We start from the raw sequence: 72,089 nt of genomic DNA on the forward strand, positions 1-72,089 counted from the left end.
AACAACTTTTGAACACAAATCGCTTATTGTTATGTGCCAAGAACTCTGCTAGGTGCTCAACATACAAAATTGTGTGAAACACTGTCTAATCTTTTGGCTGAGGGAGACATATTCATTATATTGGGCAGGCTATGCTAAGCTCAGGTAACAATGTTAGTAGATTCATGCAACAAATTTTACTTCTAGGATGCAGAGAGTGTATTTCAGGTTGGAGTTTGGTGTTTTTGTTTGTTTGTTTGTTTTGTTTTGTTTTTGTTTTTGTTTTTTGTGACTGGCCTCTAAGCAGTAGTCAAGTGAACCAGGTTACCAGCAAGCATCTTATAACACCATCTCTTAAGTGGCCTTCCTGGTTGTCACAATAGCAGAAGACAATGTGAAAGTTTGTGCAAGGAGTTTCGTATCCAGGCTTGGGATTGACACACATCACTGTCCCCACACTGACAAAACCAGTCACATGGCCATTATCTAATCATAAAATGTCAAACTAATTACAGCAGTCTCAAATCATGGTATCCAGAAAAGATTTATTGGATATGTGTGCAATGAATGACATCATTCTCCTTCCTATTCACCAAATATAGGTCACTTTTCTTTATACACTTAGAACACAATTTTCCTCCCTAAAAAGGGACAATCCAGAGTCCCATCCAATTATTGAATGAATCCAGGTCAAAGTCCATGATCGTTAGCCATGAATACCTCTATCCCTCGGGTCCCAGTGACCTGTTTGATCTAGAAGTCTCAGTGGTCCTGCCTCTTGACCACAAAGATATTTGATTGTAGACACATACACCCACACACAATGTGTGGAGTTGTGACTGGATAACCAGAATAAATACTTCCATTTGAGAAGAGACTTTCCAGTCATTGCTCTCTAGCAATTTGGAAACCCCACATAACTAGCATTGTACAATCCTTCTATTTTAGAAATGCCAGGATTGGGGCACCTGGGTGGCTCAGTGGGTTAAGCCTCTGCCTTCGGCTCCAGTCATGATCTCAGAGTCCTGGGATCGAGTCCCACATCGGGTTCTCTGCTCGGAAGGGAGCCTGCTTCCTCCTGCCTCTCTGCCTGCCTCGTTGCCTACTTGTGATCTCTCTCTGCCAAATAAATAAATAAAACCTTTGAGGGGAAAAAAAAGTGCCAGGATTACTTTGAGTTTTGATAATCTCTGTATCTGCTCTATGGGAGGAACTGTCTTGTCCATGTTTTTGTTTTTGTTGTTTTTTGTTTTGTTTTTCAGATTTTATTTATTTATTTAAACTAGATAAAACCTCCCACCCCCCCACCCCTTCAAAACCCTCAGATTGTTTTTCAGAGTCCATAGTCTCTCATGGTTCACCTCCCCTTCCAATTTCCCTCAACTCCCTTCTCCTTTCTAACTCCCCTTGTTCTCCATGCTATTAGTTATGCTCCACAAATAAATGAAACCATATGATATGACTCTGCTTGACTTATTTCACTCAGCATAATCTCTTCCAGTCCCGTCCACGTTGCTACAAAAGTTGGGTATTCATCCTTTCTGATGGAGGCATAATACTATGTAGTGTATATGGACCACATCTTCCTTATCCATTCGTCCATTGAAGGGCATTTTGGTTCTTTCCAGTTTGGCGACCATGGTCATTGCTGCTATAAACATTGGGGTACAGATGGTCCTTCTTTTCACTACATCTGTATCTTTGGGGTAAATACCTGGTAGTGCAATTGCAGGGTCTTAGGGAAGCTCTGTTTTTAATTTCTTGAGGAATCTCCACACTGTTTTCCAAAGTGGCTGCACCATCTTGCATTCCCATCAGCAGTACAAAAGGGTTCCCCTTTCTCCACATCCCCTCCAACACATGTTGTTTCCTGTCTTGCTAATTTGGGCCATTCTAACTGGTGTAAGGTGGTATCTCAATGTGGTTTTCATTTGAATCTCCCTGATGGTTAGTGATGGTGAACATTTTTTCATGTGTCTGATAGCCATTTGTATGTCTTCATTGGAGAAGTGTCATATCTTCTGGCCACTTTTTGATGTGATTATCTATTTTGTGTGTGTTGAATTTGAGCAGTTCTTTATAGATCTTGGATATCAACCTTTTGTCTGTACTGTCATTTGCAAATATCTTCTCCCATTCTGTGGGTTGGCTCGTTGTTTTCTTGACTGTTTCCTTTGCTGTGCAGAAGCTTTTGATCTTGATGAAGTCCCAAAAGTTCATCTTTGCTTTTGTTTCCTTTGCCTTTGGAGACATATCTTGAAAGAACTTGCTGTGGCTGATATCGAAGAGGTTACTGCCTATATGCTTCTCTAGGATTCTGATGGATTTCTGTCTCATGTTGAGGTCTTTTACCCATTTTGAGTTTGTCTTTGTGTATGGTGTAAGAGAACGGTCGAGTTTCATTCTTCTACATATAGCTGTCCAGTTTTCCCAGCACCACTTACTGAAGAGACTGTCTTTTTTCCACTGTATATTTTTTCCTGTTTTGTCAAAGATTATTTGACCATAGAGTTGAGGGTCCATATCTGGGCTCTCTACTCTGTTCCACTGGTCTATGTGTCTGTTTTTATGCCAGTACCATGCTGTCTTGGTGATCACAGCTTTGTAGTAAAGCTTGAAATCAGGTAACATGATGCCCCCAGTTTTATTTTTGTTTTTCAACATTTCCTTAGTGAATCAGGGTCTCTTCTGATTCCATACAAATTTTAGAATTATTTGCTCCAGCTCTTTGAAAAATACTGGTGGAATTTTTATCCGAATGGCATTAAAAGTATAGATTGCTCTAGGCAGTATAGACATCTTAACAATGTTTATTCTTCCGATCCAAGAGCATGGAATGGTCTTCCATCTTTTTGTGTCTTCTTCAATTTCTTTCATGAGTGTTCTGTAGTTCCTTGAGTACAGATCCTTTACCTCTTTGGTTAGGTTTATTCCCAGGTATCTTGTGGTTCTTTTTCTTATCCATTTAAATCCAATGTGTGTCAGAGATTGTCTGACGATAGAAGCATGTAGGTTTCCTTCTAAAAATAACTTAAAAACTAAGCTGTTTCTCAGACTCTTAGCTATAGAGAACAAACTGATGGTTACCAGAGGGGAAATGATGCGGATTAAAGAGTGCACTTACCATTATAGAGTAATCTATAGAATTGTTGAATCACTATACCATACACCTGAAACTAGTACAATGCTCTATGTTAACTATATTGGAATTAAAATTTAGGGACTTAATTACAAACTAAGCTGTTGCATTATTAAATGTCACTATCTTCAATATAAGCGCTGTGATCATGATTAAAGTAGAAAAGATAGGAATTGGAAAGTTTTAGAACAACCCTTATACAAAGACAAAGACACCATTCTACCCACATTTCCATAGAGCCACTTATATGGCCTTACTTAACAAAATCACTGCATGTACAGATGGGAATTATTATCTTTCTATAGATGCAGAAATATGAAATGAGTTTGTTGAGCATCTTGCCAATTTTACCCCCCCACACACACACCCCTACAAAACTCTAATATCAAATTTTTAGAGGTTGGTGTGAGGATAAAAAAAATGATCAATATGTGCTGCAAAATACTGCACACATTTTACCAATTTTATTAAGCTGTGCATGGTTTTTGATAATTGATTATGCATATTCATTTCAGAAATATTGGCACATACCAGACTAATCCAGTTTTTATACAAAATTAGATAAACCACTTATATAGCCCATATAATCCTATGTCATTTGATTTTAAAGTATCCTACTTGGTAGAAATAGTCATATTTAGTATAAAGTGTATGACTCATGGATCAGTCTGATGGGCATTACTAGTCTCCAGATCAGAATTATAAGAACAATGGCTCAAATCCTCTTTTCAACTAAATCAAAATAAATATAATCTCTAATGGCTATTGTTTCTAAGAGAGTAGAAGGAATTAAAATCAAGAAGAAAAATAAAATGTCCTAGCTATCAATATGATAAAGCCATATTATTTTCATTGAATATTCATTATGCACTATTTAGTATAAAATGTACTGTGCAAGGTCAAATTATGATATAACCAATCACTGTGTAATATCTTACATGTAAACAAAACGCTATAATTATCGTGACAGGGCAAGCAAAAATAAACTAGTTTCAAGTGTTCATGTGAATAACCTGGAATCAGAAATTCTTTAGGCACAAAATTCAAGAGTGTGTATTCATTTATTCCTTATTTTTCTATTTATTCAAGAACACTGAATGAGTTCTCATGAATACTAAGCATTCTTTCAGACACAAATTTATATTGGGACATTTTCTTACAGAATACCAGAGAAAAAAGAAAGAGAATCGAGGTGTAGGGTACATTTCTTGGATCATGGATTTTTTTTTTTTAACTTTTATATTTACCATGAACAGAAGATATCCTCAGTGGAATATAAGGTAAAATCACTGAGTCAGGAGTCAGAACTCTCTTTCACACCTTGACTCCATCATTTACTAGGCCTACTACCCAGGATAAGTCACATAATCTCTCATAATTACTGGTCGGTGACTGGGTTTGAGGAGGAGGAAATAAGAACTCCTCTTTTGATTAGCAATAATCACGCCTCGGATAAACCTCATTGGCTACGATACTGCCACTGCGCAAAGCTTTTGATATCACATGGTGGTTCTAAGGACCAAATGAGACAATGTATGTAAAAGTAGTTTGAAACTAAGCTGCTATACAGTTTTAAGGTGTTATTATTGTTTCTGAAATCACTTTAATGGGTTCTATTTCAGGTATGGCTTTTTTCTCTTCTTATTATTATCATTTTGTTTTAATACTTGCACTTTAGGCCACAAGATAGCTATATTCCTTACCTTTTCTCTTTTCATTCTTTCTTTATCTCCTGGTGCATTACTCCAATAAAGATATCTTTTTCCAAAATGTAAAATTCATTTGAAATCCTGATTGAGGGAAGACAGGCAATATAATAAAAATGTATAAAAAATGTATATCTAAAGATCTGGATGAAAGATATGTGATTTGTACTACATCTTGTCATCAAAAGTACTGAACACTGGGGAATGTATAAGACATGTGCAAGAATCAATATTAAAACCATACTTACTACAGTTTAAGAGGGCAATAGTGATATTCAGCATTGCATTTTACATTTTGCTAATGGATTAGAAAGGCAACTGTCATTTTGATCTCCTTAGCAACAAAATCCACTTTATTCTGCAAAGCTGTAAATAAAAGAATGTCATAGTATTCACATACTTCTTGGGGTAGATTGAAAAGCATGCAATATGACTGAAAAAGTCATTTTTCCCTATGTTTCCTATATTCTTGCTATCATTATTTTTTTGGTAGGAAATTATAAGTTCAACTTAACTTTGTCTATAAAATTAATAATGATGATAATCATGGACTTTTCTGAGTTTTTCTATAATTGACTAGTAGATAATTACTGAATCATAATAAGAGATAACTTAAGTTGGTGTGATTGATTTCAAAATTATTCAGTAGCTGAACTTTATCATGTTAACATAAATACAACATGAATGTATATGGAAGAAATAAAAATAGAGCACCTGATAAAAATAAATATCTCCTTATGGACCCTAAGTTAAAATGTCTTTTTAAAGTTTTTAAATTATTTTTATTTATGTGGGTTTAGTGGAAACTAAGTCCTAAAGAATATATCTGAAAATCACTACCCTACGTTATATCTAATAGAAGTGTTATAGCTGATTATTTTTATTTTTGCTCATCTTTTAAAATATCTTCCTGTTATAAAAGTGCAGCAAAAGGGTGTGGCATACGTAGATACCATTATAATTTATTCTACATCTATTGATTTTTATCTATATGGCAAAGAAATTCAACTAGCAATATTTTATTGATAAAATGAAAATTATCACTCTTAATAAATATTTCTAATTTACATTGTATCTCTCAAAGCTATGATGCTGTTTCCTGATTACCTTTAATGACTCTGATACCTGTGAAAGGTTATGAAAATTGGTATGGCTCAATATAACCACCATGAGTAGGAAGTTGACATTCAAAGTTATTTTCTAGTTCATACTGGCCACCATTGTCATACTTGAAAGACAGTTCTTATATGAAGAGAGGTGAAAGGCCCAGCAGAAATGTTGTATGACTGCACTTTTGTTAACAGTTAAATGACAGGTATAGCAGTAGCAGCCACATTTAAATCAATCATACTAAATCTAACACACATTCTTCTGCGTGTGAGAGGAAAAAGTACTAAAAACCTGAGATAAAATGAAGTAAAAATATCAGATGCTTTGACTATAACACACACACACATACACACACAAGAGATAGAATGAATTATCTACAAAGGGATGATGATTTTCCTTTCTTGAATTATTCTGCCTTATTCTTTTTAGATCCCACTGATTTCAAGTCTAACAGCATCCCTCTCCTTTTCTTGGTCTGCATAGAGAAATATAACTAGTTATTACGGACCAAGCTCTGGTTCTTCTAAGTAAAGTCTTTTGTATGAACCCAAAAACTGCTGCTTCTATCTCCCTCACTTACTTTTCACTGTTCTTGTGTAAACCTCAAAGCAGTACAGTGAATTAACAACCAAAATCTGGAGACATCACCCCCATTTATCCTGCACCTTGATTGACAGGATAATTTTCAGGAAGGACTTTGCTAGTCAGCTGCAAAGGCTTAGAACCCCAGGTGGAAGCCTACTCTGCAGGCTGAGATCTACATTGACTTCAAGCCAATTACTCAACATCCCAAAGCCTGAAGTGGAAATCAAAGACATGAATAAAAATCCTTTAGGATAACTAATAAGATTAGAGACAATGTTTATAAAGTCTTTCACCTAAAAAATATAATAATCTTCCACTTAATGCCTAGCACACATGGGGCATTCAGTGAAAAATGGCTACTATTCCTTAAAACACCATACATGTACTTGAAGACCCAAGTTTTGATGAATGATACTTAAAAACTTTAAATATTTTTAGGCTTAGGAAAAGTAAAAACATCATTTTATGTTTAAGTGCCTCTAGAGCACTAGACACTTTGCAGAGCCGAATTAGAGGCTGTCCTTGACTTTCTGCTTACTGAAGTACTTGCTTTTTGCTATTGATTTCACAAGTATGGCACAAGCCCCTGGAAAGAAGAGTGTAGGTAACAATGGTTTAAAAATAAAATATAAGGTAAAATTGCTTTTGAAATTTTTGTTTATTTGGGTGTTAGCTCACAAAATAGGTCAAAGATTTATTTGTAAGACATTTTCAAACTTCTCTAAGAGAGATGGGACAATTAGAAGAGGGTAGCGTGCCTGTCCATCCATAAATTGTAGGGTGAAGACCCACCTAGTTATCAAACTACTAAATGTAGTACCAGGCATTGTTCTAAAGCTTTCATATAAAATTATTTTATTTCATTTTTATGATTCCCTGGATTTTGTTTTCCTGCATTTTTAGCATTGGGTCCTGAAGATGGTAGAAAATAATTATGTAAGGATATAATCCTAATCCTCTACTTCTTCCTTGTCAAGTATCACAAGCTGGAATTTCTAAAATTATTTTGACATTAATCCTTTTAGCACTTTCACCTAATAAGTCATCAAATCCTGTAGAAATCTTCTAGAAATCATTCTTACTATAATTGCCATTCTTCTAGTTATTTTTTTTTCTTTTCTTTCAGTGTGGCCTACCTTAAAAGCTGTCAGTCTGACTCTCCATCACAAAATCTCTCTGCCTTCAATTCTTTCCACACAGTTATTACAATTATCTCCTTAGAGAGATATGCATATGTCACTCCTCTGCTTTGAAGCCTCTACTAACTCCTTAGCTAGCTTCTGCGACTCTTCACAGTAAGAGTCTTCCTGCACCTTGAACCTCAATGCTAGCCACCCCTCACATTACCTCACTCCCCCATGCCTTAATCCAACCATATAAATAGACTCTATATGTTTTCTCCTACTATAGCGAACCTTTAACTACCCGTTATACGCAACGTCGTGTCATGTCATTACTGTTTGTTTGGACTGTTCTCAAAGTGACTTACAGACTTTCCCTGATCTAATCCTATTGTAGGTTTGATTCTTTGTCACTCCATGACTGAGATTTCTTTGTAGGAGACTTACTGGGGATGCCTTCAGCAACAATCCATGTAAGAAATAAAGAAGCATTGGTCAGAAAGGTTGAACAGTGATACAGTTGCAACAGAATCCTCCACCTATCCAGCTGGGTGATCTACAGCCAGGAAAAACATTCAAAGATGTCTTTACAGGAGGAAAGGAAAAGAGATATGATCTCTTTTCCTTTCCTCCTGTAAAGACATCTTTGAGTGGGATAATTCACTCTTACTGTGAATATTGACAATATTCAATATTATTGAATAAGGGAAAGAAGCATAACCTTGGACAAAGTGGATTTCTTTAGTTGAGATCAATTCCTGAAGAAGGATTTCATAGAGATCTATTAGCAGCCTGATAGCAAGGGAAATGAAGGCTTCAGATATAAAAGTTTTGGGTGGTATATCCCAGCACCCACTGTAGCCCCATAAAAGGATTAGTCATTCCACTGCCTGTCCCAAAATATTTGTTAGAAGCCCCTCTCCTAGCACAAGCCACTGTGCTCCAGTCTTATTTGACTCCCTTATCAGGCTTTGAGCTCTCCTGTGACTGTCTTTGTATCTTCAGGAGCCATCCAGTTTGCAGTACAGTAAATGAATACATAGAACAAAACTTGGATTCACAACAGAATTAAATAAAATCCTACACCTGGAATAACAATACCTGATTCTCTATGCTGCCTTGTAAAATGTGTATAACTTGTGCTATTGCAAAACAGGAGTTTTAATTAGCATTGCTGTTTGGTTAAATTGGCTTTCAAGGAGGTAAAGAGAGCATGCTGAGAAGAGGTGTAGTTTGTAAAGAAATCTCTGCAACGGAAAAAGCCTTTTCAGAGGCACAATGAATTACCATCAATTAGAAGTCAAAAAGAGGAAGACCTGAAAAAAACAAAAAATAAAACAAAACAAAACCAAAAGCAACAAAAAACACATATTTAAGGGAAACGGAGACCAGGGATTCTTAATTTGAAGACTGTATGGGGAAAACTGGAATAAGCTATGGACCAGAGGTTAAATAATTGAAAAAAATATTTGGAATCTACAGAGCTCATGGTTACAAATCAAACACTGTTGCAAAACCACTGCTGTGAAGGAAATAAATAGCTACTTGAGTGATTATTTTGGTAAAATGTAGTGATGTTTCAGGTAAAATATATTGATGTTTCAGTTGGTATACAGACTGTCATGCCTCCCTGCGAGGGGGAGGGATGTTAGTGGCACACCCTTCACACACTTGACAGATCGTAGGCTAACAATAAATGTTTGTTTGCCATCTCCTTCCTGTAAAGTAAAGGTTTCAGGTCAGGCTTACCATTCATTTCAAACACTTTCCAAAACCCACAAACTTATGACATTCAGGGAATCCTCTATTGGCCAAATGGTGTCTCTCTCAAGAGGCCAATGTCACATACGTGACTTAGCCTGAGACTTGAGGAAATGAAAAAAACTATCTCTTGTCTTTTCCTATCTGGGTAGATGTCTTGTTCCTTTCTTTTTGCTTCTTTCTGTCTGCACAGAGAGTATAGAGCTAATGTGGTCATTTTATAGGAACTTAATATATGAAGCTTTGCTTACTATACGTGTTACCATTCAATTCCTCAAACAGTATTCAGTATCTACATCTTGTAAAGTGGTGCCCTAAAAATAGGCTAGAAAAAGATAAATAAAACATAGGAATGTTGAAAAAGAAGATGAACCACTAGCAGTAACCGGTGGAAGTATGAAGTATATGTATGGTGGAAGTGCAATTAATGTGTCCTGAGAACAAGTAGGTGGGAGTGATTACTTTTGACCTAAGGGAGATCAGAAGGTATGGCACTTTTCAGACCTTTTAGCGTCCTAATCATTAGTTAATTGGCTCCTGCATTTAAATTTGTGTTGTTGGCTCTGGATGTGTTTCCTGGTAATTAATAAGCACTTTCCCAGTTAATTTTATATATCTTCCATCTGTGCCTCTTGGATGGAGGAAAGTTATTTTAGTATGTATATACACGAGTCTCAGGAATGCCAGTTTTGTAATGAGCAAAAGTTGATTGAAAGGAGATGGAAAAGTGTGGTGTATCTCAGTATCAAGTGTGGTTTGGAGTCAAGCAATGAGAAATATGGTGGGAAATAATGGGGAAAAGCAAGAAAAGTTGCAAGAATGATTTTGAGGAAGTTGTTGGAAAGAAAATTTATGAAAATAAGATTTAACTCAATCATGATAGAACCAGTATGTTATAGCAACTAGAACGACAGGTTCTAGGACAATGACTATCCGAGACTGTTTCAAGATGTCTGTAGCATAGCAACAGGAAAAAATGGTTAGATTTGGTGCCAAAATTCAATCTGAATTTGGTGATTGCCCCTAGAAACTGACTGCAAACTGAAGGTTAAGAGAAGCTTAGCTGACCTGAAGATAAAGTAGTTTGAAATTGAGAAGTCAAAAAACAGGTGTTTCTCAATGTTGCCGAATGACTCAGGTTACATTCAGATGTGCAAAGAAACGTAGATTCCGTACTTTTTCTATAACTACCCCACATATCTCACCGCATCCAATGGCTAGATATCAGGAAAGGAAAATGAAGCTTACTTTTATTTGCTAGTCTACAATTTTGCATCAGAAAATATCTTTCTAGGTGACTCAAGTGCATCAATCTTCTCGTATTCTCTAAGATATCATCTGGGGACATAAGAGTATAGTCATGCTTATGACATGATTTTGTGACACTGGGGAAAGTGTCAAATGTATCTTTAATATGTTGAAGTGTAGTTTACCTAAGCTTCTGTTTTGCTCAATTCTGTTGACAATAGCTGCTGATTTCTGCAACAAATGATTTTTTTTTTTCTTAGTTTCTAGGGATCCTCCAGGTTGAATTGACCTTTCTAATTTTTATTGCTTTTCCCATCTGGGCCATGGTCTAATGGTAGCATCTACTATGAAATTACCTTGCCCTTAATGATATTGCCGTCTGATCCTCTGAGTGTCAGTGACACACAGAAACAGGGAAGTGTTTGGGAATATAATAAAGGCCTTCTTTTTGCCTGACACCACTGTTCCACCTCCCATTTAAGTGAAGGTCTCCAATATTAGCTCAGGGGCACTCTGGACAAGAGTCTTTTCCCTGCATCCCAAATCATTGGCTGGGAAAATTTCACACAGAACTGGCCTCAAACTCAGCCCAAACCTTTACTCTCCAACCTCTATATATGTTGCAATTCCAGGGCTGAAAAATAAGGGCATATAGATGTTCTGATCTATACCTCTTCAGTCTCCTTGTATCTCTACTTTTTTCTTCTAAAATCTCATGAAAATAGAAGTGATGAGACAAGATGGGATTGGGAGGGAGACAAACCATAAATGACTCTTAATCTCACAAAACAAACTGAGGGTTGCTGGGGGCAGGGGGGTTGGGAGAAGGGGGTGGGGTTATGGACATTGGGGAGGGTATGTGCTTTGGTGAGTGCTGTGAAGTGTGTAAACCTGGCGATTCACAGACCTGTATCCCAGGGGATAAAAATATATATTTATAAAAAATAAAAAAAAAATTATAAATAAATAAATAAATAAATAGAAGTGATGAGATTTTCATTTCTTTCTTTTATTTTTTCCCAATTTATTTATTTTCAGAAAAACAGTATTCATTATTTTTTCACCACACCCAGTGCTCCATGCAAGCTGTGCCCTCTATAATACCCACCACCTGGTACCCCAACCTCCCACCCCCCCGCCACTTCAAACCCCTCAGACTGTTTTTCAGAGTCCATAGTCTCTCATGGTTCACCTCCCCTTCCAATTTACCCAAATTCCCTACTACTCTCTAACGCCCCTTGTCCTCCATGCTATTGGTTATGCTCCACAAATGAGTGAAACCATATGATAATTGACTCTCTCTGCTTGACTGATTTCACTCAGCATAATCTCTTCCAGTCCCGTCCATGTTGCTACAAAAGTTGGATATTCGTCCTTTCTGATGGAGGCATAATACTCCATAGTGTATATGGACCACATCTTCCTTATCCATTCATCCGTTGAAGGGCATCTTGGTTCTTTCCATAGTTTGGCGACTGTGGCCATTGCTGCTATAAACATTGGGGTACAGATGGCCCTTCTTTTCACGACATCTGTATCTTTGGGGTAAATACCCAGGAGTGCAATTGCAGGGTCGTAGGGAAGCTCTATTTTTAATTTCTTGAGGAATCTCCACACTGTTCTCCAAAGAGGCTGCACCAACTTGCATTCCCACCAACAGTGTAAGAGGGTTCCCCTTTCTCCACATCCTCTCCAACACATGTTGTTTCCTGTTTTGTTAATTTTGGCCATTCTAACTGGTGTAAGGTGATATCTCAATGTGGTTTTAATTTGAATCTCCCTGAGGGCTAATGATGATGAGCATTCTTTCATGTGTCTGATAGCCATTTGTATTTCTTGATTGGAGAAGTGTCTGTTCATATCTTCTGCCCATTTTTTGATGTGTTTGTCTGTTTCGTGTGGGTTGAGTTTGAGGAGTTCATTATAGATCCTGGATATCAACCTTTTGTCTGTACTGTCATTTGCAAATATCTTCTCCCATTCCGTGGGTTGCCTCTTTGTTTTTTTGACTGTTTCCTTTGCTGTGCAGAAGCTTTTGATTTTGATGAAGTCCCAGAAGTCTATTTTCACTTTTGTTTCCTTTGCCTTTGGAGACGTATCTTGAAAGAAGTTGCTGTGGCTGATATCGAAGAGATTACTGCCTATGTTCTCCTCTAAGATTCTGATAGATTCCTGTCTCACGTTGAGGTCTTTTATCCATTTTGAGTTGATCTTTGTGTACGGTGTAAGAGAATGGTCGAGTTTCATTCTTCTACATATAGCTGTCCAGTTTTCCCAGCACCATTTATTGAAGAGACTGTCTTTTTTCCACTGTATATTTTTTCCTGTTTTGTCGAAGATTAATTGACCATAGAGTTGAGGGTCCATATCAGGGCTCTCTACTCTGTTCCACTGGTCTATGTGTCTGTTTTTATGCCAGTACCATGCTGTCTTGGTGATCACAGCTTTGTAATAAAGCTTGAAATCAGGTAAGGTGATGCCGCCAGCTTTATTTTTGTTTTTCAACGTTTCCTTAGCGATTCGGGGTCTCTTCTGATTCCATACAAATTTTTGGATTATTTGCTCCAGCTCTTTGAAGAATACCGGTGGAATTTTGATCGGAATGGCATTAAAAGTATAGATTGCTCTAGGCAGTATAGACATTTTAACGATGTTTATTCTTCCGATCCAAGAGCATGGAATGGTCTTCCATCTTTTTGTGTCTTCTTCAATTTCTTTCATGAGTGTTCTATAGTTCCTCAAGTATAGATCCTTTACCTCTTTAGTTAGGTTTATTCCCAGGTATCTTATGGTTCTTGGTGCTATAGTAAATGGAATCGATTCTCTAATTTCCCTTTCTGTATTTTCCTTGTTAGTGTATAAGAAAGCCACTGATTTCTGCACATTGACTTTGTATCCTGCCACGCTGCTGAATTGCTGTATGAGTTCTAGTAGTTTGGGGGTGGAGTCTTTTGGGTTTTCCATATAAAGAATCATGTCATCTGCGAAGAGAGAGAGTTTGACTTCTTCATTACCAATTTGGATACCTTTTATTTCTCTCTGTTGTCTGATTGCTGTTGCTAGGACTTCTAATACTATGTTGAACAAGAGTGGTGAAAGTGGGCATCCTTGTCTTGTTCCTGATCTCAACGGGAAGGCTGCAAGCTTTTTCCCATTGAGGATGATATTTGCTGTGGGTCTTTCATAGATAGATTTGATGAGGTTCAGGAATGTTCCCTCTATCCCTATACTTTGAAGCGTTTTAATCAGGAACGGATGTTGGATTTTGTCAAATGCTTTTTCTGCATCAATTGAGAGGACCATGTGGTTCTTCTCTCTTCTCCTATTAATTTGTTGTATCACATTGATTGATTTACGAATGTTGAACCATCCTTGTAGCCCAGGGATGAATCCCACCTGATCATGGTGGATAATCTTTTTAATGTGTTGTTGGATCCTGTTGGCTAGGATCTTGTTGAGAATCTTAGCATCCATATTCATCAGTGATATTGGTCTGAAATTCTCCTTTTTGGTATGGTCCTTGCCTGGTTTGGGGATCAGGGTAATGCTGGCTTCATAGAAAGAGTCTGGAAGTTTTCCTTCTGCTTCAATTTTTTGAAACAGCTTCAGGAGAATAGGTGTTATTTCTTCTTGGAAGGTTTGGTAGAATTCCCCAGGGAATCCGTCAGGTCCTGGGCTCTTGTTTTTTGGGAGATTTTTGATCACTGCTTCAATCTCGTTATTAGATATCGGTCTATTCAGGTTGTTGATTTCTTCCTGGTTCAATTTTGGTAGTTTATATTTTTCCAGGAATGCATCCATTTCATCAAGGTTGCTAAGCTTATTGGCATATAACTGTTCGTAGTAACTTCTGATGATTGTTTCTACTTCCTTGGTGTTAGTTGTGATCTCTCCCCTTTCATTCATAATTTTATGAATTTGGGATTTCTCTCTTTTCTTTTGGATTAGTGTAGCCAGTGGCTTATCGATCTTATTGATTCTTTCAAAAAACCAGCTTCTAGTTTCATTGATACGTTCTACTGTATCTCTGGTTTCTCCCTCATTGATCTCAGCTCTAATCTTGATGATTTCCCTTCTTATGTGTGGAGTTGGTTTGATTTGTTGTTGATCCTCCAGTTCTTTAAGGTGTAGAGACAGCTGGTGTGTTCTGGATTTTTCAATTTTTTTGAGCAAGGCTTGGATGGCTATATATTTTCCCCTTAGGACCGCCTTTGCTGTATCCCATAGGTTTTGGACCGAAGTGTCTTCATTCTCATTGGTTTCCATGAATTGTTTCAGTTCTTCTTTGATCTCCTGGTTGATCCAAGCATTCTTAAGCAAGGTGGTCTTTAGCTTCCAGGTGTTTGAGTTCCTTCGGAACTTTTCCTTGTGATTGAGCTCCAGTTTCAAAGCATTGTGATCTGAGAATATGCAGGGAATAATCTCAGTCTTTTGGTATCGGCTGAGTCCTGATTTGTGACCCAGTATGTGGTCTATTCTGGAGAAGGTTCCGTGTGCACTTGAGAAGAATGAGTATTCTGCTGTTTTAGGGTGGAATGTTCTGTATATATCTATGAGGTCCATCTGGTCCAATGTGTCGTTCAATGCTCTTGTTTCTTTATTGATTTTCTGCTTCGATGATCTGTCTAATTCTGAAAGAGGCGTGTTAAGATCACCTACGATTAGTGTATTCATATCAATATGACTCTTTATCTTGATTAACAGTTTTCTTAAGTAATTGGCTGTTCCCATATTGGGAGCATAGATATTTACAATTGTTAGATCATCTTGGTGGATAGTCCCTTTAAGGATTATGTAGTGTCCTTCTGTATCTCTGACTACAGTCTTTAGTTTGAAGTCTAATTTATCTGATATGAGAATCGCTACCCCAGCCTTCTTTTGAGTCCCATTGGCATGAAAGATGCTTCTCCACCCCTTCACTTTCAGTCTGCGTGTATCTTTAGGTTCAAAATGGGTCTCTTGTAGACAGCATATGGATGGGTCCTGTCGTTTTATCCAATCTGCAACCCTGTGCCGTTTTATGGGTGCATTGAGGCCATTCACATTGAGAGTGATTATTGATAGATACGTTTTTATTGACATCGAGTTACCTTTGAAGTCTTTCTTTCTGTAGACTGTCTCTATATTTCTGTTCAATGCTATTCTTGGGATTTTTCCTCTTTTATAGAACCCCCCTTAATATTTCCTGCAGTATCGGCTTGGTGGTTGCATAGTCTTTTAAGTCTTGCCGGTCTTGGAAACTCTTTATCTCTCCATCCATTTTGAATGTCAGTCTTGCTGGATAAAGTATTCTTGGCTGCATGTTCTTCTCATTTAGTGCCCTGAATATATCTTGCCAGCCTCTTCTGGCTTGCCAGGTCTCTGTGGACAGGTCTGACGTTATTCTGATGGGCTTCCCTCTGTAAGTTAGGAGCCTCTTTGCCCTGGCAGCTTTCAAGAGATTATACCTACAATTATAATTTCTCAATTTGACTATCAGGTGTCGTGATGTTTTTTTGGAGTGTATAATCTTGGGTGGAGACCGTTCAGCCTCTAGTACATGAACGCTGGTTTCATTCGCGAGATTCGGAAAGTTTTCATGAAGGACTTGTTCCACGACATCTTCTAGACTTCTTTCTTTCTCCTCCCCTTCAGGAATTCCAATAATTCTGACGTTGGAACGCTTCATGGCATCACTTATTTCCCTAATTCTGCTTTCGTGGGATCTAAGCTGTTTGTTCCAGGCTTCCTCCTGATCCTTTCTCTCTATCTGTTTGTCTTCCAGATCACTAATTCTATCTTCTGTCTCAGTTACCCTAGCTTTGAGAGAGTTTAGATTGGATTGGAACTCATTGAGAGCATTGTGGACCTCCTCCCTGGTAGCTTTAAGCTCCGCCCTAACATTGTGAACATCCTGTCTGGTTGCTTTCAGTTCGGCTCTAATCAATTCTGTTTGGTCATCCATGGCTTTCTCCAACCTAGCTATTGCCTGGATAATTGTTAGCCTGAATTCTCTTTCCGACATATTGTCTATGTTGATAGCCGTTAGCTCTGTTGCGGAAGGTCCATCTGTATTTTTCTTCTGTTGGGCATTCCTCCTCCTAGTCATTTTGGTGGGAGAAGACTGAACAGATGTAGCTGGATGTATCAACTCTGGTGCAGTCAAGGTGCACCCTGGAACACTTCCTGATCTCCGTCTCAGAAGCCTCAGTCTGGGTGCAGAAGCTGAATAAATTCCCCCTTGGATGCTGGCAGTGCAGGTTCCAAGTTAAAGACCCTGGGGGCGCAGGATCTTTTGCTCGTCCCCAAAGCCAAGGCAGTGGCGGCTGTCTGGGAGCTCCTGACCGCCAGAGAGGTTCCAAGCAGCGATCGCACACTGAGATTTTGCCACCGGCCGGGGCTGGGAGTGCCCGGCTTGCGCGCACCTCTTTTCAGAGGCGGCTGTGGGTCGGGCGCGCGTCTGGGGCACTGAGAACGGGGCGCTGGTCCGTAAGCCGCAGGCTGGGCTTTTGCGCGCCTCTGTCCGGGGAAGAGTTTCGCGGGCGCGAGGCTTAGACTTTGAAACAATGGCCCGGGTCTAGAAGCGCCCCAGGGCCTTAGAAACCCAGGAGAGCTGGAGCGACGTGCACGCGCATCTCAAGCTTTGTGGTAGGGCTAGCGCGCGTTCTGCAGACCGGCTCCCATCCCCTCACAGGAGCCGGAACCCCGCGCTCTGGGGCGCGCTGGCGGCTTAGGGACCAGGAGCCGGTTTCTCCGCCGCATCTCTCTGCCTCCGCGCCGGGGAGGCCGTCTGGGACCGGGGACTCAAGCCCCTGTCCCTAGCCGCCCCGATTCCCACAGTTTGCCCCCGCGATCCTTTGCTCTTTTGGAGTGCTTTCAACCAGTCTCCGAGTTAATGCTGGTCCCCAGACGCAGGGCACTCTCGCTCGTATCGGGGTATTACTTTCCCACCGGTCGCCTCTGGTGGCTCCCTCCCCCTTTTGTTTATCTTCCGATCTCAGTCCGCTGTTCCCATTCCGCTTTACCTGCTCACTGGCGTCTTCTGCCCCTGTAGAGATCCAGACGTGTATAATTCTGATCTCAGGCTGATTTCATGGGTGATCAGAGTTCTTTGGTAGGTAATCAGCTCACTTTGGGGTACCAGCTGAAAAGACGCCTCTTCCTAGTACCCCGCCATCTTGTCCCCCCCCCTCATTTATTTCTGTTACTTCTTTTCCTACAACTTCTACTACATCAAACTCTATCATTTAAGCACTCAAACCCAGAAAATAGTATTTTCAATGGAAGCATGGAAAGGCAGTCCTTTCTTTAATGGCAATGCCTAGTTTTAAATCTATAAACTTCAACATTTTATTTTAAATATCAGTTTTTAGGGGCGCCTGGGTGGCTCAGTGAGTTAAAGCCTCTGCCTTCAGCTCAGGTCATGATCCCAGGGTCCTGGGATCAGGTTCTCTGCTTGGCGGGGAGCCTTCTTCCTCCTCTCTTTCTGCCTGCCTCTCAGCCTGCTTGTGATCTCTGTCTGTCAAATAAATAAATAAAATCTTTAAAATAAATAAATAAATAAATATCGATTTATAAACATTACCTCTCTTTTCTCTGTATTCCTTCTGAACCACATTGATATTGTTAAAAAAAGTTTCATGGGAGGTGCTCTGAAGGCATGGAGAGAGTCTCACAAATTTTTGAGATACGCTTCCTGCTCCAATATAAAATCAACCAGATCCATTTTATTTTAAAATGTATTTAAAAAGAGATCAAAGATGTTAAAGTAAAAGCCATACTATACAAGATGTAAGATTAGGAGCTAGGATTTTTTAATTAAATGTATTCTGTTTAGTGACACTGGTTTTGTTTTAAAAATGGAAGTTTTTTAACACCTTCAGGTTATATCCTAATGGCATCCTAGCAACTGAATAACTGAATTAACAACAATTTAAAACAATGTTTACTGTCTGTTATTTAAGGATGAGGTATTATTTCGTGACTTAAATATATAATAGTTTGAAGAGACTACTCTGAGGGAAAAAGTATATAAATTTGCAATACAAATAAGAAAATCCCACATTGAAAATAGAGCTATGATTGATACAAGATTGACAGAGAAAACAAAATAAAGAGCCTACGTCTAGTTATAGTATTCTATAGTGTAAATAGAGCAGGCATTAAAATGACTAGAAAAGCAAGATAGAATGCTAACCATTTTTTACTAGACCCTATATCAGAATGACTGATTGAAATGCCATGTTTTTCCTTCTCTTTCATCTCTTCTTCACTGAAATTTATTTGCCCAAAACTGACCATATAGAATGTGTTTTGAAATTTTTCTCTCTATAGGTTCAGGGAGCACGGATTCCCCCAGTGTGAGTATCACAGAAAAGCATGTCCTTCGCCTTCTTGACTTAAGTGCAGATTTATTAGCAAGAGGATCCACTTACCTTTGGGTAGTTATGACATAACAAACCAGATTTGAATTATGCAGGATACATTTAAAAGTAAACTTTCTGTTTTATAATAGTTTTAGATATGGAAAAGTTGTGGAGATAGTGCAGAGAGTTCCTATATACCCACACCTAATGTCTCCTGAGTTAATATTCTCTATAACAACAGTTATATTTGTTACAACTAATGAACCAAAATATATAAGTAATGAACCAATATACATTTTATTATAGATCACAGAACACTAAATCAAAGTAGTATGAGTGTATTAATGGTAATGGAGGTGATAATTGAATGGTCTGAGGATAATGCAAGTGTTGGGAGTACTTGGAACTAGGCTTTAAACATTGTCATAAAAATCAACCCCTCATTTTTTTTTCCTTTTTGCCATAATTTCATTCTGCATTCACTTCATTAGTATCATTCAGACAAAAATTCCCAACATAGAGGAAGTATGAGCATAGGAGCTTCAAGCTCACATTTACATTCTCAGTAATCTTGATACTCATGTCTCCCACAAATATTGAGATGGTCTTCATTGGACTGCTTCAGGTCATGGGATCCCTTCTGAGTCAATCACTATGAGACTACACTTGGTCTCAGCCAAGAGACCGAGAAGTGATAGGCAATCACCATGAGAAACTGAACATGTGGATTGGCCAGACCAGCATCACATCCACCCCTGGATCCAAGAATTAGGTTAGCTTTCCTAAATAACTTAACCCAGTGATGGGACAGATGTTTCTCAAGAGTAAATTAAGTTTCTGATAGGAGAAGGAATACATACTGCATATCAAGAAGGCAAAACCATCTGATCTCTACTACAATGTGCATATGAGTAGGTGTCTTAACCTTGAAAGAGTCTCTAGACATACTAGTCTACAATCATATTTACTGTAAATTGAATCTAGGAAAAGTTATGGTTGAGTTTTTCTATTTCTATGGAAATTGTAAAAGAAAGGAAAAGATGTTCTTTTCCTTTATATCAGTTATCTTCAAGCTGATTATCTCTGTTTTTAAGTAAAAATGAGAAACCAATTCAGGCCCAGAATTTAATGACTATTTCCCTCACTGCTTAATGGCATAAAATAACCCAAATTCCTCTAGCAAATATTTTTCTGATACTCTATATACACAGTGTTTTACAAAACGATTAAATAATAACTAGAGATAGTTCAAATTTTCATTTAGGTTGCCAGAATATTCCTTCACCGAAATGGCAACAATGGTTAACAATGTATGGTTTAAGAACTGTAAAAAATATTTACAAATAAGATATCTTATAATTCAAAGAGCAACCAATTAAGATCCTGCAATTATCAGTTCCATGTTAAAGAGGAAACAATGGAGTCAAAGGGACAAAGTAAAAAATCACAAAGTTAGTTAAGTAGTCTTATCAGATGACATTTAATGTCCCTTCCTATCTTCTTTGTTTTACCTGTTACAAGAGCATTTGGGTAATTTTGCAGCCTCAGGCACAGCCATCGAAATCCCCTTTGTGTGGATTCTGGCCAAATTCAAAGGGCTACAACATAACTGTTCTTCTCCTTATAGAACCTATGTACAATTTTTGCCCTTTCCCCAGACTTCCTGTTAATGTTAAGGCATAAGACTCCATGGGATCATCCAGTGCCTACATCAAAGCAAGCTAGAAGTTGGAAGAAATTATAAAACACTGAAGGTAAAGCTTTGACCAACAGGAGATTACAGTAAGAAGAGAATAAATTCTTCTCCATTCCTTTCCATGCATACCCTGTCCTGAGAACCAGTCATTAATAAGACCTCTAGGGAGATAGTCCCATGAGAATAAAGCATTCAATCAATCAATCATACCGAATACTACACAGTGGTTAGTTAGGGATTGCACCCCTGTATCAGCTCTCCATTTTTGCCTGTCTCAATCTCCTCTGCTCTCATCCCTGTTCCCAAAACTCATACTCTTGGAGAAGGCATTAATGCGTAAGTCTTTGCTTCAGGCTCTGTTTCTAAGAAATAGTTTAAGACAACTGATATCAGCAATGGCCCTAGAAAGTGGACCCTTAGGATCATTTTTTAAAGCTGCGTTACTGACCAGTTTTATTTGCAATAGGGATCCCTTTGCTAGTGTTACAGGGGCTGATGATTACCTCTGGCATAGCATGACATCACAATTACTAAGGCTTTCCCTTGTGGTTAATTGGGATAAGGTGCAGGTGGAAGATAAGACCTTAAGATATGCAGTGGTGGTATGCTTATATGGTGTGGGACAATGATAATTATAGGGACTGCAGACTGGGCTGGCCTTTGTTAATGATACGGGAATCTTTGAAAGAGAAAATTATAGGCTTAGAGCAGTCAATTGCCAACTTGAGGCACTCTGAAAGCCACAGGCCCTGTATGGCTTCATTTATGCAGAGCCTCAACATCTATGGGTACAGGGCACTTTGCAGAAAATCAGACCCAAGATTTAATTTTAAATGTGAAAGAAATACAAAGGAAGCCAAATATGTTGCCTTCAGAGATCTCATCTATTTAGTTTAAGATTGTAGCTGGAAAAGAGCAAGATTTTGAAAATGGAGATGGAGGCTTTTTTTGGACAGAACTGAGATCTTTAAACAGTTTGTCCCCCTTGAAAGAAGAGAGCAGTTTTTCTAGCATGGAGCACATATGAAGGCCTCAGAGAGGCAGATGCCTCCCAAAAAACTGCTTGTGCTTTTCATGAGCTACATGGTCAACACATATTTCCAGTCCTCTTACAAAGCAAGAGAATCTAGTACTCCCTCCAGGATAAAGTCATTTAAACACCAGTTGGAATTATAGGACCCTATTGACAGATACAGGGTAGAAACTGTGGGATAATTGTGGTAGTGTATCCTAAAAGCATCAGACTATAGTTGTAAAATGTTAAGTTTGGTATGGGTAAACTTCCCTGGGAAATGGACTCTGAGATGGAGATTTGCATGCAAGCTTTTACTAAAGAGCACTCTTGGAAATGTCGCTTGGGTCACTGGGGAGGAGAACAGGATTGGGCAAAGGGAAAAACTGAACTGCTGGGTCTTAGTCAATCCCATAAAGAATTCTGGACCACCTAAGTTGTCTGAAGTTGTATCAAAGGAAAAGGGCTTTGAATAGCTTCATAGAGCAGTCATTGATGTATGCTGACCACTGGTGGGAGAAGAATTTGTTTGAGGCAACTCTCTGTGGCCAAAGACAATACTCAGAAACAGACTCAGTTGTGAAACATTGACCAGCACCTGGCAAGAGCCAGGGAAAACCATACCTCAGTCCTGAAAACAGAATTGGGAAGCACACCACAACAAACACAATAATGTGGGAGAATTTATTGAATTTAAGCCATTCATTCCTAAAATTAGAGTCAATGCATGAATTAGAGGCAATCTCTCAGAATCTTCTGAGGTGATTTTTTGAAGCCTGGACACAGTCTTAGCCTACAGGAAATGGGGTGGGAATGTCAGTACTTCCTTGCCAAAATATGAAGGTAAAAAGAAATACTTAAGGAAATAGAGAGGTTAGGATGGATTGTGATATAAACTTGAGAAGGAGAAGCCAACTTAATGTTTCCTGTTCTCTGTAGGATTGAATGGCAGTGGAAGGTGATGCCATGAAAATGTGTTCCCCAGGGTAAGGAGGAGTAATTAGATTCTTAAATGGAAAAGTATAGGTGGAAGCACTTATTGTTCAGAGGCAAGATAGATTTAATTACTCTAATAGCTAACATGGCTATAATGGAAATCAGGGTGTCTTGATATGCATATCTATGGTGATAGCAAATAGATCATAATGTCCTCAAGGAAAGATAGATAAGTGGAGTAGAGTGTTTCTTGACCTATATAACAAAAAATAAATAGATAAGTTGATAGCTTTTGAATTGATAACTGGGGTTATCCATCAAAATGGAAAGTTGTCCTTCCTCACAAAAATTCCAGACTTATGTTAGTTCACAGACCAAAAAGCCATTGGTTGAAGGGGAATCCAGGTCTCTCTGAGAGTGAACTCAGCCATATTACTGCAAGTAAATTAGATAAATACTTCCCTGATCTTTTTCAAAATGGACTTGTGGCGAATACTGGTATAACTGTATAGTTGGAAACATGAATTAAAGATTGATAAACAAAGATTCTGAACCGAGACTGATAATGGAGGAACTGATATACCATGAATAGAGGCCTTGGATGCCTGATGATAGGTAGAGTTTTACCCTAAGACTGTGTCACAATGCAATGTATCTAACGTGTCCATACAACTAACACACTGTTGTTTCCCTGGTCCCCAGGTGGGTAATTGAATACTGATATACTCAACACCTGACAGAATCCTCACATATATCTATGATCTGTGGAATAAGAACAATTTTGGTAGGAAAAAAAAACATCAATAAACAACCAACCCTGTACTTGCTTCTGCAGCACATATATTAAAATTGGAATGATGCAGAAATTAGCACACACCCTACACAAGAATGACACGCAAACTCATGAAGAGTTCCATATTAAAAACAAGCAAAAATCCCCAAAAAAACCAACTAGAAGCTCTCCTCTAACCTGAAGAATATATAAAAGCAATACCACATTGCAGGAATTACAATGATAAGCATCACCATCAAATACTTAAGGAAAACAGGAGTAGTGTTTCCTATGATATTTCCATGTAATTCATCTGCTAAGCTGTTAGAAAAAAGTCAGTCCCACGGGCACCTGGGTGACATAAGTATCTGCCATTGGCTCAGGTCTCAATCCTGGGATCCTAGGTTGGAGCCCCCTAATGGGTTCCCTGCTCAGCCTGCCTCTCCTTCTGCCCCTCCTCTTTCTTGTGCTGACTCTTTCGTGCTCTCTCTCTCTCTCTCTCTCTCAAATACATAAGTAATAAAAATCTTTTTTTAATTGATCCTAACTGATAGATGGCTATAGAATGACTACTTTACACTTACCTATGATATAGCCCCAAGTGCAACCGCATGCTTAATATGTTATATTTACTGATGCAATACTACATTCCTCTGGCACTCAACACACATGAATTTATTTGGAAATTACATTCCTCTTGATTCCAACAGAAAAAAGGACCAGAACTAGTTTGCCATCACATAATAGGAATAGCATAATGGGAACAGCATTCACTCGTTGTCAGAGGGCTATGTTAAATAATTCTCATGCTCATGATATGTTCTGCAAGAACACTGATCCTATTATTCTGCAAAACATCATGCCGGGTTACTATAATTATGTATCACGCTAATGGGACACAATAATCAGAAACTACCAAGTGTTCTATAAGCCCTAGGAAGATATCAGGATGTCAGAGAGTGAAGAAAAATTCTGTTGAAGATATAGGAGGCTTCCATATCAGGGAATACTTTAGGGGTTCAAGTCAACTAGAGCATATCAGAACATTTTTTTTCTAAGGTGAATACAAATTTAATGTATTTCCTACTTAGAGTACTTGATGAGGCTCTTTGGATTTTTTGAGGCAGCATATAACATTCTTTAAAATACTGTTATGATCCATTTATTGAATGACTCATAAAATGACACTTTTTAGCAGGACTTACAGCAAGAAAGGATTCTGCAAAGTCAAGACTGTGGTGCAAGCTGCTCTATCACTCAAAATATGTGACTCAGAAGATCTGATAGTGCTAGAGATATCTATGGTATATTTAAAATGCTATATTGAATCTCTGGCAAGCCTCCAGAAGAAAAAATGAAGTGTAGAATCATAGACTATAGAGCAAAGTCAAGCTTTCTATAGCCAACAATTTAATTTTCATTGAAAAAAGTAACATCTAGTATTCTACTAGGTCCAAGTACAGAAAGATCCTGACCACAGGATGCCAGATGTCCATGTAACCACACTTCCTCTTCCTAACTTAGGTATTATTAGACCTGCTGAGTTAAAATTTGGGAGTGTAAAGCAGTAACCCATCATACAATACAAATGGTATATGGGATTTAATCTCAGCAGATCTAGAAAGCACGGGAAAAACAGATGAACATGTGGCCAGAACTCCCATATCATTAACCTCAATTGCATTGACATTCTCCTTCAAGGTCATATCTGTGGCCTTCTGTCAACAAATAAAATTAGGACTGCTTCACAGATGAACTGGCTTAAAGGAGATGATGCCCCTAAATGAAACTTCATGACTCATTGAAAATGTACCTCACCTCCTGGAAAAGAAGTGAGGACATCCTACAAATATGGAGGCACCGTGTTGTATTCAGTAGCTGCATACTAAGGAAAGCATCAGTAGAGGACTGGACGGACAGACACTTCTCAGTTTCTACTGGAGATTATCTCAACTTCCCTATCTCTGGCAACCTTGACTCTTGGCAGCCGACTAAGCCACTATTCTGATAACCTACAGTGTGTGGACTTCAGCAGCCTTCATCAGGTGTAATCCATTGTGTCTTATCCCATGGATATTCTGAAATCTCCTCCTCTGGCACTCTCCTCTTCCTGGAAGAATGAGATGTAGGTATATTCAGGGCCACCACAAGTGCATCCAAGAAATCACAATCAGGTGGGTGAAATTTGGTCCTTAAAAGATGGGAGCCAGAAGATAAATTCTACTCCAAACCTGAAAATAAATGTCCTGATCAAAGTTTATCTTTTGGATGATAATCTCATAAGTTTGAATCATCTTGACATTAAGTGATGGCTAGATTAGTAAACCATTCTTATATTTGTTCTCCCCCTTTTATTTCTCATTTCCCTCACTTCTGTTTTTGAGTAACATAGTGGATGGAGCTGAAACATTTGTTTCAGGTTCTGCTCTGTGACCAATTCAGCTAAAATAGAAAAGACAAGAGTTGAGACCAGGCAGCCAGACCCTTATTTGGTTCTTAACCACTACTATCCAGGAATACTTCCAAGGTCAATAGCCTCCCCTCCATTTGCCCTTGTGTTCTGTGCTTAAATAGTCTAAATAAGTATACTGTTCTATATTTCTCCTAAGCTTTGTATATTTTTCTTAAGAATAATTATGTCTTTGAGAAATTACATAGTCTTTGAGATTAGGCTGTCATTTGCTAATTAAATGTTACTCATCAATTCTCTGCGGTAATTTTATTATGTACAGTATAACCTATTAAGAATTAAACTGAAGGGTGCCTGGGTGGCTCAGTGGGTTAAACCGCTGCTTCGGCTCAGGTCATGATCTCAGGGTCCTGGGATTGAGGCCCGTATTGGGCTCTCTGCTCAGCAGGAAGCCTGCTTCTCTCTCTCTCTCTCTCTCTCTCTCTGCCTGCCTCTCTCTCCGTCTACTTGTGATCTCTCTCTCTGTCAAATAAATAAATAAAATCTTAAAAAAAAAAAGAATTAAACTGAAACTACCATATACATTCAATTTAAGATTAATTTTTACTATGGTGCCTCAGCAAGGCATGCAAACTTAGTTCATTGTCAGGAGTAGTTATGGTGTTAAAATATCCCTTAGGCTGACATTATAAAATATCTCCATTTTTAAAAATAAATAAATAAACATAGTTTCTAAAGAGGAGAAAGTTTCTTTCTATTTTTTTTTCTTTTCAGCTTAACAGTATTCATAGTGTTTGCAGCACACTGAGTGCTCCATGCAATACGTGTTCTGCCTAATACCCACCACCTTTTTCCCCCAGCCTCCCACCCCCTGCCCCTTCAATACCCTTAGGTTGTTTTTCAGAGTCCATAGTCTCTCATAGTTTACCTCCCCTTCCAATTTCCATCAATTCCCTTCTCCTCTCCATCTCCCCATGTCCTCCATGTTATTTGTTATGCTCCACAAATAAGTGAAACCATATGATAACGGACTCTCTCTGCTTGACTTATTTCACTCAGCATAATCTCTTCCAGTCCCATCCATGTTGCTACAAAAGGTGGGTATTCATCCTTTCTGATGGAGGCATAATACTCCATAGTGTATATGGACCACATCTTCCTTATCCATTCATCCATTGAAGGGCATCTTGGTTCTCTCCACAGTTTGGCGACCATGGCCATTGCTGCTATAAACATTGGGGTACAGATGGCCCTTCTTTTCACTACATCTGTATCTTTGGGGTAAATACACAGTAGAGCAATTGCAGGGCCATACGGAAGCTCTATTTTTAATTTCTTGAGGAATCCTCCACACTGTTCTCCAAAGTGGCTGCACCAACCTGCATTCCCACCAACAGTGCAAGAGGGTTCCCCTTTCTCCACATCCTCTCCAAAACATGTTGTTTCCTGTCTTGCTAATTTTGCCATTCTAACTGGTGTAAGGTGGTATCTCAATGTGGTTTTAATTTGAATCTCCCTGATGGCTAGTGATGATGAACATTTTTTCATGTGTCTGATAGCCATTTGTATGTCTTCATTGGAGAAGTGACTGTTCATATCTTCTGGCCACTTTTTGATGTGATTATCTTTGTTGTGTGTGTTGAATTTGAGGAGTTCTTTATAGATCCTGGATATCAACCTTTTGTCTGTAGTGTCATTTGCAAATATCTTCTCCCATTCTGTGGGTTGCCACGTTGTTTTCTTGACTGTTTCCTTTGCTGTGCAAAAGCTTTTATCTTGATGAAGTCCCAAAAGTTCACTTTTGTTTCCTTTGCCTTTGAAGACATATCTTGAAAGAAGTTGCTGTGGCTGGTATAGAATAGGTTACTGCCTATGTTCTCCTCTAGGATTCTGATGGATTCCTGTCTCACGTTGAGGTCTTTTATCCATTTCGAGTTTGTCTTTGTGTATGGTGTAAGAGAATGGTCAAGTTTCATTTTTCTACAGATAGCTGCCCAGTTTTCCCAGCACCATTTATTGAAGAGACTGTCTTTTTTCCACTGTATATTTTTTCCTGTTTTGCCAAAGATTATTTGACCATGAAGTTGAGGGTCCATATCTGGGCTCTCTACTCTGTTCCACTGGTCTATGTGTCTGTTTTTATGCCAGTACCATGCTGTCTTGGTGATCACAGCTTTGTAGTAAAGCTTGAAATCAGGTAACATGATGCCCCCAGTTTTTTTTGTTTGTTTGTTTTTCAACATTTCCTTAGTGATTCGGGGTCTCTTCTGATTCCATACAAATTTTTGGATTATTCGCTCCAGCTCTTTGTAAAATACCAGTGGAATTTTGATCGGAATGGCATTAAAAGTATAGATTGCTCTAGGCAGTATAGACATTTTAACAATGCTTTTTCTTCCAATCCAAGAGCATGGAATGGCCTTCCATCTTTTTGTGTCTTCTTCAATTTCTTTCATGAGTATTCTGTAGTTCCTCAAATATAGATCCTTTACCTCTTTGGTTAGGTTTATTCCCAGGTACCATATGGTTCTTGGTGCTATAGTAAATGGAACCGATTCTCTAATTTCCCTTTCTGTATTTTCATTGTTAGTGTATAAGAAAGCAACTGATTTCTGTACATTGACTTTGTATCCTGACACATTACTGAATTGCTGTATGAGTTCTAGTAGCTTGGGGGTGGAGTCTTTTGGGTTTTCCATATAAAGAAACATGTCATCTGTGAAGAGAGAGAGTTTGACTTCTTCATTGCCAATTTGGATACATTTTATTTCTCTTTGTTTTCTGATTGCTGTTGCTAGGACTTCTAATACTATGTTGAATAAGAGTGGTGCGAGTGGGCATCCTTGTTGTGCTCCTGATCTCAACGCGAAGGCTGCAAGCTTTTTCCCATTGAGGATGATATTTGCTGTGGGTCTTTCTTAGATAGATTTTATGAAGTTCAGGAATGTTCCCTCTATCCCTATACTTTGAAGCATTTTAATCAGGAACAGATGCTGGATGTTGTTAAATGCTTTTTCTGCATCAATTGAGAGGACCATGTGGTTCTTCTCTCTTCTCTTATTGATTTGTTCTATCACATTGATTGATTTGCAAATGTTGAACCATCCTTGTAACCCAGGGATAAATCCCACCTGGTCATGGTAATTAATCTTTTTAATGTGCTGTTGGATCCTGTTTGCTAGGATCTTGTTGAGAACATTAGCATCCATATTCATCAGTAATATTGGTTTGAAATTCTCCTTTTTGGTAGGGTCTTTGCCTGGTTTGGGATCAACGTAATGCTGGCTTCATAAAAAGAGTCTGGAAATTTTCCTTCTGCTTCAATTTTTTGAAACAGCTTCAAGAGAATAGGTATTATTTCTTCTTTGAAAGTTTGGTAGAATTCCCTAGGCAATCCATCAGGTCCTGGGCTCTTGTTTTTTGGGAGGTTTTTGATCACAGCTTAAATCTCGTTACTAGATATTGGTCTATTCAGGTTGTCAATTTCTTCCTGGTTCAATTTTGGGAGTTTATATTTTTCCAGGAATGCATCCATTTCATCTAAGTTGCTTAACTTATTGGCATATAACTGTTGATAATAACTTCTGATGATGGTTTCTACTTCCTTGGTGTTAGTTGTGATCTCTCCCTTTCCATTCATAATTTTATTAATTTGGGCTTTCTCTCTTTTCTTTTGGATTAGTGTGGCCAATGGTTTATCGATCTTATTGATTCTTTAAAAAAAAAAAACAGCTTCTAGATTCATTGATATGTTCTACTGTATCTCTGGTTTCTACCTCATTGATCTCTGCTCTAATCTTGATTATTTCCCTTCTTATGTGTGGAGTTGGTTTGATTTGTTGTTGGTTCTCCATCTCTTTAAGGTGTAGAGACAGCTGGTGGATTCTGGATTTTTCAATTTTTTTGAGGGAGTCTTGAATGGCTATATATTTCCCCCTTAGGACCGCCTTTGCTGTATCCCATAGGTTTTGGACCGAAGTGTCTTCATTCTCCTGGTTTCCATGAATTGTTTAAGTTCTTCTTTGATCTCCTGGTTGATCCAAGCATTCTTAAGCAAGGTAGTGTTTAGCTTCCAGATGTTTGAGTTCCTTCCAAATTTTTCCTTGCGATTGAGTTCCAGTTTCAAAGCATTGTGATCTGAGAATATGCAGGGAATAATGTCAGTCATTGGTATCAGTTGAGTCTTGATTTGTGACCCAGTATGTGGTCTATTCTAGAGGAGGTTCCATGTGCACTTGAGAAGAATGAGTATTCTGTTGTTTTAGGGTGGAATGTTCTGTATATATCTATGAGGTCCATCTTGTTTCTTTATTGATTTTCTGTTTCTTTATTGATTTTCTTGTTTCTTTATTGATTTTCTGCTTGGATGATCTGTATATTACTGAGAGGGGCATGTTAAGATCTCCTACTATTAATGTATTCATAGCAATATGACTCTTTATCTTGATTAATAATTTTCTTATGTAATTGGCTGCTCCCATATTGGGGGCATTGATATTTACAATTCTTAGATCGTCTTGGTGGGTAGTCCCTTTAAGAATTATGTAGTGTCCTTCTGTATCTCTGACTGCAGATACTTCTGTATCTCTGACTAGTTTTTAGTTTAAAATCTAATTTATCTGATATGAGAATCGCTACCCCAGCCTTCTTTTGAGGCCCATTGACATGAAAGATGCTTCTCCATCCCTTCACTTTCGATCTGGGTGTATCTTTAGGTTCAAAATGGGTCTCTTGTAGACAACATATAGACGGGTCCTGTCATTTTATCCAATCTGCAACCTTGTGTCATTTTATGGGCACTTTTATGCCATTCGCATTGAGAGTGATTATTGATAGATATGTTTTTATTGACATTGCATTACCTTTGAGGTCTTTCTTTCTGTAGATTGTCTCTGTATTTCTGTTCAATGATATTTTTAGGATTTTATCTCTTTTATAGAACCCCCCCTTAATATTTCCTGCAGTGTCGGCTTGGTGGTTGCATGGTCTTTAAGCCTTGCCATTCTTGGAAACTCTTTATCTCTCGATCCATTTTGAATGTCAGTCTTGCTGGATAAAGTATTCTTGGCTGTATGTTCTTCTCATTTAGTGCCCTGAATAGATCTTGCCAGCCCTTTCTGGCTTGCCAGGTCTCTGTGGACAGGTCTGATGTTATTCTGATGGGCTTTCCTCTGTATGTAAGGAGCTTCTTTGTCCTGGCTGCTTTCAAGAGGGTCTGCCTACAATTTTAATTCTTCATTCTTACTATTAGGTGTCTCGAGGACTTTCAAGAATCTATAATCTTGGGGGGAAACCATTCTGCCTCTAGTACATGAACGCTGGTTCCATTTGTGAGATTGGGAAAATTTTCATGAACAACTTGTTCCACTATATCTTTTAGACTTCTTTCTTTCTCCTCCCCTTCAGGGATTCCAATAATTCTGACACTGGAATATTTCATGGCATCATTTATTTCCCTGATTCTGTTTTCATGGCTTCTAAGCTGTTTGTTCCAGGCTTCCTCTTGATCCTTTCTCTCTATGTGTTTGTCCTCCAGGTCACTAATTCTATCTTCTGTCTCAGTTACCCTAGCTTTTAGAGAATTTAGATTATATTGGAACTCATTGAGAGCATTGTGAACATCATCCCTGGTGGCTTTCAGTTCTGCCCTAATCAATTCTGTTTGGTCATCTATGGCTTTCTCTAACCTAGCTATTGCCTGGATAATTGATAGCCTAATTTCCCTTCCTGACATATTGTCTATGTCAATAGCCATTAGCTCTGTTGCAGAAGGCCCATCCTCTGAATTTTTCTTCTGTTGGGCATTCCTCCTCCTAGTCATTTTGGTGAGAGATAACTGAATGGATGTAGCTGGATGTATCAACTGTGGTGCCGTCAAGGTGCACCCTGGAATGCTTCTGAGAAATCAGGATTCCCCAACTGAGAGAAAAAAGAAAAGAAAAAGAAAAAAGAGAGAGAGAGGAAAAAAAGGGAAGATAAAGGAGAAGGCTTAGCCCAAATGGGCCCCAAGATAAGATTTATGAAGTATACAAACAGAAACAGACAAACAAAAAGACTGATAAAAGTATATGACAAGAGAAAAATATATATATATATATAAAGAAAAAAAAAAAAAAGGAAGAACCTCGTCAAAAAGAACCCCAAGTATAAGATTTATATATTTTCAGGACAAACACAAATACACAGAAACACTGGTGGAAGAAAAAGATGGGAGAGTGGTTATAAATTCTCAGTGTGGGCGAGGAAGGTTATTTTGATTCTTCCTGGATGTATCTTGATATCTTTGTTAAAGGACTCAACTTGCCTAAGATAAAGGGAGATTAAAAATTGATTTACCTATAGGGGTAGCATTGATTGGGGAAAGGGGGTTACCTTGAAGTTTAACTCTATATGAATATTAGAAAATAAAAATAAAAAAAGAATAAACTAGACTAAAATTAAAATTTTTAAAAATTTAAAAAAATAGAAAAGCAATAGAAAAACATGGGTGTATGTATCAAAAAGTTCAGGCTAGAAGGTTATTATGAAATTTGATGTACTGGACTTCTCACTGTGATGTTAAATAGGTTAAAAAATTATCTATATATTTGAAAAAATGAACCAGAATAGTGGGAACGAGTTAAAAATAAAAGTTGTATCTATGAAGTAGTGGTAGTTGTTCTCTTGTCATCTTTTTTTTTTCTTCTTTTTTCTTTCCTGGTCGGTTTTCTGGGGGAGGGGCCTGCCACGTGGGTTTTCAGTCAATGATGTTCCCTGAGTTAAGTCCTCCTGCCCCCCTCAAAGGGGTGGGCTCTGAGGAAACCGGTTTTTCAGGCTTTTGTTCTCTGGAGGTTTTTATGTTTGTTTGTTCGAGGTTTTCTTTGTTTGTTTGTTTGTATTCTCTCGCCTTGACAGCTTTTGATGGTTTTGGAGGTTTAGAAGAAAGCAAACTACACCCCAACCTCCCTCTCAGAGAGAAGCCTCAGTCTACTCCCCTGTTGGTGCTACACAGCCCATATAAATTTCCCCTTGGCCACTGGCAGAGCAGGTTCCGAGTTGCAGTCCCTGGGGATGCAGGATCTCCTGCTTGTACCCAAGACCACGGCAGCGGCGGCTATCTGGGCAAGCTCCAGTCCACCAGAGAGGTTCCAAGTAGTGATAGCACACTGAGATTTTCCCGCTGGCCCAGGGCTGGGAGTGCCTGGTCTTTCCGGGTCCAAGAGCACCGGGCCAGCACCTGTGCGCATTTCTCCCAGGGGAGGGTGTGGGGCACACACGTCTCAGGCTGTGATAGCACGGTGCAGCGTTCTGCCATCTGGTGAGGCACCCAGGCCCTCACAGGAGCCAGACCCCACACGTTCTCCGGTGTGCTGGCGACTCAGGGACCAAGACCTTGTTTCTCCACCACACTCTGGCTCAGCACCAAGGGAGGCTGTCCTGGGTCTGGGGACTTAAGCCCCTGTCCCTAACCGCCCCGATTCCCACAATTTTCCCCCACAATCCTTTGCTCATTTTGAGTGCTTTCAACCAGACTCCTAGTTAATGCTGGTCTCCACATGCAGGGCACTCTCGTATTGGGTTATTACTTTCCAATCGGTCGCCTCTGGTGGCTCCTTCCCCCTTTTGTTTACCTTCCGATATCAGTCAGACATTCCCACTCCACTTTACCTGCCCACTGGTATCTTCTGCCCCTGTAGAGATCCAGATATGTATAATTCTGATCTCAGGATGATTTCATGGGTGATCGGAGTTCTTTGGTAGGTAATCAGCTCACTTTAGGGTACAGGTTGAAATGACGCCTCCTCCTACTTCCCCGCCATCTTATCTCCTCTGAGGAGAAAGTTTCTTAACAGGATAAAGAAGAAAAAATAATATAAAGAGAAATTGACATAACCTTGAGTTAATCATATCAATTGCCAGGAGTTGAAAAAGAGAACTGTCTTAAGGTGTTTTTAATAAAATATATTAATAAAGAATATTTATTTTTTGTAATTTTATTTTATTTTATTTTATTGGTTTTCCAAGAGTCATTGTTTATGCACCACACCCAGTGCTCCATGCAATACATGCCCTCCTTAATACCCATCCCCAGGCTCACCCAACCCCCTACCTCTCTCCCCTCCAAAACCTTCTGTTTATTTCTCAGAGTCCACAGTCTCTCATGGTTTGTTTCCCCATCCAATTTCCCCCAACTCACTTTTCCACCCCATTTCCCAAAATCCTCCATGTTATTCCTTATGCTCCACAAGTAAGTGAAACCGTATGATAATTGACTCTCTCTGCTTGATTTTTTTCACTCAGCATAGTTTCCCCCAGTCACAAATAAACATTGTTAAAATGTCTATAGTGCCTAGAACAATCTATAGTTTCAATGCCATCACAATCAAAATTCCACTGGCATTTTTCAAAGAGCTTGAGCATACAATCCTAAAATTTGTATGAAACCAGAAGAAACCCCGAATTGCTAATGAAATGTTGAAACAGAGAAACAAAACTGGGGGCATCACATTGTCTGATTTCAAGTTTTACTACTTGGATGGATCACCAATATAGCATGGTACCAACACAAAAACAGATGCATAGACCAGTGGAACAGACCAGAGAACCCAGATGTGGACCCACAACTCTATATTCAAATAATCTTTGACAAAGTAGGAAAAATAGACAATGGGAAAAAAGTCTCTTCAATAAATGTTTCTGGGAAAAGTGGGCAGCTTTGTATAGAAGAATGAAACTTGACCATTCTCTTTGTCATATAAAAGATGAAATCAAAATGCATAAAAGACCTCAACATGAGGCAGGAATCTATCAAAGTCCTAGAGTAGGACATAGGCAGTTACCTCTTCGACACTGGCCACAACAACTTCTTTCAAGACATGTCTCCAAAAGCAAAGGAAACAAAAACGAAAATGAACTTTTGGAACTTCAACAAGATCAAAAGCTTCTGCACAGCAAAGGAAACAGTCAAGAAAACAAAGTGGCAACCCACGGAATGGGAGAAGATATTTGCAAATGACAGTACAGACAAAAGGTTGATATCCAGGATCTATAAAGAACTCCTCAAACTCAACACACACAAAACAGATAATCACATCAAAAAGTGGGCAGAAGACATGAACAGACACTTCTCCAAAGAAGACATACAAATGGCTAACAAACACCTGAAAAAATGTTCATCATCATTAGCCATCAGGGACATTCAAATTAAAACCACATTGAGAATCCACCTTATACCAGTTAGAATGGCCAAAATCAAGACAGTGAACAGCTAGTGTTGGGGGGGATGTGGAAAAAGGGAAACTCTCTTACACTGTTGGCGGGAATGCAAGTTGGTGTAGCCGCTTTGGAAAACAGTGTGGAGATTCCTTAAGAAATTGAAAATAGAGCTTCACTATGACCCTGCAATTGCACTACTGGGTATTTACCCCAAAGATACAGATGCAGTGAAAAGAAGTGCTATCTGTACCCCAATGTTCATAACAGCAATGGCCACAGTTGCCAAATTCTGAAAAGAGCCAAGATGCCCTTCAACAGATGAATGGATAAGGAAGATATGGTCCATATATGCAATGGAATACTATGCTTCCATCAGAAAGGATGAATACCCAACTTTTATACAAAGAATATTTTAAAAATGAGCATCTGTTATAAAATGAAAATATTTCTCACATCTTCATTTTGGATGTTTGTTTGAACCAAACTAAGTGCTAAAAATCATTTGTGGTACATTAAAATAAAATGATATACACCTATTTAAACACACACAAACAAGGATACTAAAAGACAAAAGCGCAAAAGTTAGTTTTAAGATTCCTAGCGATCAGGACAAAATGGATATTTTATTTCTTGTCTACTGCCAAGGAAGTTAACACAAAACAGAAAATATATTCTTTTTCTTCCCCAGAACCCATGCTTAATAATGGACAGAGACAATAAATTTTAATGAAAAACACTACATTAAAAAATGTATATTTTGGTGACTTTTTTTTTTTGCAAATAGTTGATTTTATTTTCTTTAATTTTTATTTTTTTTAGAATAGATGGCTATTTTAAAAAGCAGCCAAAGATATCTTCAAAATAGACCCATTCCTTTCTTACACTGGGAAATTTTTTTGCAGTCACACTTAATAAGTTCTTTGTGAAATCTTTTCTTTAAGCTAATTTAAATCAATATTATTTAAAATGTATCTTGTGCTACTGACAATGACCTCTGAGGCTGGATTTCACAGAACAGACATAGAGATCCAGAGAGGACCACAAAAGAGGAAAGTGATCTGTCATATCTTTCTTTATTCTTTCCCTCCCTATCTCTCTATTCTTTTTTGTTTATTTTTCACTCTTATTGAAGGAGTAGAGTATGTATTCCCTTTGATGGGGCTCTACAGTGTAGTAAAAATGGCTTATTCTTTTTGGTCTGGTATATATGGACGTAGACCTAGCTTCAGACATTTAATAGTTACATGACCTTAGGTATATCATTAACTTTGTCTCTGTGCCTCAACTTCTGCGAATATAAAAATAAAATAGGACTATCTTTTTAATGTAAGCATGGAATAGAAAACATACATACTGCCTTATTTCTCCTTCCTTGTAATTCCAGGATTTATAGTAACTAGCATAAAGTCACCTGCTCAAAATCAAGGTCACTGCCACCTCCATTAGAATATTTAAACTTGTATTAGGACATACAAGAGATTAACAACTGAATAAAGGAGAAACAAAGCATTTTTTGGATCAGTGAGTATAGTTTCAGAAATAACCACCAGTTATTCTTTTTGAGATATAAATGTTTCAGTAGTGGTAAAAATGACCAGAAATCGTTACTCTGGATTACTTCTTTCTACTTTGATTGATTGCGAGATTTTGATTCATGTATAGAGTGATCCATTGCTTTGAATCTCTCCTTATGCATATATCTGTGAAGTTGAACTAGAATTTTGAATACATATCACAGTGTGATGAAGTTGAGTATAACATGAGAATCATATCTAATACTGAGTCCCCAAGATTTACACGCCAGATTTAAGAGGTCTTTGCTTCTTTTCCATACCAACACAGTTTTTAAAAATAACATTTTGTGCTTTCCTTCCCATTAGAATTTGAGCAAAATTCCCTTATCCCTACTGCCTATCACAACACAGTAAGAAAAAGTACAGAATCAAAATCAGACAAACCGGCACCCAAACCTTAGTTGCAGCACATACAAACTGTAAGAACAGGAACAAGTAACTTCCTGTCTATAAACCTCGGTTCTTTATCACTTAAATGGGACTGACAGTAGCAGTCATTCTTAGTAATCATAACACTTAGAGATAAAGCATCAGGCACATAGTAAGTCTCAACAACCACTAGCAATTATTATTAGGTTTTTCTAAATGATTAACAAGTACATAAATAAATGAGGCAAAAAAATCAAGCATCTCATCTAGGTCAATGTTCTTTATCCCCTTCTCCCCCTGGCAATGTTCACTTCAGTGATGTAGCTGCAAAGGAAAAAAAAAAAAAAAAGTATTGTTGGTAACTGGGATACAATTTTATACCACTGATCTCTTCCTAACTTCTTTCTTTTCCCTTAACTTGCAACACTGATTTGACCTGATACAATGTACAGTATTCTCTCTCTGTCTCTCTCTCCTTGAATTTTAAACCTAAGAAAGAAAATAATAATAATGATAGAGGGAAGCAATGTAATGGAGATAACTGAATAAAGAGCTAATTCAACAAGAGGCCTTGCTCATCTGCAGGTACAGATATCTATTAACCAGAATATATATATTCTTGTCTTCCACACTTTAAATATTATTAGTTTCTGTTTACTTTATCTTCAATAATTTCTATAGGAAAAATCTTTGTAATCTAACTGATATCAAAGATGTGAGAACAATGAGCAAAGTAGGTCAAACAGATAAGGTGGTGTTATTTTACCAGACCTCACTATTTGATAGCATTTTGAATTTCATTACACTAGTAATGTTATGGATTTAAAAATATAAAAAAAATCTGATACATAATTATGAGATGCTTGATTTAATTGCTTTTAGAATAGGCAAACTGTAAGAAAGCTTGCTTTTTTTTTTAACTGATCTTACCACAAGCAATTTTTGTGCTCTTAAAAACATGACCAAATGATAGCCATTATAAAATCTACATGCTTAAAAAACAAACAACAACAACAAAAAAGAACACCAATGCATTTTTTCAATAGTTAGATGTTTCTGTCCCTATTTCTTTCAGCCTTATTTCCACTACTGTTCTGGACATTAATAAACATCAATATACTATTATCTTGCTTCACAGCACTTTGTTAATTTTCCAAAACTGGGTTTTTTAATGCACAAAGATGAAAAGCATTCCGCCTTTTTAATTTGACATTTTTCTTTACCACTACATGGTGTTTCTTTGGGTATGATAGATAATGAACTCTTCTATTGTTTAAACGTTTAACTGTGCTTGTGCTTTAGTACCATTAAGCCAGCCAAGAAAGTACAAAAGTATTTTTTATATGACTACTAGACCAAAAGAAGAGTTTAAAATATTATTGAAATATATTTATATTATTCTCATATTCTTATAGTTTCTTATATTAAATTTTACTACATATACTGTGAAGCAGAAATTCTAACAACTATGTTGAGGTGTTAAGAAAAGAAGCTAGAATTTGTGAAATCTCCTTAAGGATCCCCTTAGATGGCAATCAGTATCAGCATTCAGAGTCACCTCCAGCATAAAGAATCCTGGCTTGGTTGGGAGACACTTTGCAAAGAAAACTCCAATTGCTGAGTTTTGTTTCTAGCACCTTCCAGGTATTGGTTTCTGAGGGTTGTAGAAAAAAAAAATAAGGAAGGGTACAGTCTTTTTACCGGAAACTAATGTACTCTCAACATTTCAAATGAAAATTCACTTAATTTACAATGTTAGGAAGCATATGAAAAAAGGGAGAATTTCTCCAAATTACAAAAGTTATTTTCACTTTCCCATGTTATTTGACATCTATTTATTGAGTCTTGGCTTGGAGTATGGCATAAGTATGACCTCAAATTAATCATTTGGAGATTGAAATCCCATTACTAGTGTCAATTTTAAGTTAAGAACCCATAATATGAGTGGCTTGGATTTGGTTGAATAGTCACTAATTGAAATTGTTTGTCAGAGAATACAATAACTTTACGAAAAAAAATGAAGTACGTGTTTTATGTTCTCATAGCCTTGTTTTCAACATCCAGTCTAACATCCATCCTTAATATCTATTCTTTCTATTTCTATTATTTCTATTCTTTCATCTCATATCTACTCCTATACCTACATTTTTAAAGTACAAGGATTCATATGGAATTGTCTGACATGTAAATCATCTGTGAGGGAGTAGCAAGAATTATGTAAATGCCATATATTACTTTGAGTATATACTGTCTAAAATCTAAAATAAAAGTCTAATTCAATATTTTAAATTTTAATTTTTAACATGAAGTGAATCAAATGTAGGCATAAGTTTTTTTTAGAACTTTTAAAATCTTATTTTCAAGGTTACAATTATTTTGTTTAATGTAATGAGTAGATTAGACGTGGATCTTTTTTTCTTTTCCAAACACTGGACAAAACAATTAAAATATGATATCCAATGTTAGGCACTTTGTTTTCTGAATATTTCCTTCCATTTTCCTCTAATCATCTTGGGTAATTAGTTATCAATGGATCTACACATACTGCCCAAATACAGTGGTCTTAGTCCTTTAAGATCATTTAGAAATTTCAAATCAAAAGAAAAAGAAGAAGGAGGAGGAGGAGGAGGAGGAGGAGGAGAAGAAGAAGAAGAGAAGAAGAAGAAGAAGAAGAAGAAGAAGAAGAAGAAGAAGGAGAAGAAGAAGAAAAAGAAGAAGAAGGAGGAGGAGGAGGAGACGGAGGAGGAGAAGAAGGAGGAAGAGGAAGAGGAGGAGGAGGAGGAGGAGGAGGGGGAGGAGGAGAGGAAAGGGAAGAGGAAGGAGAAGAGGGAGGAGGAGGAAGAGAAAGAAGAAGAAGAAGGAGGACAAGGAGGAGAAGGAGAAGGTGGAGAAAGAGGAAGGGGAGGAGGAGGAGAGGAAGGAGAAAAATAAATTTCGAAACATTCTGGTTAAAAAAAAACAACAACAACTAAGAATTTGTAATACTGAACCTCTACTAAGGCTATAATCACTTTTATGTATTCTAGCTAGATTATAGGAATTCTTGGAATAAATGCTTCCGAATTCCACAACAATGTTGGGACTGCTGTTTCATCAAGGTGGCCAACATTTCAGGCTCCAAAGGATAGGGTAGCACCTCAAAACTTCCTTCTCTATTCCTTAATCTCATTGAATCTCAGCATCCTGATTTATAACAGTGAGAGTTTTGACCCACCTTTTAAAGCAGATACTCCATTAAATATGTTTGTTAAGATAGGTTAATTAATGTAACAGTAACATTTAACCCCAGAATGTCAGTAATTTATAACAATAAGATGTATTTCCCTTTCACACTATTTGTCTATTGTCAGCTGACTGAGGGCTCCATTCTTACAAGCTTATGGAATGACAATAGAGCTTTCATCATTGCGCAGCAACTAGTAGCTTGATTGCATGTTGTCCTTAGAGAAATAAGTGTATGGTGTTGCCATCAACTCGGATCTGGATAATAGCTGTTCTGGAAGGAAAAAATGAAAGACAATGAAAAACGTTGACTCCTAAAGATTTCTCACATTATTTTGGCAATAGTAATCATATAGTAGTATGTCTAACTATAAACGGTGGGAGAAATGCATTCCTGACTCGTGATGAGATGAAGATTTGTAAATGCTTGGTGAAAAGCACTAATGGCCACGTATAAAACCTATTGTTCGTTGACTGATAACCCATAATATGCACTATTTATTCCAACTATTGTAAAGGCTTTCATGCATTCATTAAACTAAATTTCATTGAAGATATACTCAAGTCCTGAGGTAGGTATTGGGAATATTTGGATGTATAAAACAAAGTTTCAGAATTTAGGTCTTTGTTGTCCCAGTGGGAAGGATGGTGGGAAGCATGCTGTTCAATTTTGCCTCCCTTTACAAATCATTTCATCACAATTTTTTATCCCTATGACCATTTACAACTTCCCAAGCAAAGGCATTACCTGAGTCTCTTTTTGGCAACACTGGTCATTTTTATTCTTAACATTGTTAATATCCAAGTCAAAGTCCCATCTAAGATATTAATCTGTTTCTTATCCTCCTTTTTTTTTTCATTCATTTTTAGCTCTCTTTGAGTCACCTTAACGGCTTATCAACAAACATCCTCTTTATCAAGTGTAGTGCCACTCCCACCAAAATCTCACTGCACCATACAACACTTGTACAATCACAAATAAAACTGCTCTTTAACCTTCTTTTTCTTTGTAACTCTTCCCAGTCTTTCTTGATTCACTTAACTCCATTTCAAACTTATTTTACTTTTTTAATCATTTTAGTGATTTCCTTTTATTAAAATTCTATTGTGTCCAAATGTTTTACGGAAACTGCTATCCGGTTGTTTTATTGAAACATCATCCTGTATTCAGTCAGGAAACAACTTCATCTATCAGTTGTACACTCCAGTTCCTGGTCCAAAGAGCACTTTTAGAGAAAAATCACAAAATGAACAAATATGACATACTTCAAATATATTCTCCCTGGTAGGTCTGGCCTAGAGCCGTGTAAGCATATATAATCTGAAACATTTTACAAAGAAAATTAATGCACTGTCATGAATTCATTTCTTCCTTCCTTCTCTACGTCATGGTATGTCATTTCTCTTCTCCCTTCTCTTTATATTATTCTATAAATCTTTCCTAATACATTAAACTTACAAAACTTACAAACTTTCTGTCTGTAAATGTGACATCATTGTCGCCTCTTGCCTATGACTTATTCTATTCCTTTTATCTTTAAGTCATCCATTCTTAGAGTCACAGAATTTTTATATCTAAATATAACTTAAAGATTTTATTTGAAATCTGGTTAAAATTTGCATTTGCATATATCTGTCAATACAACCTCCCCCAACTTCTCACTAAAATACTCATGAAGGCTCAGAAGGAAATGAAAATTCACATCATTGACAAACACTATGTCTGGCACAAAAACCAGTACCAAAATCTGAAATAGAGATAGAAATGAAATGGGAAAAATTGGCGAGGGGAAAAGCAATATCAAGAATAAGAAATCACCCCCAAAATAATAATCCTTCCAGATTTTAGCCTGCAGTACATTCTAATCTCATCTTTTTAATTTATGATAAATGTTATACTTTATGTCTATCTGAATACCTACACCAGTGATGGTATTTGCTATTGTTTTTAAATATTAAGTGAAGAAATGAAAATATCTGTCTAATAGTTGGCACACATAATTTATTGATATCTTGAGGTATGATAATATATATACAATAAACTTAATATTTTGCAAGGATTATAAAATGTATATTCTCTAAACCCATAGTTTAAATGGCTATGGAACTGAAAGTGAAATAAAACTTTCTTTTACCAGTGTCACAACTTAATTGGTGTACATATATCTTGAGGCCTAATAACAGATCTTTGGATGTGATTTCTGTCTGTTGTTATTACTGTTACGTCTTTCCTATTTTCTGGGTGCAGAGCCATACTCTTCCAAAAATATAAGTACATTATTTCAAGTGACATGTATTTTCAGAGGATAAAGTTTCAATATTCCCATAGTGAATATTGCCCATCATTTATTTGCCAAATGAAATTTTTGTTTTGCCATTTTTCCTGATATATCTTAAAAGTGATAAGTCATTTTTTCTGGGGGCATTTTTTTTTCTCTAAAACAATAATCTTCAATAGCTATGAAAAAAAAAATGGGACCCAGAGAATCTCCTATTTTGGAGTTGCAAGAACTTTGTGATCAAAAAGTACTTCAACTTTGTTTACACAGCAGATATTGTATGTCCTTAGAGTTTAATGTAGATGATGAAACATTTTCTTCCTTCTTGCTGCTGACAGCTCTATGTCTTTCCCAAATAGAGCCAACAAGCCAGTGTGACATATTTTCATCTTCAAGTCACAACACTTACCAGAAACAAGCAACAAGCCTCTCAAATTACATTTACACCGAAGGTAGCAAGACAAGTATAATCTAACTATCAAAAGGATGGTTCACTTAAGTGCTCCAACTATTGCCAACACAGCCCAGGTATAATTTGTCTTGACTTGATTTAGACAGCCAAAGCAGTCCTAAAAACAGCAGTAGTCAGTTACCCACAGCTTTAAATACAGGCATCGTCAGACAAGTGACTCTGAGGGGCAACGTCTGTTTTACAATGCAGTGCTTAAAAATGTGATTTTAAAACCACTCTATTCAGTAGAGATTTCATGTTTTAAACACTTTTTAACTGTTGCTGATCTGGTTCAGTTACAGAAATTCAATAACTTTTCAGGGCTATAAAATTGGTAGTATCTCTTTTAAAATTATATCACGTTCTATATTAATTGGTTGACATTTGACTTTTTTTTTAAAATTTACATAAAGGGTAATTTAAGTGGTTCAACTTAAGAAGACATTTAATAACAAGTTCTAGGGCAACTCTCAAGTTTCTCAAAAAGAAAATTTCACTCAGAAAGCTTCAGTGACTAGCTCAGGGTCACATGATAGTAAGTGGTAGAATGATTAGAATGATTCTCACCATCTACTAAGTCATACTATTTTTTTTTTTCTTTTTAGTTCATGTGTCCCATAGTGCATCCTCCCTCTAGACCTCAGCACCTGCTGTTGCAGGGATGCTCCCTTCCTCCCACAGTTACTAACTCATTCTCATTCTTCAGTTCTCAGATTGCAAAGCCCTACAAGAGAGAAGCTCCTTCCTGACACCACCAAAACCGTATCACATCCCTATTGCTCACCCCCCATTGCACACCCTCCTTTGTGTAACTTTAACTTATGAAAGTCATGCAATGAACTGTAATACTTGGTTTGTTGTCTGTCTTTTACTCTAGATATGTGAGAACTCCATACCAAGAATCATGGTCACTGGTTCCACAGTTCATGACACAATAAATTATAAGATGTTCAGGTGTTTGCTATAATTGCTAGTTGCAAAATCATTCTTGGCATTTTGAAGAATTAGAGTTTTAACCCCCAAACCTATAAATCAGAATACTCCTAGATCATTTGCCTTATATTAATATATTAAAATGTTCACTGAATTTTATTAGTTAAAAGAATATTTTAAAAAAGAATATAGGATTTTGTTATTAAGTAGTCACTGCCAAGGAACTCTTTGGTATTAATAAATTTAGCATTTTGACAAATACTATAAATTTATCTTCATGTTTAAAACACAAAGGTTAAAAAAACTATTTTTTCCTCATACTCAATAACTTACAACACATGTAGTTCTTGGGATGATTTAGGCTCTTCCTTGAAATGCCATGTGGGGGAAAAAAAAAAATCCCATGTGAACGTGTTGCAACTTTTCCTAGAGAAGGAAATGTAAACATATTTAGTTGATAAAAATCACATAATATGTATTTGTATTGTATTGTGCTATCTTCTTTAATGATATAACAGCAGTGTCTTCACTAATTTTTAAGTAAACTCTTATTCCAGTGGATAGCTTAATTAGACATACAATAAACCATCCAGTAGAGAAGCTAATTACTTGATTGTCAAATGAAATAATAATTTCCCCTACAGTGAAATCTCCACCACTGTAATTAGGTTATGTCATACTTTACCCTGAAGGTAATATTAAAAACACAAGATGAGCTAATGTTATCCCCTATATTTTCCTATTTATAGCGTGATGCTAAATTAACCTTTATGTTAGAGTTAAGACATCAATAACAGAACACCAAGGACCCTTCTGATGCGCAATTACATTTGTTTTGTGGAAATTAATGTAAATATAGATCTCAAAAGAGAATGGTTTGCTGACTAATCATTTATCATGAAACAGATTGATGAAAAGTTTTAGAAACTTTGTGGGTAACAAATAGAAAATAAAGCAGTTGAAGATTTTAACAAGTGACTGGGTATTTTTAAAATATATCTCTCCTTTCTAGTGTTTTGCACATGTGAACTACAAACAAACAAACAAAAACATAACATTGATAGCCTCTAAATAAAAATAAAATTACAGAAAATAATATATGCTGATAAATTCATTGAATTTACTATCTGCTTATTATACTCCCAAATTGGTTATTTTTTAATTTAATTTAATTTTTTCAGTGTTCCAAAATTCATTATTTATGCATCTCACCCCGTGCTCCATGCTCTCCTTAATACCAATCACCAGGTTCACCCAACCCCCAACTCCCTCTCCTCCAAAACCCTGTTTGTTTCTCAGAGTCCACAGTTTCTCATGGATTGTCTCCTTCTCCAATTTCCCCCAACTCACTTCTCCTCTCCATTTTCTCTTAACAAAAATAATAATATATCTCCAAGTATGTGAATATAATTAGAAAAGGAAAATAAAATAGCCCTTGTCCTACAAACCATCCAGGCAAATTTTAAGTCACAATTAAAGTAGCAAACATGGGTCTTTTGGATGATGGCCTTTCTGATTCTAAAATAGATCACCTGTCAAGAAGAAGATGGATGGTTTCCTAGTCATCATTACACCATGTCCACCACAAGAATCAGATGTTCTTAACAATGGAACTGTTACCTAATGGTATTTTGGCTTGTAATGGATTTTTAAAAGGAGATTGAACACATGAGGGAAAACTATTTTTTTCCATATTACAGAGGAAAATGTATGTTTTTCTGTTCATGAAGTTTAGTTTGATCATTAAAGAAAAAAATGCAAACAAAATTCCAAGCACTTTCTGAATGACATAAGAAAAATTGACACCATATAATGTGTCATATAGGTAATATAAACTTCTTAACATAGAAAAACATAAAGTTGCACATATACTTATGAACATAGGCACGCACACATCCAAGGTGTGACTATAAATGAGCAAGTTCATTTTTTTTTTTGCACTGCTGGAGATTTTCTATACTGTACATTTACATATATAAGTTTTAATTATATATGTGTGTTTATGTGTATTTTCAAAAACTTTAGTCCAGACATCTATGTAGACCTTCTGACTGGACAGATTTGACTGATTTTTCTCTTATCTGATTACTTCAACCACTATAACCCTCTGCTATGTTTCCTCTCTTCTCTGCATAATGGTTACTTTTTAATTTTGTTCTTTATACTTTACATATGAATTTTTACATTTCATTTAATAATTTTTGTTAACAAACTTCTATTCCTTTATTGGGAAGATTTCATACTTTACTATTGTTCATTTTTTTAAATTTCAATTTTTTAATTTAAATTCTAGTTGTTAACATTTATGGTGAAATTGGTTTCAGGTGTAGAGTTTAGTGACTCATCACTTACATGTAACATCCAGTGCTCATCACCCATTTAGCTCATCCTCAACCCACCTCCCTCCATCAACCCTTAGTTGTTCTCCATTGTTAAGAGTTTCTTAAAATGTGCTTCCCTATCTTTTTTTTTCTTTCCCCTGTTCATCTGTTTTGTTTCTTAAATTCTGCATATGAGTGAAATCATTTGGTATTTGTCTTCTACTCTTGTTCACCTTACTAACAGTACAACAAACAGTGAATGTTTATATATAAGTGACCATTCTTTATAGATTCCTTTAGTTTCCTTGAAGAGTTACTGATTTTGTGTGGCTGTCTATGTAGTTTCCATGTTATTTCTATCTCATGTAGACTTAAGAGACGTGTGTAATATGGCTACTAATACTGCAAACTGAGCAGCATTAAGTTTAAGCACCTAACAGTTTAATTCTTTGAAATAAAATAGTATCTAATTGTTACTTAGAATAATTTGCTAATAATGAATTTGACAATTATTTCACATGTGTTTGAATTTTCTAAGATACATGTCCACTTAATTTTTAAAATTTTATTCACAAATACATCTCAGTGGGAGAAGTTGAAAGCTGTTTCATATGCACTTGCATTTCCTTGGTTTTGTTTTTGTTGTTGTTGTTGTTGTTCTTGTTGTTGTTTGTTGTTTGTTTGTTTGTTTTTTTCTATTTTCTTTTTGAGTTCTCCAACTATTTAGATAGGTTTTTTTTGTTTGTTTTTACCTTTTGATAGATGGAACAGTATGTGTGAATGTATATTCACAAAGACCTTGAGTAATAGATGTTATTGGACACATAAATATTAGAACTGCATATCAAAAGCAAGGCTATGCTACTAGGATATTTGTTATTTTTGTTTGACATTCCTGAATACTCACTCTCTACCATTTTCACCCCTTCTTTGTCCCTTATTGTTGAACTATGTGGACTCCCTCAGTGAGTTCTTAAGTCCTCCAACTTGGAGTAAGGAAATTAAGGTCACAGTATTTGTTTTCTAGTTCCCTCTCTGCAGAGATGCCAAGGACCATTTTAGTCCCTCCACCAAAAGTAACAGTGCTGGTCAGGGGGCCCTCTCTGCTGAGTCACTCTGTCTCAGGTTCAAAGGGTCACTCTTTCCCTTTGACTTTCAGTGGAAAGATAGCTTCCTCTCATTCTTACAAAAGTCCAAACTATAACTTAGTTTTGTGTTTTCTGTTGTAGTTTCAGTAACATTTCTAATGAATAGTATATATAAGTTTTTCTATCATTGAAACATATGGATGATAAAATTTATTTTGCCCTCACTCTTAAATGACATCTTAGATGTTATGCAATTTTACATTGATAAGTTATTTTTCATAAAAATTCATAAGATACTACTTTACTTTCTTCTGGGGTCAATTGAATCTGATGAGAGTTTGGCTGTTAAAATACTTTCTGTCCCATTGTGTCTTTTCTTCTCTTTTCCTATTTCTTTTTCAAGATTTTTTTTTCTTTTTTTAATATTTGATGGTCTGGAGTCTCATTAATATGGACAAAAGTATATCTTTATTTTGAAAGCCCTGCTTGGAGCCTTATGAGTATTTTAGTCTGAGGAAACGTATTTTCTTTAATTTTGGATTAATCATTGGGCAAAATGTATATTCTCCTGATTCCATAGTTTCAAAGTTTAAATTCTTTGCTTGATATTAGAATGAACGTATAATTTACAATGGAAGGATAAGACCGTGACCCTCCCAGCCAACAGTCAGTAATGTGGTCCCTAACAGGGAGATATCCAGACAGCACGTGCCTCTCTGTAACCCATGGTGTTGCTCCTGCTTATAGCATCCTAATTGTATACTGGAATTCTTAATAAAATAAGAGACACTTTTCTGGAATAGCTAATTCCTAAAACCATACACTCATGTGTAACGATGCAGAAAAAAGTTAAAGTTGAAAGAGTAATTCAATACCTTACTATTTACCCTCCAAAAAATGCTACATTAAGTCATGAGCTTGTAAAATTTTGCTCACAAACTGCTCACCACTCTCTTCTTATTTTTCTCTACTAATTCAGCAAAAAAAAAAAAGGCTGACTTGGAGGAATTTTACCCCCAGTGATACTCTCAATACACAGTATGGTTAAAAGTAATGTGCTTCTTGTGTTAATAAAGTATCAAGAAACATCCTTGGCTGCAGATTACCCTTCAACCAGACTGCTGCCACCTAAAGATCTGCAATGTGGAAATTTTTGGAAACAAAATAGTGCCACCCACATTGACATTAATTCAGTTTCTTTTAAAGTCCAGTTTTTATCTCAGGATATTTGCATAGCTTTTTCACTTTTTTACTTTTTTGTTTGCCAAGCAGACTCTTAATGCTGATTGGTTAATTTCCAGGAACTTCTGAAATCTTAAAACACTTTCCCTGACCTCTCACACTCAGTCACAACTCATAACTTTGTTACATAGTAAAACGTTACATATCCCTTTACTCCCCATACTTTTTTTTCATAAAACATGTTAATTATTAAATATTTAACTTCTCAAGAAAATTTAAGCCCTATAAAGAAAAAAAAAACTTACTTTATTTCCTACTGTATTCTAGTGCTTAATAAAATGCCTAGAACATAATAGGAACTAGACAAATATTTGATGATGGGCTAAATGAACAAATGATTGCCTAGTATTGTGTTTCTAGTTTATTATTTTACATACCTAGCCAGTAAACATATTTCTCCATATTTAGAACATGTGACACATTGTACTTGGCCAATACATGGTATTTCTAGAAATTATTTTGGAAACAACTTCAAAAACAATAGTGTATTTTTAAAAAAATTTTTAACATTTATTTACTTATTTTAGAGAGAAAGGAAGAGAGTGGGAGCAGGGGGAGCAGGTAATGGGAGAAAGAGAGAGAGAATCTCAAGCCGACTTCCTGCTGAGTGTAGAGTGGGAACCCTGCCTTGATCTTATGACCCTGAGATAATAATCTGAGCAGAAATCAAGTGTTAGATGCTCAACTGACTGAGCCACGCAGTCATCCCAACAATAGTGATATTTTAAATAACAGATGAAACCTAATAACTATGAGTGACTGTGTTGCGCTTGTATTGCTCAACATGGTCAACCATGATTAATGATCTGGTATCAGATTGACCAATTTATTAAATATCTATATCATAAGATATTGCAATAATTGCTACTTTTAAATTTTCTTCTAAATTTGTATATATTATCCAAACATACAATAAGGAAGAGAGAAAACTCACTCTGATTCACCATTTACCATACAATATACTACCATTTTTACATGGTCACAAACCATCTCTTGATCACAAAGATGATATCAATCATAGTTTAGTGATAATTGGTAGTTCACATACATTTTTCTCATTTGATGTCCACTTAAATATATATTAATATCATATTTCTATGAGCTTCAGTGAAAACCATGGACTCCAACCTGATAAAATATTTATCATTTTCACATACTAGATATTGTTCTTTTCCAACTGGGAAGAGCAGTTGCACAATATTTATGAGACTGATGCCAAAAAGGATTGTTCTAGTAATGGATGTGTAGAATGCTCTTCTTACTTAATTTATGAATTCCTTAGGGGCACGATTCTGATAATTGAAATTGTCAAGAGAGCCCTAACTATAATGGAGGAGCATGAATTCCCATGATGCTCACACAAGAACTCTTTCCTTAGGAAATTTAATCAGAAGACAGTGTGGTGCAGATAATTTGGTTCTGGCTTGTATCTTACTTACTGTGTGTCTTTGGGCAATGTTTATTTCAACATTTTCACTTCAGTGTTCTCATTGAGAAGTGAAACATTTACTATTTACATCTTAAGATTGTTGGGAAACATTTTAAAATCACTGCCTTTTAAAAAATTTTTAAGTTATTTCAAGTTTAAAAATAAGTGAATTTATTTTATTGTAACCAATGATAAGCTTGTGATTTTCTTTCCACCACTGTTTTTAATTCCACCTAACAATGGGTATTCATGTCTCCCTACATGTCCAGACATCTTTTACTCCTTTTTCATACAAATATTTACAACATAAATACAGGTGAACTTATGCTCTGGTTTGCCCAGGATAATCTCGGATGAAGCTTGTTTTCCTAGTGTGATTATTAATAATGCTCTTTTTGTTATTAGAAATATACAGACTTGGATGGTAAATTACATAGTCACCCTTTTACAAGGAGTTTCCTTCTTTAGTATTAACTTACCTGTAGCAATTAGCACAATGCTGTGTATTTCGTAACTTTTAAACAGTGGCAGGCATTGTGAAGGAGATCTTAATTTCAGTGGAATCTACCAAATATTTAACAATGCAGCTAAAGAGGGATACCTCTGTTTATCAGTCAGGTGGGTGTGCAACTCTTGGTTTCTGCTCAGGTATTCCGCTCAGGCATTGTGGTTGGGAGATCAAGCTCTGCTCAGCATGGAGTCTGCTTGAGATTCTCTCCCTCCCCTTCCACCCCTCTCACTATCTCTCTCAAGTAAAATAAATAAATCTTTTTAAAAATCCCTACAGCTATAGGGAGAGTATTTTAGTAACAGAGCTAATAGCTAAATGAGTGGGATGCTTATTATTAAAGCAACTTAATATATTTTAACTGGTGAATTTTATGCTGTTTATTCAAAGATGAAAAATTAAACTCAACCATACTTACTTCACTTATAATGAATATACCCAGGTTTTTATTTTATAATCTCAAATTGGGGACAAAGAGAAACCCATACAATACTGAAGATAACAACTTCCAAAAAAGTTTAAAAGCTTATTTAAGGTCACACAGATTGTGTCATTTTCTAGCTTAGTTCTCTCATTGAAAATGTGTGAGCACATTAGAAACACAGGTAGACACTCCTCAATTTATTAAGCTATTTTATAACAGAATAGGACTAACTGAATTGGTCTCCTCTACTGGTATAAATGATGTTTTCTGTCTTGTATTTAATTTTTTTCAATCAGAAAAGATAGGCATTTTTTTTTAAATTTTATTTATTTATTTGAGAGAGAGACAGAGTGAGAGAGCATGAGAGGGGAGGTCAGAGGGAGAAGCAGACTCCCCATGGAGCTGGGAGCCTGATGTGGGACTCGATCCCAGGACTCCAGGATCATGACCTGAGCTGAAGGCAGTTGCCTAACCAACTGAGCCACCCAGGCGTCCCAAGATAGGCATTTTCAATTGAGCAGGCAGATCTATAAACGTGGGAGAGAAGGGTCCATCTGCCCACTCGGGCAGACAGCAGAATCAGTCCCTTCATTTAGAAACTTTTCCATTTGATTCAAATATACAGTAAGCAAGGTTTTAGCATGTGTTTAAAAGGCTATTAATTCCTTCCACCAACCTCCGTTTTCTACCTTCCCAATAATCACTGAACAATTTTAAGGAAAGTTGAAGGGACAGAACTTTTATGAAACAAATTGATAAAGTGATTTAATAACATAATTATTTTTCCACCTGCTGTATTTTAAGTTTCCTTAGTCAATTTAGATTCTAGCTACCATATTTCATATGTAGTAAAGGTAATGAAAAAAGGTAAGAAGGTATTCCAAGGGCAAATGTACTTCATTAAAGTGGATAAGAGCAAAAAAAAAATTTTTTTTAAATCAGGAGAGATATAATCAGGGGCTTATGGGTGAAGAGCTCATTTTGTTTTGAAATAGGGCCTATATCTTCAGTAATTCTGCAGGCTTACTGTCACTATAGTTAAGCAGATGAGCCATGCTATTGAAGAATAAATAGTAGATATATTTGAAGTTCGTATAAGAGAAAAATGAAGTATGCAATCCTTGATGAAATCAAATGAAAGAAAACGAGGATCGCAAGTACCAATATTTCAAAGATTGAGAAATAGAGAAACAAAGATTCTCAGGAGGAATTTTTCAACAGGTTCGAAAGTTCAGGTAAGATAAGCTTCTCCATATTTAGATGCTCTTTGGAACTATATTTGAATTTTTGAAGAGATACATTTCATCTTTTCTTTTTTGCAAACAAATGAACTAAACTCTTTTTATGAAAACCCTTGATGTTTTTTGGCTGATTATTCTTTTTAAGAATTTATTTATTTATTTATTTATTTGACAGAAAGTGAGAGAGAGGAAGAGAGCATAAGCAGGGTGAGCAGGAAAGGGAGAAGTAGGCTCCCCCTGAGCAGGGAGCCCAGTGCAGGGCTCAATCCTAGGACCCTCAGATGATGACTTGAGCTGAAGGCAGACACTTAACCAAGTGAGCCACCTAGGTGCCCCTTGACTGATTATTCTTGAAAATTAGCTGCATTGTTTAATAGCTCTTATAAAGGCTCAGCAATATTAATACATATCTATTTATTAATTAAATATGCATATATCTATTAATATGATTTAGATTTCAACACATGTTCTATGCAGTGTGTAAATAATAATGACCTTAGTATAAATGACAATACAGGTCAAAAATAAGGTGTTAAGCTTCTTTTCATATTTTTTCTCCTTGGTTAAAAATTTCCAAATATACCTAAGGGTAATTATTGCTTTGGGGTTTGTTTTTGTTTGTTTATTTGTCTTGGTTCTTTGGAATGGTAATCACAAAATTATAATAACATTTGTTGATGTTTATTGAATACTTACTATAGGCCAGTCATGTGTTCAGTGTATAACAAATTGTCTCACTTAAACTTCTACCTGCCCTGTGGATGATGAACAACAATTATTTCCAATTTAGAAGCAAAGAATCTGAAATTGCATCCAAGGTAATATTGATTAACAGCTGGATCTAGATTCAGTTAGTCTAATTGGATCCCATTTTGTAGTTATATGATACAGTATATTTGATGTGATCCTTTTGGTTTTACAAAAGAATCAATGTGCACACATGCCAAGCAGCCAACCAGCTTTACTATTACTACATCCCATGTTCTTTCCAATACTACACAGTCTGGAGAAATTTTTGTTGTTAATTTTAATTGCATAGTGAAATGTATTTGAATGTTTACCAAGGAGAGTAATTAGTCAGAGGAGTCACAGTGTTTTAATGATTACTTATTTCAATACCTTTCCTTTCAACATTTGAATATATGTTCATCCTTATACATTGTGTGTGTGTACATAAGTACAACTATATAGAAATCAATGTCTGTCAGATTCTCACTACTCTAAGTTTTTGAAAGAGGGAACTGGTTGAAATGGAATTGGATCAATCCTCAGTAGCTGTTGTCTCCTCCCCTCTTCAATCACCAAGCTATGTAATGACTGTCACCTTCAGTCAATCATATTGGAGTGTGTGGTGGTTATCTGGCTTTGTCCCAGTCCATATGTCACCATCCTAACTTACTTCATGTCGTCACTGGATCTTTCCTATATTACTCCACACCAATTTTTGGACAAGGGTCTGAATTATTTGTCACCTTTAACTATTTTAAATAACATTTCACCAGTCATAATTATCTATAATGTATTTATACAGTATTGTAGAAAAAAGGCAACTGCACATTTTGTTTTATTTACATTTTCTATAATAATAATCAAAAGAAGAACAAACAGTATCAAATTAGATCAAATATATTCAACATAGTTTTTGCTTATATGAGTAAAAAATGAATATACAGACTATAGTTCTATTTAGATATTGATAAATAGGCAGTGTTAGAATACTATTTAAAAAAAAAACAGTAGTAAGAACATTCACATTGCAATTAAACACACTTACTGTGAAGCCTAAGACCAGGTTTTACTTGGGCAAATTAGTTGGTCCTGCTGAGCTTTAGCTTTTTTTCTTTTCTTTTCTTTTTTAAAAGGTTTTATTTATTTATTTGATAGAGAGAGAGAGAGCAAGAGAGCATATACAGTGGGGAGTGTCAGATGGAGGGAGAAGCAGTCTCCCCACTGAAAAAGGAGACAATGTGGGACTTGATCCTAGGACCTGGGGATCATGACCTGAGCTGAAGGCAGATGCCTAACGGACTGAGCCATCCAGATGTCCCTGAGATTTAGTTTTCTTGTGAACGAATGAAGGTAATGATATCAACAACTACTTCTCTGGTGTATTGTGTGTCCTTATAGTAAGTGCTCATACATGGTAACTACAATTTATTCAAGTGAAGAAATGGATTTGTTTTTTCTTTGGAGTAAGTGCAACTCTAATATTGCTTATAAGTTATCTTATTCTGAGCATATATTTTCTAATGTGTAAGAAAATGCAGATTCCAAATACCTAATACTATTTAAAGTTTTTATTTACTGTCTTGTCCTAGATGGAAGCCTTCCTATCCCTCTTTTATCTGGGTGTTTTTTTGTTTGTTTTTTTTTTTTTGTTTTGTTTTGTTTTCATTTTTTTCTATCAGAACTATAATGTTTTCAAAATCTAGAAGATTCTTTGCTGCAACCTGATTACAATCTCCAGCATACTGGAGCTCCATAAATGAATACCTCTAGTAGGAGATATTTTGTTCTCAAAATAACCTTAATTTGAATGAAATCAGAAGGAACATTTTCAAAAATGTAAGATGACTGTCCATAATGTAGCAGTAGGGAGCCCCTCTTTCATAGCCTGAAAGGTCAAAGTATCCATTATAGTAAAAAAGATTAATATAAAAGAAGGTCATATGTCAACATTCCAATTGATGAGAATATATGATCTGTATTAATTTAAATAATTGAAATTTTAGTACCTTATACATTTCTCCTGCTATAAAGGTATAATAATTTAACACATTAAATACTAATAGGGTATTTTTTAAAACACTGCTTAAAAAGTAAATTATAGTCTATAGATTATTTCATATTTTTAGAATTGCAGAAGAGAAACATATAAATGAATGAAGTGTTCTTAAGGCTCTCCAGCAATCTAAATATTTAGTCTAAATATTTAAATTGTCAGTCTCAGAAATAAATCAATACCTTAAACAGAAAAAAAATTTTTTTTTTCCAGGCATGTGGGTGAGCCATCTTGGAAGCAGCTCCTCCAGCCCCAGTCAAGCCATCAGATAATGCCATGTCAGCTGTGGTGAAACTACATGAAAGACTTTTACCCAAACCACTCAGGTGGGCCACACATGGATTTTAGACCCTCAGAAATTGTTTTAGATAATAGTAATTACCTTTTGATTTGTAGCAAAAGATAACTAATATACTTTTCTAAATTGGGTTAGTGGCTTTTGCTGAAAACTTTTATTTCAATAATTAAAATGATTTAAATTTGGCACAAATGTATGGTTTTCTGCTATTTTATTGCAGATTAACTGAAATCTTACAGATAAATAGTACATTTTGATATTGGACTTTTGGTTTAATACCTTTTACTAGATTCTAAGGAAGAAGATACATGCTAGCCTGGTGATGGCAATGACTGTTTTACTAAAATTACAGCAACTCTCTTCAGAAGTTTGTGGAAATGGTATTCAGAGCAAATGATTATTAAGTTCAGATATCTGGTGTTGAAGCCAAGTACCAAAAGTTGTTGAACATTTGAGTTTTATACACCACATAAAGAATAAATTTCAAAAATTTTATTAGTCTATAAAATAATCAGTGTTTATTGGTTTAAGAATAAACATATTGAGTCTTGTATATGTGTTACCTCCCTTAATAAATGAGTATACCATAAAAATCTAAGCCTATAAGGATTTAAATAGACATTATTTCATTACACTTTTCATGCACCAAAACCATCTGGATAATTTTCATCTTTTAAAATTTAGTTCAAAAACAGAAAAAAAAATCCAGAATGTCATGACTTCTTTTATATTCCCTTTCAATATTATTTGGTATTTATTTTCAGGATTTTAGCACCTAAATTTATTTTTTTAACCTCATAAATAAAATATACACTATAATCACCATCAAAATCCACAAAAGAAATTAATTTCATTTCACAGCTCCAGTGAAAAAGCTGCATTGCTCTCCTTATATATAGCAAAAATAAAATATTTGTTCTTTATTAAAGTTCAAAGTTGTATTAAAGCAGTGTTGCTGTTTTGTAGAATAGAAAAAACACTGACCTTAGAATTCTGATTCTAGCACTGACCTCCATGATTGCTCTTCCACATATTAGCCATATGACCTTGAAAGTGTCACTTAAACTTTATGAGTCCTGGTTTCCTTCTCTATAAAAGAGGGATAATAACCTCTCCTTCTTTAATTCCAGATTATAGGGAAGGTCAAAAGATATAATGGATATTAAATCACTGTCAAAGTTAAATCAGTGCTATTATTATTATTATTATTATTGCTCTTCTTTTGTCTGTTTTATATGTATTTAATAAAAAGTTGATGTATTTTAAAGTAGCTACTGACATGTCATTATAGGTGATAAAAACCTACTAATGAGAATAGATAAAGTAATCATTTACAGTGTTGATACCAATTCTGAATTGATACTGGTCATGTGAAAAGTTTAAGAGAACGTTTAAGGTTACCTGACAAAACAGGCATTTAATTATTATATAATATCAAATGTTTTATTCATGTTAGTTGAGCAATGTTGAACAAGTTAAAAGTGACATTTAAACCAGAGTGGAGGAGTTAAGTGTGAATCAAACTTATATTTGTCAAAATAGGTACCTGGTATTCCTACAGATTTCATGGATAAAAATAATTTTTAAAGTTTATTCACACAAAACATATTTTTCTTCATGTAGTTTTAAAGGCTATTACTATAACAATTTCTGTTCTGCATTCATTTGACATTAATAGTATATTAAGATGGAAGTTCTGAAAAATTGGAAGCACTACATTGCCAAGAAACTAGTCATTAGGAAAAATAGCGAAAAAAGAAAAAGATTATATTTAAATTGAGTGACATATGGAAAGGTAACCAACATTGCAGATAAATGGATGAATTGCATTAGATAGTAATTAATGTAACCCTCTTTAAAACTTGGATTATGGCTCAAAACCCTAAATAGTTGAACTCATAAATCTAAAACTATAAACAAAGAGCAAATTTCAGATTTGGAAATAACATTGGTAAAGAATTTGTTTGAAAATGCTTTTTGTTCAAAGTATTTTTTAAAGTCTAACATGTTGCCGAAATTTTTATTCATATAGATTTTCTTTCTTGTGGTTTTGCTTTAGGTTAGTGAGGTTGAAAGATTTACTTTACTAAATTCTAAAAAAAAAAAAAGTCTCAGAGGAAATTTATGATGTCTGGGTTAGTTGGACTGATATAAGAGTCAATAACTTGGAACAAAATGAATGTTACTTTAAAATATTTACAACAGTTCTTTTCTTTTTTTTTAAAGATTTTATTTATTTATTTGACAGAGAGATCCCAAGTAGGCAGAGAGGCAGGCAGAGAGAGGGGGAAGCAGAGTCTCTACTGAGCAGAAAGCCTGATGCAGGGCTCGATCCCAGGACCCTGAGATCATGACCTGAGCCAAAGGCAGAGGCCTTAACCCACTGAGCCACCCAGGCACCCCATAACACTAGTTCTTTTAAAGAAAAGAAAGCTAGTTCCAAGATTCTGTGTTAGATTAAAAATTTGTAGTCTATGTGTCCAAAGTTAGACTTATTTGCATCTACCTTTGGTGAAAATAGTTGGTTTTTTTTTCTTTTTTTATTAGCAAACTGATGCTTCCTTTCTCTTCTTCATTAAATACTTGTTGGTATTTGATGATGGTACTGGTAGGGTAAATACAAATGGTATTATCATAAACAAAAGATCCTTTTTCCCTGTTAGTAATTGTCTACGAAATTGAGTTTCATATGCACACTACCAAGAGTTATCCTTGTTTAGCTAGAAATCTGTTACTCTAAAATGGAGAAGCAGTGAATGCAACACAAATGCACTGCAAATATACTTTTTCTTATGTTATACAGACATTTAATGGATCAGAAAGTCATCTCTTTAATGTGATACCATTGATGTTGAGTCATAAAATATACGTTTAAATATTCTTTACTGTTTACAATATGCCCAATACATAATTTGGGCAAATTACTTAACCTCTGATTTTCATCATCTGCAAAATGAGAGAAGTACTTACCTCAAAAGTCATTGCAAAGGTTAGGTATAAGAAAGCTTATAAAATGCTACTTTGCAAATTATAAAGATCTACAAAAATGTTGTTTGTTGTCATCTATTAGTATTAGGTGGGTACCTGCACAATTTAGCATGACAAATACAAAAGAAGAAGCAAAATCAGCCCAACATAGACTCCATCTGTCTGATACCTTGATGTAATTTTATTTTTTAATACTAACTCTAGCAAGAGATAAAAGTAATGACATAACTAGAGAAAACTATGTTGAGCTACTTTAGAACAAATTGAAACAAGGACCCCAGTTTGCAGCTACTCAACTTATGTGAACTAAAAGTACTACCCAAGAAGCAACAACAAAACAGCTGTCACTCAACTCTCTTGTCAATGGTATATTTATGTTCAATGGTTAAGCCAAGCTTCTGTCTCTTCAAAAAAAAAAAAAAAAAAAAACCAGCATAAATATTCCCTCCAGAGTCCCCTGAATCCTGGTTCCAAAGTTCAGTCTGTGGAGGGAAATGTGGGCAGAAGAATTAGCATATTTACTTTCTTTGTAAGTATGGTAGCTTCAAGGATTCCCACTGTGGGCCATTGACACAACTGTCCTCTGCACTTGGCACAAATGGAAAACTGGTTGTTTGCAACCAAATAATGTTACAGGTAATAGTGTTGACAGAGAAGTTATTGTATTGCATGGGGTACTTGAACTCACAGAGACTGAATTCTTACAATATGGCATCCTATCTGAAAGTGAACATTTGGCAGTAGGACCTTGACTCTTAACAGTCAGAGGTTCATTTTATTTCAAATAATCTCAATGTCTCATGTTTAAGGCGGCTTGGAGTAGTTTAATGAAGATACCAATAAAATTTGTTGAGAGTCATTTGTTATACCCTCAGGAATGAGAACTGTATTTTATAACCATATAGAAAGTAAACTATAACAGATGTACAAGCTTCTTACATCACTATCTTTTCTTTCCTACCAGAGAGCCCATGTAATATGTAATTTAGAGACTAAGGACAGGGCCTTGTTTTTTTCTGACTCACTAACGTACCCCTTGTTTCTCTTGTCCCATGTAATCTGTACTGTTTTTTCAGTATCATTACTACTAGCACAATATTCACAGTCAAGGCCTTTACTAACTTATTTTTGTGGACATTTTGGCCACCTTCCACCTGACTGGTGGCTAAGTAGTGCTGCAGGTCTCAGACTATCACCTAAACTTGTTCAATCTTTGCTTACTTCAAAATACCGCAGTCTCTCCCAGAATGATCTTCTTCTTCTTCTTCTTCTTCTTCTTCTTTTTTTTCTTAACCAGCTGAGCCATAACTTTATTTTATTTTTTAATCATTTATTTTATTGTTTTTTTTTAATTGAAATTTAATTTAATTTAATTTAATTTAATTAACACTGAAATTATCTGGATTAAACATGTGAGCTGGAAGTCAGTTATAAGACAACCCATCCAATTGTAGTCGCTATTTAAATAGTAGTGGTTAACTTAACTTGCAACATCTATTTATATTCTCTTATGAAAAAAATTGGTAGTTTATATTTTGCGCAATAATCTTTATTTCTCCCTAGCTTTTCATTTCGTTGCCATATAATTGAATACAATAATGCCATATTTTAATCTCTTCTATATCAGTGTGGTGTCTTTTTTTTTTTTCCAATTTATTTATTTTCAGAAAAACAGTATTCATTATTTTTTCACCACACCCAGTGCTCCATGCAAGAGGCAACCCACGGAATGGGAGAAGATATTTGCAAATGACAGTACAGACAAAAGGTTGATATCCAGGATCTATAATGAACTCCTCAAACTCAACCCACACGAAACAGACAAACACATCAAAAAATGGGCAGAAGATATGAACAGACACTTCTCCAATCAAGACATACAAATGGCTATCAGACACATGAAAAAATGCTCATCATCATTAGCCCTCAGGAAGATTCAAATTAAAACCACATTGAGATATCACCTTACACCAGTTAGAATGGCCAAAATTAACAAAACAGGAAACAACATGTGTTGGAGAGGATGTGGAGAAAGGGGAACCCTCTTACACTGTTGGTGGGAATGCAAGTTGGTGCAGCCTCTTTGGAGAACAGTGTGGAGATTCCTCAAGAAATTAAAAATAGAGCTTCCCTACGACCCTGCAATTGCACTCCTGGGTATTTATCCCAAAGATACAGATGTCGTGAAAAGAAGGGCCATCTGTACCCCAATGTTTATAGCAGCAATGGCCACAGTCGCCAAACTATGGAAAGAACCAAGATGCCCTTCAACAGATGAATGGATAAGGAAGATGTGGTCCATATACACTATGGAGTATTTTATTGATTTTTTAATTGAAGTACAGTTGACACACAATGTCACATTGTTTCAGGTGTACCTAGAGTGGTTCAACATGTTTATACTTGATGCTGTGCTCACCAAAGTGTGGCCACCATTTGTCACCATACATTGCTATTACAATACTATTGATTTTTTATACACACACACACACACACACACACACACACAGAGTACCTTTCATTCCCATGACTTACGCATTCCATGACTAGAAGACTGTACCTCCCACTCTTTTCCATTTGTTTTGCCAATCTCCCTCCCCCAAACAACTATCAGTTTGTTCTCTACATTTGTAAGTCTATTCTGTTTTTGTCTGCCCATTTGTTTAGTTTTTAAGATTTTATATATAAATGAAATCATATGTGGTATCACATTTCACATATAAGTGAAATCATATTGTATTAGCATACAAGTAAAATCAGATATTTGTTTTCTTCTGTCTGACTTATGTCACTCTGTGTAACACCCTCTAGGTCTATCCATGTTGCCACAAATGACAAGATCTCATTGTTTTGTTTTTCTGACTAGTACTCCTGTGTGTGTGTGTGTGTGTGTGTGTGTGCAACACATCTTCTTTATCCATTCATCTATCAATGGACACTTAAGATGCTCCCTGGAGTGATGTCTTGATTTGTTACAGCAATGTATTAAACATTCAAAGAAAGTTCTTTGCTTCAAGTTATATTACAAAGCTGTAGTAATTAAAACAGTATGATACTGACATAAAATAGGCATAGATAAAGGGAACAGAATCCAAAACTGATAAATAAACACAGTTATATGGTCAATTAGTTTTTGACAGAAGAAAAAATATACAATGAGAAAAGGACAGACTGTTCAACAAATGGTTCTGGGAAAACTGGACAGCTATGGGTAAAAGAATGAAACTGGACCATTTTCTTATTCCACACACAAACATGAACCCCAAATGGATTAAGCATCTAAATGTGAGACCCAAAACCACAAAAATCCTTGAAGACAACATTTCTCTGACATTAGCTATAGCAACATTTTTCTAGATATGTCTCCTGAGGCAAGGAAAGTAAAAGCAAAAATAAACTACTGAGACTACATCAAAATAAAAAGCTTCCACAAAGCAAAGAAATCAACAAAACTAACAGGCAAGCTACTGAATGAGAGAGATATTTACAAATGGCATATCTGATAAAAGGTTAATATTCAAAATATATGAAGAACTTATAAAACTCAACATCTAAAAAACAAAAAATGGGCAGAAGACATGAATAAACATTTCTCCAAAGAAGATATCTAAATGGCCAGCAGACACATGAGAGAATGTTCAACATCACTCATCATCAGAGAAATGCAAATCAAAACTATAATGAGATATTTTTTTTTTAAAGATTTTATTTATTTATTTGAGAGAGAGAGACAGTGAGAGAGAGCATGAGCGAGGAGAAGGTCAGAGAGCGAAGCAGACTCCCCATGGAGCTGGGAGCCTGATGTGGGACTCGATCCCGGGACTCCAGGATCACGCCCTGAGCCGGAGGCAGTCGTCCAACCAACTGCGCCACCCAGGCGTCCCAACTATAATGAGATATTACTTCATACCTGTGCAAATGACTAAAATAAAAAAACACAAGTGTTGATAAAGATGTGGTCAAAAAACCCTCATGTGCTATTGGTGAGAATGAGAACTGGTTCGGACACTGGGGAAACAGTATGGTATTTGCTCAAAAAGATAAAAATATAACTACCCTTTGATCCAGGAATTGCTCTGCTGGATGTTTACCCAAAAAATGCAAAGGGATACATGCACCCTATGTTTATTGTAACATTATTTACAATAGCCAAATTATGGAAACAACCCAAGTGTCCATCAGTTGATGAGTGGATAAAGGTGCAGCATATATATATATTTGTGTGTATGTATAATGGAATGGGATAAAAAAAATTCTTCTTGAACATAAAAAATAATGAAATCTTCCCACTTGCAACAACATGGGTGGATTTTGAGATGTTAATGCAAAGTGAAATAAGTCAGTCAGAGAAAGACAAACACCATTGGATTTCATTGATATGTGGAATTTAGGAAACAAAACAAACAAACAAAGGGTAAAAATAAGAGAGGGACAGACCAAAAAATAGACTAAACTTAGAAAATAAACTGATATTTACTGGAGGGACATGGGGGGGAATGGATGAAGTAAGTGATGGGGATTAAAGAGTACACTAAGGAAGACACGTGTTGTGATGTGCATGGGGTGTTATACGTCACTAATGAATCTTTGAACATTAACATCAAACACTAATGATGTACTCTACAGTGGCTACCTGAACATAATAAAAAAAAAGTACACTAAAGAGTACGCTTATGTGATGAACACAGAGTAAAGTATGGAACTGTTGAATTAGTATATTGTACACGCAAAACTAATATAACACTGTATGTTAACAATACTGGAATTAGAATTTAAAAAAAATTAAAGAAAGAAAGGTCCTTGTTGAGATGATATGAAATACTCAATTAATATTTGTTGAATACATATTGTGTGCCAAGCAGAGCAGACTAGGAAATAGGGAACGGAAAAGAAAAGAAAAGAAAAGAAAAGAAAAGGCCCTGTTAGAGTTATTGTTCTAAAGGAGAATAGAAAACAAACAAATAAGTAAAAATATATGTAGGAAGTAATGAAACAATTAACAATAAAACAAAGGAAAGAGATCTGCCATGAGCTGGATTTTCAAATCGTGTGGACCTCACTGCTGTAAGTATGCTTGTACAAAAACCCAAAGACAGTGAAACAGACAGATAGATATCTGAGAATAAGCATCCAAGGTAGAAGGATATAGGATGCATACATTTTCAGAGGTGATTGTGTCCTTGATATTCCAGAGGAATTGTATGAAAAGGTGAGTATTGCTGAAGTACAGTGTTCAAGAAGAAATGTAAAAGGAGATGAAATTTGAAGAGTATATAGAAATCTAAATTTTTAATTGCCTTATTTTCTTTCATCCCAAGAAGAAGTCTGGAAGGAATAAATTCAATCTTACAACCATGGACAGGGGAACAGGAAATCAAAACAAAAATGGAATCGGGTAAATGAAAGAAAAGTCAAACTAAGAAACTAGTTTCAGAACCTCGTTAAAGCATACATTTGTCTGTTACTATAAAATGCACCATTACCCAAGAACTATTTGAATAGAGACAGGGACAGACCAAATACTTCCTGAACAAGTTGTTTTTTCCCTACCTGATACAGCTACCTAACAATGGTAAAGCACAGTTCTCTGATTTTATCTAATTTTATAAATGTGAGGTTGTGACAGCTGAGAAACAAACACAGCTGTTTCAGTGGCTTTTGCTTAGAGTTTAAATTATTTAAAAATAAAGTGCTTGTATTATGACTTTTTATAGAATGATCATCACTGACATTTGCATAGTATTTTATAAAAAGAATGTTCATTTGCACGTTGTTATTTAATCTTCACAAAACCCTGCGAGAGAAACACAAGGACTCACTGCTCATGTAATAGAAATTTAGTGACTGGTTCACTGCCACTGAGCTGCAAGTGACCTCTGCAAGAAGCAGACCCAGCTGGTAAGCTGTCGAATGTGAAGTTCTTCTTATACATGTTTGCAGATTGTGAAGTACTCGACAAATATTAGATTTTGTTCTTTATGGATACACCTGAATCATTTATTTCAGTATTCTTATATTGCATACCTTCCTGATAAGCAAAATTTTAAGATAAGGTACTCACTAGTTATTCTGCCTTATTTCGCAAAATTTATTTGCAAAATGCACAAAATGAAGATTTAAATGTAAAATGACAATCTTCTTCAGCTTTGTTAACCATTCACAACAAATATTTCCAACTTATGAGTAATCAAGTAAATTTTTGCTTTGATTCGTTTCTGTAAACAAAAATAAATAAGTGCCTTTATTAAATAATAAGTTATTATGTCAGAGATATGATGTTTCACAGGTCTGTGTTTCAAAGCCCAAAATTTAAGTGATCAACATGTTATGGATATATTTCACCTGATAATAAGAGAAGCAGTGCATTAGGGCTAGAATTTGGAAAGGTGCCTTAAAATGTTTCACAATATATTCAGTTGCTTGAAAATAACCTAGGGTTCTGTCAAAGATACCTTATGTAAGAGTTGATAGGAAGACGTAAATTTTGCATTTTATCTTGCTCTTGCTTGCTTATAGTCATCCCATCTTCAACAGCACACAAAAGTGCTGTTTCTACCTTTTAGAAATAAGTTAATTAGATGATGGATCAAGGTAAGATACAAAAGAATATAAAATTAGTCTTAATCCCTGAAAATAAAAATTTTTATTTTTTTAAAGATAACCAAAAAGAAAGGCAAATATATAGGAACTCTATATTTGGATCACCAAAGATATAAACAAGATTAGAAAAGAAATCCAAGTAGTCAAGCAGCCAAAGTTAATTTAAAATAATTCTAGTTAGGGTCATTTGGGTGGCTCAGTTGACTAAGCATTGGTCTCTTTTTTTTTTATTTATTTAATTTCTTTTCAGTGTAACAGAATTCATTGTTTATGCACCACACCCAATGCTCCATGTAATACGTGCCCTCCATAATACCCACCACCTGGGTCCCCCAACCTCTCAGCCCCACCACTTCATAACTCTCAGATTGTTTTTCAGAGTCCATAGTCTCTCATGGTTCATCTCCCCCTCCGATTTTGGTTCAGGTCCATGATCTCAGGGTTGTAAGATCCAGCTCTATGGTGGGCTGCCTCTCCCTGCCCTCTAAACATAAAATAATAATAATTTCAGTTAATTTTTTTTTATGTTTTTGAAAAATAATGTTATTTCTGCTTTTGAATAGAAAATATGCCCAGCAAATATATTTGTCTGTATTTGAGGAGTTTATTTATAGCTTATACACCTTTGAATATAATGCTGTTTGTTGTTTTTCCTTATGAGCTAGCATCACTAAGATATATAAAATATAGTTTAACAGTTTGTAACCAAAAATTAAAAAAAAATAAATAAAAGTAAGGTAAGCAATACAGCAAAGTGTACAAAATACCTGCGAATAAATTTAATAAGAAATCAACAAAAGTTGTATGCCAAAAGCTACAAAACTTCACAGGAGGGCACAAAGAATACTGGAATAATTGGGAGGCCAATTATGTCCCTTAATAAGAGGATCTAGTATTTCAAATACATATTTTCTTTACATTCTATTAATTGACATAGTCTTTTGGATTTTAATAATATCTCCAAATTATTTTCATGTTCAGCTGGTAAAATAAATATACGAAAATAAAGAACAGACCAAAAAACAGACAACTATTTGAAAATGAAGAAAATATGTTAAACCAGATAACCAAACTACTTCAAAGCTATGCAAATATTTATAAATAGTTAAGTGGAACCTATTAAAACATCAAGAAATAGTCATATATTTCTGTGGAAATTTTCTGATTAAAGGTGACAGGAAACAGAGAGATTATTCTACAAATATTATTGTGACAACTAACAATATTTCTGGAAACTAATATTATATCTTTACCCCACACCATTAAAAATTTTTAGTTGAATTAGAGAGACTAAAAAAATTTTAAAAGCATAGAAGTACTGGAAGGAAACGTAAAGAAATTTTGTTTTTCTAATATAGAAGTTGAAAATCTTTCTAAGAAATGAAAGAAAATTAGAAACAACAGTAATATACATAAATTTATTAAAAACCCAAAGCAAAAAAGACAAAGCAACTACAAAGCCTCTGTATCGTAAGAGTCTCATAAACAGAGTTGAAGAGTGCATTAATCCAGATCCATCTAGAAGAAAACCCCAAGTCAGAATCTGGGATGGGGGCTTCAGATCTGGAATCAGAAGACACTGTGGAGAGAGCTAAGAAAGACGTTTGGGTAGGAAGAGTCTTGAACTCCCAAGTTTCATAGCTACAAGATACTTTCTACTGTTCTGTTCAAGCCAAAGTCGCACGCAGAAACCACCTATTCTCATGGCAATGTGCCTGCCTCATGCCTGCCCTGCTGTCACTGGCTGGAAGAAGCTCTATGTCAGTTGGGAAGGGTCTTAGGTGAGTGAACCTGGCAGCTGATCCAGAGGGGCAGCACTGAGGACCATGAATCAATACTGCTCCCCACAGAGGGAGAGCTGAGTAGCATATTAGTATCTCCATCCAGAAAGACAAGGAAAAAAACAAACAAAAATAAATTGTTAAGAATATAGTAACCCTTGGGGCACTTGGGTGGCTCAGTGGGTTAAGCCTCTACATTGGCCTCAGGTCATGATCCCAGGGTCATGGGTTCAAGCCCCACATCGGGCTCTCTGCTCAGCAGGGAGCCTGCTTCCCCTCTCTCTCTCTCTCTGCCTGCCTCTCTGCCTACTTTTGATCTCTCTGTCAAATAAATAAAATAAAATTTAAAAAAAAATCTTAAAAAAAAAAAAGGAATAAAGTAACTCCGTAGAAATGGCTGTGATGTGAGCGGACCTATATGTAAATAATATATCATCAAGTCTGTGAAGATACACTTAACTTTTTTTCTTCAAAGAAAGATAACGTCAAGTGACACTTAAATACAAATTTTCACCCAACAGATTGGAAAAAACCTTAAAATATTTAAATTTGTCAGTATTATATATGGCAGTAAGCAACTTTGAAGGACAACTGGGCCATGATTCTAAAACTTAAACGTGTGATTTATTTTACTGAACAATTCCACTTCAGTTTTCCAGTGCAAAGTTATTTACACCAATGAAAATATTGAGGTATTCTAAAGGTCCACCACTAAAAGAATGGTTAAGTCAATCGGGTAATTTTTACTTTCTTTGTCTCAGTAGACAATAGTTATAGCTATAGTTTCCAATTCACAGATTATTTCGGTTTGTGAAGATTTCGATATGAGATTTAAAGGTTTCAGAGTATGAACCAGCATATAGTATGTACTCAATAGTTGATAGCATCCATTGATATTGTGGAATATTATACAGTTATAATAATTAGACAAACATTCATTACTGAGATAGAAGGAATTCTTGGCTTTTATTGACTGAAAAAGCAAGTGGCAGAAAAATATTAATATAGTATTTTAGTAAAAATAAGACTTAAAATGAGTATGAGTGTACATGCATGTATGCAGAAAAATGTCTGAACAGATAGCCTATAAACTGTTAACAGTGATGCACTCCTGGAGATGAGAAGAGGCTAAAGGTAGGGACTTTCACTATTTAGTAAATAAAGTTTTGTATTCACCTTGAATTTTTTAAAAAGATATTTATTTATTTATTTGAGAGAGAGAGAGAGAGAGAGAGAGCACAAGCTGGGGGAACAGCAAACAGAAGGAGAAGCAGGCTCCCTGCTGAGCAAGGAGCCTGATGTGGGACTCTATCCTAGGACTTTAGGATCATGACCTGAGCCAAAGGCAGATGTTTAACTGACTGAGCCATACAGACATCCCCAGTTTATAGTTAATAAAGAGCACAAATTGTTTCTTATTTATGAAATGAAAAAAAAAAAAGAGTAAAATCAGTAATAGTCCAAATAATATAATACCATATTACATTTTAAAAGCATGCAGTTAAGGAAAAAGCCAAAGAAAAAAATGTGTTCTTGGGGTGCCTGGGTGGCTCAGTGGGTTAAAGCCTCTGCCTTCGGCTCAGGTCATGATCCCAGAACCTGGGATCGAGCCTCACATCAGGCCCTCTGCTCAGCGGGGAGCCTGCTTCTTCCTCTCTCTCTGCCTGCTTGTGATCTCTATCTGTCAAATAAATAAATAAAATCTTAAAAAAAAATGTGTTCAAAAACTAAAAATTTCAATTAAAAATATGTTAAATGGATCCCAAATATCACTTACAGAATATTCATTCATCTTTTAGAAGGAAATATGTGTATTTTGTTCTGATTTGTATTTTCTCTCTCCAAGGTTTAAAAGTTTTAGAAATTCTGTATCTATAGGTCACTGTGAGAACGGAAAATTCCTTTTTGCTCAGTAAGGAGTTAATGATGTGACTAAAGGTTAAAAAGATGAACACAAATACTATAACCAAAAATTTTGCAATAACTTTATTACCATCTTTAGTTATATGTTAGTGTGTGTGTCTGCTTGTGCCTGACTGACCAATTAAAACATTTTAAAAGATTACTGTAGAATCCACTAGCCCCTCCTTTATCATGGAAAATACTTCTTCAAGTCATTTGCTCCTAATTAACTAAGCCAATTATAGATCCTACCACCATGATCAATTGGCTGTGTTTATGATTTGAACTAAGACAATAAAAATTGATTTATTTGGATAGAGCAAGTGAAAGATGGATCATTTTTTACCCAAACTTTACCAACAAGAGTACTCTGCCAACATTTTGTAATTGGAAATTGTGGAGGAATCTCTTTTCTAGTCCCTAGGCTTTTAATGTGTGAATGGATCCTGAATCTGGCTATGTCTCAATGTTTCACAACTTGCCCTGGCTTATGTGGAATATCATGAAATCAATATGAAAAGAAAAAGGCTGGGATTGGGCTGAGAATGGGAGTAACAGGGACAGATACTTGAATGACATCCAAGTTCCTGGTCTAATTGTTTCAGTGGCAATTTCTCCTACGTCCTTTCATGTGCTTTGTTAATGAGTCAATACACTCCCCCTTTCATAAACAATTTTGAGTTGTATTTCTCTTCCTTTCAGTCACAGTCCTGTGTTACACAGATAAGTGCAAATCCACAAACTTACATATAATTTCAAGGCATTCTTCGCAATTCTTTAAACTCATCATGGAACCCAGGATACGAACCACTCTCATACCCAGGATATGAACCACTCTCGTAGAGTGATGACTCTGATTGTCTAGTTCATTTTGTATCTGCTAGATAGCATGTTTGTCCCACACAGGAAAAACCAATGTTCTTCATGTCTCCTAACCTCTCTCCAGTCATGTACTGTTCCTATGTTTACCCTTCACCATGATGCTTACTTTGAACCCACTATTTCTTTTCTAGCCATCTACTGCATGTATCCTTAGCTATGTTTTTATATTAGAAATTACAGTCTCTCAGTAGATAAAGAGTTAGCATGATCAGTAGGGTAAGGGAGAATAACACAACTCTTATTCTCTCAGAAAAATAGATTGAGAACTGTATGGTTACTTGCTTTTTTGGCTAATGTACAGTCAAGAAGAAAAAAAAAATGTTTAGGCAAGATGATGATGTTTTGCATGCTATTCCCATAAGAAACCATCATTAGCGTGTTTGTTTGTTTGTTTGTTTGTTTTTGGATTGCTGTTGTGGTGGGGTTTTTTTAGTTGTTTTTTTTGTTTGTTTGTTTGTTTTGTTTTGTTTTTGTTTTTGCCAACCAAACTGTCTGTAGTTTTCAATTCTCTTTAGTTTTGAATGTGTTACTGAGAAGAAACTATTAAGAAGTTGCAGTGTCCCAGGAAATCCTAGAAAAGGCAAAGAAAGAGTCTTCAGTAAGAACTTAAGAACTTCATAAATTTCACTAATCTCAAGGATTCAAGACATGCCAAGATAAGAGTGATGGTAAAATAACTCTTTCATCATTATTTGACAGACATACATATAATATTAAAATAATCATTTTAATATACCACAAAAAACTCATTAATGCATATTTCTATTTTAACAGCATGGGAGAGGAAACAGAAGAAATGATTTATTAATTATAAGGCAATTCAAGATAATTTGCCTCTTTCTATACCTAGGTGAATGAGGAATTCTGAAGTTTTCCTATGTGCCTACATGTCTTATTTTCTTAGGTTTCTATATTAAACCTCTATACCATAATGCAGAATTTAAATTTTTGTGTACAAATTTTAATAGTTAAACAACTATTTTTTTGTTTCTACACATTTTTTTGTCCATTTAATTCCAGCATAGTTAACATAACATTATATTAGTTTCAGTGCATAATACAGTGACTCAATAATTCTATGAAGTACTCAGCGCTCATCAATTTAAGTTGGAAAAGGCAATTCAAGTCCTATTAACAACTGGGAATATTAACCCCAAATTCAACTTTTTTTTTTTTTTCCAATTTATTTATTTTCAGAAAAACAGTATTCATTATTTTTTCACCACACCCAGTGCTCCATGCAAGCTGTGCCCTCTATAATACCCACCACCTGGTACCCCAACCTCCCACCCCCCCGCCACTTCAAACCCCTCAGACTGTTTTTCAGAGTCCATAGTCTCTCATGGTTCATCTCCCCTTCCAATTTACCCAAAAGCACATACCCTCCCCAATGTCCATAACCTTCCCTCCTTCTCCCAACCCCCCTCCCCCCAGCAACTCACAGTTTGTTTTGTGAGATTAAGAGTCACTTATGGTTTGTCTCCCTCCCTATCCCATCTTGATTCATGGATTCTTCTCGTACCCACTTAAGCCCCCATGTTGCATCACCACTCCCTCATATCAGGGAGATCATATGATAGTTGTCTTTCTCCGCTTGACTTATTTCACTAAGCATGATACGCTCTAGTTCCATCCATGTTGTCGCAAATGGCAAGATTTCATTTATTTGATGGCTGCATAGTATTCCATTGTGTATATATACCACATCTTCTTGATCCATTCATCTGTTGATGGACATCTAGGTTCTTTCCATAGTTTGGCTATTGTGGACATTGCTGCTATAAACATTCGGGTGCACGTGCCCCTTTGGATCACTACGTTTGTATCTTTAGGGTAAATTCCCAGTAGTGCAATTGCTGGGTCATAGGGCAGTTCTATTTTCAACATTTTGAGGAATCTCCATGCTGTTTTCCAGAGTGGCTGCACCAGCTTGCATTCCCACCAACAGTGTAGGAGGGTGCCCCTTTCTCCGCATCCTCGCCAGCATCTGTCATTTCCTGACTTGTTGATTTTAGCCATTCTGACTGGTGTGAGGTGATATCTCATTGTGGTTTTGATTTGTATTTCCCTGATGCCGAGTGATATGGAGCACTTTTTCATATGTCTGTTGGCCATCTGGATGTCTTCTTGGCAGAAACGTCTGTTCATGTCCTCTGCCCATTTCTTGATTGGATTATTTGTTCTTTGGGTGTTGAGTTTGTTAAGTTCTTTATAGATTTTGGACACTAGTCCTTTATCTGATATGTCGTTTGCAAATATCTTCTCCCATTCTGTCAGTTGTCTTTTGGTTTTGTTAACTGTTTCCTTTGCTGTGCAAAAGCTTTTGATTTTGATGAAATCCCAAAAGTTCATTTTTGCCCTTGCTTCCCTTGCCTTTGGCGATGTTCCTAGGAAGATGTTGCTGCGGCTGAGGTCGAAGAGGTTGCTGCCTGTGTTCTCCTCAAGGATTTTGATAGATTCCTTTCTCACATTGAGGTCCTTAAACCATTTTGAATCTATTTTTGTGTGTGGTGTAAGGAAATGGTCCAGTTTCATTTTTCTACACGTGGCTGTCCAATTTTCCCAACACCATTTATTGAAGAGGCTGTCTTTTTTCCATTGGACATTCTTTCCTGCTTTGTCGAAGATTAGTTGACCATAGAGTTGAGGGTCTATTTCTGGGCTCTCTATTCTGTTCCATTGGTCTATGTGTCTGTTTTTGTGCCAGTACCATGCTGTCTTGATGATGACAGCTTTGTAATAAAGCTTGAAGTCCGGAAT

General features: G+C 36.1%; 2 non-coding genes across 2 annotated transcripts; one reads left to right on the plus strand and one right to left on the minus strand.

Annotated features, from left to right (window-relative positions):
• Window positions 1–4,466: 4,466 nt before the first annotated feature.
• On the minus strand, window positions 4,467–4,610 carry LOC122917832. Its single transcript, XR_006386477.1, has one exon. It is a non-coding gene; the product is annotated as a U4 spliceosomal RNA (small nuclear RNA).
• Window positions 4,611–23,457: 18,847 nt separating this feature from the next.
• On the plus strand, window positions 23,458–23,561 carry LOC122917894. The gene has a single exon (XR_006386515.1). It is a non-coding gene; the product is annotated as a U6 spliceosomal RNA (small nuclear RNA).
• The last annotated feature ends 48,528 nt before the right edge of the window (window positions 23,562–72,089 follow it).

Source organism: Neovison vison, chromosome 9 (assembly GCF_020171115.1).
Source record: "Neovison vison isolate M4711 chromosome 9, ASM_NN_V1, whole genome shotgun sequence".
Lineage (NCBI taxonomy): Eukaryota > Metazoa > Chordata > Mammalia > Carnivora > Mustelidae > Neogale > Neogale vison.